Here is a 72,089-nt window from a genome sequence, read left to right on the forward strand (position 1 = left end):
ACCGCGTGGAGAGTAGATTCGATTTGGATCATCATGGATCGGTTGACCAAGAGCACCCATTTCATTCCGATTCAGGAGAACATTTAGGTCGAGAAGTTGGCTGACATCTATGTCAGAGAGGTAGTGGCTTGGCACGGGGTGCCCTTTTCGGTGATTTCCAACAGAGATGTGCGGTCCACTTCCAGATTCTGGAAGAAGTTTCACGATGAGCTGGGTACTCGTTTGCACTTGAGCACCGCTTTTCACCCGTAAGCAGATGAACAGAGTGAGCGAACCATCCAGACTCTGGAGGATATGCTGCCGGTGTGGGTTCTAGATTTCAGAGGTAGTTGGGATACTTACCTTCCTTTGGTGGAGTTTTTCTATAATAACAACTGTCACGCGAGTATCGACCGTCCCCCCTTCGAGATGTTGTACGGGAGGAAGTGCAGGACCCCGATATGCTGGCGTGAGTTTGGCCAGAGGGTCATGGGGAGTACCGAAGTGGTACTCAAGACTACGGAGAGGATCCAGCAGGTGCAGAGCAGGCTTCATACCGCTCAGAGTCGGTGATGGTGTGCCTAGGGCAGCACATCAGAGCCGCGTCCAAGCCCTAGAGTCGGGCACACCAGCCAGGCCCAGCCCAGCAGGCTCAGCGCCCGCTAGCGCCCCCGGGTGCGAAACGCCCAGGCAGAAGGCTCGCGCCGGCCAAGTGACGCTCCTTGCTCCAAGACAAAAGGTACGGTCAGGAGACGAACAGTAGGATCAGAGCATTACCATTGGAGCCAATGAGAGCGCTCTAGCGGTTGAGGGCGCACGACCCTCCAATCAGCGCCTCTGATCCTGTCTCCCCAAAAGCGATCCTGTTTGGTACGGACCAGGTAGGAGCGCTAGGTATAAAAGGATGCATTCTCAGACCAACGAGGTAAGTTCTCTGGCCCTCCTAGAGAACGCATACACAAACCTTAAATCATCCCCTAACTTGACCGTCGGAGCGTTCTTCCATGAGCCCCTCCCGGAAAGTGGCTGACAGCCCTTGTTCTTTGTGATCTTGCAGTGATAACCAGGAAACCAAGAAGAGTTCATTTGTGAAGCAGAAGCAAGGTCTTATCAGGGACAAGGTTCCATCAGTCGGCAAAAAAGTTATGCTGACAGGCGACGTTTGAATATGGAGTTCCAGGTTGGGGATATGGTGCTTCTGAAGGTGTCACCTTGGGAAGGTGTCATTCGGTTCAGGAAGCGGGGCAAGTTGGGCTCCAGGTACTTTGGACGTTTCAGGGTTGTAGCCAGGATGGGAAAGGTGGCATATAGGCTGGACCTGCCAGCCGAACTCAACCAGATTCACAGTACTTTTCACGTCTCCCAGTTGCGAAAGTGCCTAGTGGATGACTCGGTACTGGTGCCTTAGGAGGATATTCAGGTGGATGACATCCTGAACTACATCGAGCGGCCAATGGCGATCCTTGACAGGAAGTCGAAGGATCTAAGGAACAAGAGGGTAGAGCTTGTGAAGGTGAAATGGTAGCATCACACGGGCTCGAAATGGACCTGGGAGCCGGAGGACGAGATGAGGGAGTACTACCCCGAGCTTTTTCCGGATTCAGCAGCAGACTTCGAGGACGAAGTCTAAAATAAGTGGGGGAGATTTATAACACCCGGTCCATGGTACGTATTTAATTAAAGGATTTTTCATGTTTTTCCCTAGGACTCGGTGAGTTGGAGGCCCAACTCGTCGAGTAGACTCTACTTTGTACCCGAAGGTTTATTGACCTACTCGACGAGTCGAGGGACCGAATCGATGAGTAGGAGCTGTCTGGAGGAAATCCTAATCCTAAGGTTTGCACCCTATTTAAACGTCTTATTCTGCCTCAACCTGGCACCCATTGTCCCTCCTAACCCAAAGAAACTCTAACTCGAAAACCTAAGCCCCTTGTGAGTGTTCTTGAGCTTTTTGGTGACTTTTATGTGCATTTGATGTTGGAAGAGAAGAAGAAAGCTTGGGAGTTCACGTGGAAGATAGTAGATCCAGGGGTTTTCCTTCGTTCTCAGTTCATTCAAGCAAAAAAGCTTGAACCTTGACCATCTATCTCCTAGATCTTGTTTTGGGGGTATTTTCTACCATTTCTAAGCTTTTCAGAGGTTATACTCGGATTTGTATGTATATGTGGAGTTGCACTTCAGATCTGGAACCATTGAGGGTTCCCATGGCATAAAGGTGCCAACTTTATGGCCTTGGGAGACCCATGCAACATATAAACCCCTTTTTATGGCTTTTTGAGCCAAAGGCCCCATGCATGGACATCAAGTTTGTAGCTTTACGTGGAAAATGCACTCTAGGAGGCCAGATCTATGGTTTTGATGCATTGAGACCCACTATAATCGACTGTGTAGTTTTGGACAAGGAGGGAATCGGTGAGTCACTTGGGTGACCCGGCCAGTCGGGTCGCATTTTCCCCAAATGCCTTCTGGAAATGGTCTGTGGGTGAATGGAAGGAACAATTAGCCTGTTAGGAGGATGTTATGGCTTGAAGATCGAAGGACACGACGTTTTCAAGGAGGAACTCGACGAGTTCAAGGCAATGTCCCAAACTCATGAAGACATACTCGACGAGTTCAAGGAGAACTCGACGAGTCGTAGACTGGACTCATTCATTCAGATGAAGATGAACTCGACGAGCTCAAGGATGAACTCGGCGAGTCGGTTGAAGATGGTCCCAATGTTATGGTTGAAGGAGAACTCGTTGATCTCTTGCTAGACTCGACGAGTAGAGTCGGGGTCTTAACATTTTGTAAAAGTGGGGATTCGACGAGTTGGTGGACCAACTCGGCGAGTCGAGTCAACTGGACGTTGACTTTGACCAAGATTGACTTGGACTAGGGTTTGACCTTGACTTTTACTTGGACTTGGGTTGATCCTAGTAAGGGGTTATGAGTATGTATTAGTAATCGAGAAAGGTTGTTGTATAGGGATTGAGGAGTAGAGATGAGTTGATTCCCGTGCCAAGGACTGTGCAGATACTACACGACATCGAGGTGAGTTATCTTCCAATAGAAGTGGGTCTGGGGCACCAAGGCCGGCCGACTAGTAGTTGATTATAGTTGAGATGATTGTCTTTGTGATAATTGTTTGGTTGCTACTACCTGATATGTTTTATGTGATATCGGTAGTAGGAGGGGACTAGTCCCCAAGTTCGGTTGTTAGGACCGAAGGTTAAATCGGGCACCCAAGAGATGCCTGGCAGTATGTTTATGTTATGATATATGTGGTAGCAGTGGTAGGTTTGAAATAGTCCTTGGAGTTCGGTTGTTAGGACCGAAGGGTAGGTCAGCACCCCATAATGGCTTGACATGGGTAGGTCGGCACCCCATAATGGCCGGACCGGGTAGGTCGGGCACCCTAGAATTGTCGGGTAGTATGTATGGTATATGATTGTATGGTATGTGGTATGATGGGGGAGCTCACTAAGCTTTGTGCTTACAGTTTTAGTTTTGTTTCAGGTACCTCTTCAGTGAAGGAGAAGGAGCCGGTGCGGTAGCTGCACATCATACGCACACCAATTTTCCACATTTTGCGATTCATGGGATTGTACTTTGATTTCATTACTACTTGATGATATGATTTCGGAAACATGATTACTATTGTTTATGGATTGTTATGTTATCAAATATGTTTTGAGAAATGATTTTATAAGTTATTTAATTTAAAATGAAATTTTTGGCTTGAAAATTTGGGATGTTACATAATTTCTAATTTAATATTAATTAAAAATTATGATTTATAATTAATATATTATTTCCGTATTACATTAATAAATCATTTATTTGATTTCTAATTAATTTATTAACCAAGTAATAAATTAATAAATCATTCTTCTCTCTCTAAAAAGTTATCCTATTCAATTACCATGTTTGAAGGCAACTCAAAAGGATTGTGCTACTATCAATTCAAGTTTATAGGAATTACAGTTATGGGCTTAGACACCTAATCCAATAATCTCCTGCTTAGATAAGTCTAATAACTATAACTGCCAATATAACTACCGAATTGACTAGCAAAGTGTATCTACCAAAAGCCATTGTCCAACTCTGACCTAGTCAGTAACGTGTCCTTATATAAGTGATCAAATATTCATCCGTTCTACAATATATCATATGGACATCAGACATGGATTACAATCAATCTCTCTATCCAAAATTAGTTTCCAAATTTCTGATTTATGATGACTAATATCAGACACTAACTGAATACATCAATTTAGTCCAGGCTTGGCCAGCGCTTTAGATGTTATCATCAAATCACTAATGGGCCCACAAATATCACTTTTTCCCATTTAGGGAAAATGGAACGGATAAACTTCGACTCATATGCTTGCACTATTCACTCATCAAATCACACACAACAATACGTTTTATAACATCAAGTTACTAGTACGTTTAAGTATTATCAATACACAACTGACTCAACAACAACTTGTATATCTCTGTTTCAAGAATATAAGATAGTATCGTCTCAAAATTACTCGTGATAAAATCCATGAAGTAATTCTTCAAGCATGGGTTAATCCAATACTCAAAATCCCCATTTTCAAAAGTACTCATGAACATTGCAGCAAAACCATTGTTATGTCTAATCCCCATAGACAATCTACAATTCAAATCATTAATGTCTTAATCCGCTACTTACTTCCAAAAGTACAATTGACTGCAGAGCTTTAAATAATCCAATTATTCGGGAAGTAAAACATGCAAAGTGAAACACAATAATAACGTAATTAACTATGGTCTCAAAACTATTGAATATAAATAAAACTCTTGTTATTTAATCACCATATCAATTAGACTTTATTAATTGTATAATGTTTCGAGTGATCAACTAAACACTTGAATTAAAAATCAGTCATGCCATGTTATAAACATGCATACTATGTCTCTCTATGGTCCTTCATTTGTGAACAGATCGATTGGACACAATTCCAATCATGTTCATTTCACAATTTCAAATTCTTGTCACTAAAGGGATGTGTTAGAGTTTAAATTTATGTGCAATATCCTTTTGCAATGTCAAGGCTTCAAAGTCACAAAGACTTAGCCAACGATATTACAAAAATTGTTCCATTTAAACTTTGTTACTAAAACAATTTCATGGTTACAAAGTCTCAAATTCAAGATACACTCCTTGAACATCTTCCTTCTATTAAAGTTTCTAACTCGCATGTAGATTTTAATAACCAACTCCCACTATGGAAACACTTCCATATTCCTATATGACTACAAATTCTGAATAAGAATCACCTCCACTTAGAATTATGTTAATATGGTCCTTCCAAACATAACTATACTTCCAACTATCTACAAGAAACCAATCTTTAGTAAACCTCAAACTGATCTTGACATTTTTTTAACAACTTTAGTCAATGCATTTCTTTTCCTTTTCCCTCTTAATGCCATAGGCATTTGGAAAAATCAAGTGAATATTATAGCATATGTAATCAATCCTATATTCAAAACATATGGGATTTGATACATAATATCTTACATAAAGCATAATATCTGACCAGCCTCTTGCTATAATATTTCCATATATTGAATTTCCTATGTTGAATCCTTTCAACATGATATTCATATATGCCCATGACTAAGTTATTTCAAAACTTTCAATCTAAACTTTTGGATTTGAAATGAAGTATCAATGCCCTCAGCCCCCAAATCTTATTATAGCGAAACAATTCCAAAACATTGCAACTTGCAAACTGAAAACTTTGTTTCCTATAAATAGTATTGCCAACTTGCAACATTAAGCATAACATATATGCTTCCACTAGCATAAAAATTATGCTCACACAAGCTTTAACATGTATCTAGAAATCAACTGGACTTCTAGAAATCAATAATTTTGTACTTTCTTACTAAAGTGTAGATTTCTGATACGTAATGCTTTGATAAGTCTTTAGCTAGACTTCTGAAGCTCATACACCTTCACTAGGTAGCATGTGTGTGTGTGTGTGTTTAAAACCTTTTCAGGACTTATAGCTACAAGTCCTGAACATTCAAACTATTTCTTGCCATTTCTCTTAATTCAAACTATGAAAAGGGATGTTGTAATCATATTGTGAATTTGAGAATGCAATTAACACAACCACTAATCAAAATGATATTTATCAAATCTTTAAAATCTATTAGCTGAAGTATTTCCTCATAATCATTTTCATGAATTAGAGCGAAACCCTTTACCACTTAGATTTTATGGTGTATGTGTTCCTATCCATGTGAATTTATCAATTCCAACCTACAATCATAATATAAGATTGAGGACAAAACGAAAATCAAATTTAGTTTTTCCTTTCATGGATTGAACTTTTCTCATTCTTAATATCACGCCTTCTGGTAGCTCAAGGGCCTACCAGCACTTCCATGTTGTTTAAGCAGATCACTTCCATTGACCAATATATTATCAATGACCAACGTGCTCTGCCTTTTGCAGTCAAATGAGAACCATAGAACTCATAAGCATTGCCAACTCAACTGGAAGTGCACAGAAAAAAGAATGTGTCAACTTAACACGATAGGTTATCAACCTTAGTTCGTGTGCTAGTGATTACAAAAAGGTTTATTCTGGATTGACTCCTGAGACTCTTCAAGAGCATTAACACTCCCACTGACTTCTTGACATATAAAAATTTTCTTTTAAAGAACATTCATTGACAAGAAAAACCAATATTCCAAAGTTAGTGTGGATTTCAACAAGAAAAACACTTCATTGAATTGGTCTTAGTTTACCCTTTTTTTTAACCAAAATATCACAGCTACCTATTCCAAATGTGCTAGAGTAAGAAAACATTATTACTCCACATTTCATGAGGTGTTACAAACCTAATTAGTACGAAACAAGCTTCAAGATACAATTCGAAGTAACTAAAGTATGACTCTAAAACTTGATTAGAAACGAAGTATGAAGCATCTCTTCATTAAACCATTTCAACAATATTCGATTCCTCTTCTTAGTCATAAAAATGCACTAAGATGTCCTTAAAGGATCAATTGTGACATAGTTCCATAACCATTAAGACAATCATAAAACATGATATTAAAGTACTCTCATTTCCTTTTAGATTAGAGAAACTTTTATCTTTTTTCCTAATAGATTCTTCTTATTCGTTCTACTACTCTTTGCGAACTTTTCAAAGTGTTAGAATTATGCTTAATCTTATAAACACAACCATATTTACTGAAAGCATCACCAAATCATGACAAATAAAGTTATCGTTCTTTGTGGTGGATATGAATAGTCCACAGCAATGTATACTAGATCCTTTAGTCCTTCACCTGACTCTCATAAACATGTGATTAATGAATTTGTCATAATTTTCCAATGATCAAGATTCTCATACATCACACAATTTGAATTGTATGACTCCAAGTTTCTATCCAATTGAAACTTGGGTGATGAGAATTCCTTTTCACTTGGTTAATTATGGCATTTCCACAAACAACATAATTAAGAATCAAATCCATATTTAACATTCCTAATAATAGAAATATAACCACCAATTGTCATAAATTCCGTTGCAAGGAAATACAAAGTAAATAAATCAAAATTTCACTTTATTGATAAAAGATGAAAAAATTTGTCCTTATAATGCAAAAGTATGAAAACTATGTTTCCTGATATTTCCTAAGCAATCTATTAATCTATCATAACTCCTAAGCAGTAGCTTCCAAAATCTGATCATCGAACCATGTGACCTAAATCCATTTCTTACGATCAGATTCAACATACTCTTCTTAAGCTTCCCTCTTTCTCTTAGATCCTACAAAAACATCAAAATGTGAATATCACATCATGTATTAAGAATATATGAATAGGAACTTAATAGAATAGAGTTAGATAGTGGATGTACCTGAAGTAGAGTCATACGACTTGACTTGATCATCTCTGAGATCTTTCAGGTATTCTCGAGAACTTTGTATCCAATGCCCCTTCAATTGGCAATAGAAACATATGGACTTTTCAGGAGTAGCACCTGAGATTATCTCGGGATTAGCCTTTCTCTTTACCATATGGTCAAACAGTTTGATCTTGGCCGATCCCTTTCCATTGGGAAGAGAAATATTTTCCCGACTACTAATGTTGCCATTTTTAACATCCATGGAAATATGGGATACAAATCCTTCAAACATATTTGATTGATTTATGCTCTTAAGCATTTATGCTTCAACAACAATCAACATATATGTCAGATTGATTAGGGTCACATCGTGGTCCCTCTTGTAGAAGTCTTTAATGAGCTGACTATATGGGTCAGGAAGCGAAAGTAGAACCAAATCAATGACTAGCTCCCTTGGGAAAACGATACCCAACATCCTCAATCTATCAATGTGCGATTTCATTTTCAGAACATGAGCACACACAGACTTTCCATCTTGATATTACTAGCGAATAGAGCTTGAGTGACTTCGTATTTTTTTTATCTTGAAGAAAACATGGCTCGGGGAGAATTACTGTAGGAGGCGGAGGAAGAGTTGGAGAAGCATGATTTCCAGTCCCACCATTTCTTGAAGAAGGGAACATTCTTTCACCTTGATCAACATGTGGAAGATCATTTTCAGATAAGGGAAAACATTTCCAAAAGAACGAGGAGAACCATTGTTGTCTTGAATCGACATCTATAAAGGGAGAAAAGAGAATTCAGGTTAGTTCATTTTAATCCTTAATTATTAACCCAAAAATTTAAACTAAGGCTAGGATTATTTTCGATTTGAATTCTGAATAGGGATGTAGTAATCAAATTAGAATCTATTTTAGGTAGGTAAGACATTTGCCAATTTCAGTCTTATGAAACTCCTAGATCTTATGAGATTCATTGAACTATTAAATGACATGTTTAATCTCGATTATGCTATTACTTTGTGACTGGGATGCCGAGGGTCACAAACGAGATGTGAATAACCATGCAAATTAGCTTGGTACTCTCGATGTCATTTACCATCAAATTAATGTGCCGGTTAACCACATATGCTCCATTAATCAATGATGATTTATGAGACACCCATTTCCAACAATGTTAGTCCCAAATTAGTGTGCCAGTTAACCACACACGCTCCACTAACGACCAATAAGGTGCAATGTGCAATTTCATGGGTTAGCTTCAAATTCACAGTTTTCTTAAAGTAACTAAGAATGGGATTTTATAAAAACATTTAGTTACTTTATATATCATTATACTTATTAATGAGAGTTTAGAGTCCTATCAAACCCGTTCGGCTAACGACCCTCCACTAGTCAAGAGAGCAGTGTGTAAGAGTGGATACCCAATGGCGGTCATTTTACAAGCCGCTTGCTTAAACTCCCTTACAGACTAGCTTTGTGAAAGAACCCTACTAACGGTAACACAAACTTTTCTTATATATAAATATTAACTTTTAATTTACAATATATAAGGGTGTATTTTAAATGTAGGGTTTCAAAGCACTCCATGGATGATGGCAATGGGCCCCTTTGATGAATTCTAGGTTAAAAGCCCAAGACTTGTCTTTTCGCTATAAATAGTCATGTATTATTCACAATTAGGGTCAAGAGAGTGAGGCAAAATGTAGCCGCCACGTTGTGAGGTTTCTTGTAGAGTTAAATTCTTATTTCTTAAGTGTAATTTGTTCCTCATAATTCAATAAATCGAGTGATCACTCGACCTAATCTTCATATTTGTGTTTGTTCTTATTTTCCGCATCTTGTTCATCAAATCTCAATTAGGGTTTTAATCCTAACAAGTGGTATCAGAGAGGGTCTTTGAAGATCAATTGATTTTTGAAGTATCGGTTCTTGCTTTGATGATTTTCTGCACAAGTTATTGAAGATTTTGGTGTTTTTGCGATATGGAATCAAGATTTTTGTTGGAGCTACTATTCATGAAGATTTATGATGTTTTCTAATGTTTATCTGGGTATAATTTCGATCCAATACTCCTTTTATTCTTAATTTGTCTTTGAATCTGATCCGAATTCGAACCCTAAACCAAATAATCTAGCCCAATTTTTTATCCATATTCATTCAGCCGATCGCATACTGTTCATGAGCCCATTATTGTCGATTATTGTTCATCGTTTAACACATATGCCATTGTTGAAATCGTTAGTTCTTAATCCACAAGTCAAAATCCTTTATTCAAAATTAAGCGTTCAACTTCATGTCGATTAAGCGTTCTTATGTTCTGCTGGATTTCATAATTCTCGATTTCTTGTTTAATTTATTAATCGATTTGGTCTTTGGATCTGATTTCATGTATCTATCTGTTCGTAACTTGTTCCCATCCGAGTTCTTTTGACCTGTTCAACATCGACTTTGTTTTCTAATTGATAATGATTTTTCTGGATGTCATTAAACGTGAATCATCTCTTGTTATTGTTATGATCGATTGTGATTTTGGGGTCTAAAATTGTCATTGGATGCTTTTGAGTTTAAAGAACAGATGAAGTATTGTCAAGAACAGATGAAGATGGTGATAAATTTGATTGAAGTGGTGTTTGATCCTTAAATCGATTTGTGAAAATTAATTTGGTGATTGTCAAGTATTGGGTTTCGATGGCCAACATTTTTCAGGATTCAAGGAATCAGATTTGATTTACGATTTGGAGACTAGATCGAAATTGTGAAAATTTTGTTTGAATTCGGAACGATGATGAAATTGAATGCTTGGAATTGGAACAATCATTCAGAACGAGATGAAAGAATGCTTTGAAATTGTTATGGCTCGTTTGGAAGACAATTGGAACGAATGGATTATGAACGCAATCAAAATGATGGAATCGGAACAGATACATTTTCCATATCTCGATTTTGATGGTCAAACTCAAAAAGTCAAAATTGGTGTGATTGCTCTTACCTGTGAACGATCTACGATCTAAGAATAGGAGATTGAAAATCAGGGCTCGCACTCATAATCCCCTACGAACGTCATAATAAAGATTAGATTCGGAACCCACTGTTCGTTGTTGGGATGATCGGAGTTTAGAATGCTTGGATTCGGGGTTGAATGTGAATTCGCATCGAGACTGAAATCTTTAGATTCGCAATCAAAATTACGAATGAACTCTCCTACAAACGTTCGTGATGTCAGCAAAACGAACCTGCTCTTGGATTTAGAGCTTCTATTGATCGTAATCAGAACGAACTGTTGATTCATAATCAGAAATTTGATTATTAGATTCGGAATGAACGGGTTTGTGGTTGGAATTCCGAACTGGTTCGCAGAGGGATTTGAGACTGGATTCGCAACCAGAGTGTGATTTCGTAACTGTGCGCTCGGAACGAAAGTAAAAGGATGCTGATTTCTTGGATTCGTAGTGTAATCGTGAGTTGTGTCACTGTGATTCTTTTAATGGGGAAGAAGATACAATGTTTCACTATTGGTACTTGCAACTTCAGGGGTTTGATGGTTATGGTCCCTGATCTTTTCGTGACATGGCATTTTTGGATCAATTCCAGAAATTGTTACAATTAAAAGGAATATTGATGCAGAATTACAATTTTAGTCCCAGAATTTCTGCAAAGTGTCAATTTCAGCCCATTTTTCGAAAAGCTTACAAATTTGAGGGCTGGTGAACAGTTTTGGAGTTTTCAATGCTCATATTTTTTCGTGAACAGTAAAATAATGATTCCATCAAGTCTTGGCGGTTCGGAAAGTCATTTTTCGTGATAACGTCAAATTTTCACGACTACTTTCATATTTTATACTTTATTGTGTATATCATTTTCTCACGGGGGAGCATAGTTAATTTTTATCCATTCAAGATCATTCTCATGACCATAAGAAGGCTTTATAATCACGTTTTCGATTATAAATCAGGGGAGAATTTGATCTGGCCATTCGAAATTGGATTTATGACTTTTCAAAGTTGAATATTTTTTATAAAGCTTGTGGTAGAATTATGAAGGTAGCTTTTACAGCAGAAGTTCTTCATCGAGCTCTGCTAAAGCTTTTATAGAGAAGTGTCCTTTACAGCGGAAGTTCTTTATTGAGCTCTACTAAGGACTTGTTATACCTCCGACTTCTAGTATTTTCTCGATCAAGTGGCATTACGAATCTTAAAGTTTGGGTTGTTACATGATATTATTTGATGTCTTATATCATTAGCTTATTTGAAGATCATTGTGACTTGGATGGGGAGCTCTTCAAAGACAAGAAGTGATTCGGTTTCTTGTTCTGAAATGGGTTTTTATGGCGGGTTTGGTTTTCATGAAGAATCTTTGGGATTACATTCGAAAATGAAGTTTAAAGACATTACTTCAGTGCTTTATTTATATATCCTACATCCCGTGTTTGAAGACTATTGAAGAATCAAGATTCATGGATTGCTTCATATATTCCTCGTTGCAGATCTTTTTATTTGCTAGATGCTTGTTTTGGAAGTTAAAGCATTGTCATCCATTCCATACTTTGAGGGGGAGATTGTAGGGTTTCAAAGCACTCCATGGATGATGGCAATGGGCCCCTTTGATGAATTCTAGGTTAAAAGCCCAAGACTTGTCTTTTCCCTATAAATAGTCATGTATTATTCACAATTAGGGTTAAGAGAGTGAGGCAAAATGTAGCCGCCACGTTGTGAGGTTTCTTGTAGAGTTAAATTCTTATTTCTTAAGTGTAATTTGTTCCTCATAATTCAATAAATCGAGTGATCATTCGACCTAATCTTCATTTTTGTGTTTGTTCTTATTTTCCGCATCTTGTTCATCAAATATCAATTAGGGTTTTAATCCTAACATTAAACTTTTAAAATACTAGGGTTCTACATTTAAAATATTCAAAATTAAACTATTTAATTTAATTTTTAAATTATAAAACCCAGGATGTATTTTAAAAACTTTTCAAAAATACTTGGTTCAATTTTTATTAATTAATTTTGTCTTTATCAAAAATATTAACCCAATCATGAATTCATGATAAGGATACAAAATTACCGATTAAAATATCCAATTTTAAACAATTAAAATGGATTTAAGGTAATTATCGTAATCAATCCATGAAACAATTATCAAAACCGAAAAAATAGGATCTGACAGTGCAACTCATCAAGTTGGGCAATTACCACGTCGAGTTGCATGCCAACTCGTCGAGTTCAAAGATCAACCCAACGAGTTCAATGTACATAATGACGATTCTATTCCCTTCTCCTTTGAACAACTCACAATCGCATCATATTCAATAGAAAACTAATCCTAGGGTCTGATACCACTGATGAGTTTTAAGCATAACAAACAACTCACTATTGGACATGCAAGTATTGAACACAAAATAATAAACCCTAGGAGGCATCTAGTTTTTTCGAAAATAATAATAAACTAGGGTTTAGATACATACCTTTAAGATTGTTATTATAAGCAATCTTGAATACTTGCTTGAAAGCCCTTTGGTAGCAACCAAGGTATACTATAGAGAGAGATTAATAGAATGGAAATTTCGGCCAAGGTACTTAGAAAGGAGTCAGAGTCAAATTTTAACCCTAAGGAGGGTTTATATAGGTATTAGGAAGGTATTGGATAAGGCAGGTGTATCCAAGATAACCCTAATCCCTTAACTTCCTCCCTAAGGCATTCAATGTAACGCCCGTAGATCCAAACTAGTCAATTTAGAGGCAATAAGTGTCGAAAATGACTTTTCGGAAAAATATTATTTAAAATATATAATCTTAACCAAGTTGTAGTATATGTTACCAGGTTTCCGTACATATAAAGACTGCCGGAATCCGAGTTATAACGAAGAAGTTATGACCCGTCGAAGTTTCGCGACGGAACCGGCATGATACCGGGAAACGTAAATAGTGAATTTATGATAGAGCGAGATTTAGCATTAGCAATCTAATTGAAATTCGTAGAATACTTTAAATCGAAAGCGTCCATAAAAAGAACGCCCAAATCTGACTTCGTATGAGGAAGTTATGATTTTTCGAAGTTTCGGATTAGCCCGAAATTCGAATATTAGATTGAGCGGTTTTTAGCCGACACAACCTAAACGAGAATCGAAGATCTCGTTATTAGTAGCGTAACAATAAAAAGACAGACAAAAATGAACATCGGATGAAGAAGTTATGAGATTTTAACGGACTTATCTTGTCCCGGCCTATTAAAAATAGAACTTTAAAAATAAAGTCAAAATTAGCCAACCGAGTGTAAATGAAAGTTCTAGAGTATGTCTCCACCTATGCATGGATATAAATAACGTCAAAAACGGAGTTCGTATGAACGAGTTACAAATTATAATAGCATATTTACGTATTAAAATAGAGTATAAATCACACACACACACACACACACACACATATATATATATATATATATATATATATATATATATATATATATATATATATATATATATATCATTAGAAAGGTATCGACGATGCGGTCATTATAAGACTAATGTTGAGTTTTTTCGACATTAATTCAGTACAAATATCATTAAATCCATTTAAAATAGTATTATAGAGGGGTGTTTAGTTGTTGATATAACTAAAAGGTCATTAAGTAATTATGGAGGGTAGTTTTTGAAAATTCAATTAGTATAAATAAGAGCCTTGGGCTCTCATATTTCTTGCACCATTCTCTTGATTCAAGAGTCTTTCTCTCCTTATCCCCTGAGCATTTCGGTCCCTTGTGATTCGACTTCTCTTTCTATAGTTTTTAGTATAGTAAGGTGAGCACTGAAGCGCTGCACGAATCTTTCTTAGAAAGATTCAACGACGAAGTTCTGCCCCTGCAGAGCCCGACTCCTAGCTAAAATCCCCTTGTAAGTAAGTTATGCTTACCCTATTTTAAATATAGTTTATATTTAATATTAGTAATGTTATTATAAATTTATAATAAATATTTGAGCTATTATTATGACTTATACAAGTGTCATTATAATATATTTTCACTACTCGCTGTACGGGGAATCTGGTTTAAAGGGCCACATAGGGTTGTTGGATTTCATAAGTGCTATACGCCAAAATGGTCCTGTCCTCTGGTGTTTTATGTCTGGCCCCTGTCTGTACATACTGGTTGGAAAGTATTGTTTAAACGCTTATATAATAATAATAAGACTAATATTTAGTCACGACAAATATTAGACTAAAATCTAGTGGTAATAATACTAGGTTTCGTTGAAGGAAATTATTTTAAAGTAAACGAAGCGTTGTCCGAGTACCGAGTCACCACCTTCTCAGGTGAGTGCATGGTTACTTTCAACTTACACATAGATATGAAGTATTTAATACAAATTACGTGTTGTGAGTGCATAGTTACTTTCATCTTACACATAGATATGAAGTGTTTTATATAAACTACGAGCTATGTGTGCATATTATCTGAATACTTGTTGTCTATGTTGGATGAACGTTTTTTTTTATACATGTTTTAAATGATTTGAACTATATACGTATTTTAAATATACAAGTATGTTGGGTATGAGATGGGTAGATGAATGATGAGAGATAAAAGATGATGTGAGTAAACATTGGCAGCTATAGACTTAGTGCCTAACAAATAACATCGACAACTATGGACTTAGTGCCTATTGGACAAACACTGGTAGCTATGGACTTAGTACCTGTTAGGAATTGGTAGCTATGGACTTAGTACCTTTTAGGAATTGGTAGCTATGGACTTAGTACCTTTTAGATAAACACTGGTAGCTATGGATTTAGTACCCAGCAGCTATGGAATTAGTGCTTTATGAACGAGCATTGGAAGCTATGGATTTAGTGTCAGTCCTATAACTCTGGAAGCAAAGGACTTCAAAATGAACGAATGCGGGATAGATGACTCTTAGGATAGATCCTTAAGGGTAAAGAAGATAATGGGGATGGGTAATTGGGTCGATTGTTTGATTGTTTAAACATAATAATTATATTATTGTGGGTTGAAAACCCTATGTACTCACCAGGTTTCCCAACCAGACCCACTCAGTTTATTTATATTACAGGTGTTGAGATGAAGTCACACTACATTGAGAGATTAAAGAGATGTAGATCACTAGTGTAAATAAATGTAAGTTCTGTTTATGCTTATGTTTCTGTATTGACGATGGCATCCCAAATGTTTTAAAACGAATTAAAATACTTTTCTTCGGAAATGCTTTGATAATGTATTTATCATGTTTTACTGGGAACAAATTCCGCAACATTTTTATTAAAAGAGGTACTCTGATTTTTATAAAACATAAACAAAATCGGTTTTTTCTGGCCGTGAAAATGGGGATGTCACAGTTGGTATCAGAGCATTAGTTTAAGTGAACAAGGAATAAGGATTTATTTCTAGACTTAAACTTAGAGTGCTAAGCGATGATTATGAGATGAGCGTCTGCTATAATTTAGACACGCGCACTAGTTTGTTTTAGGAAAATGCCTAAAATGTTTTATGTGCTAAATGATTTATGTTATAGCTATAAAAATGTCTTATATGCTGTTATTTGTTCGGATCTAGGGTTTGCTGCCGACCGGATCTGGAAACCTTATGTGTTCAGGATTCTAAGCGTATGATTACAATATTAGAACTATCATGTAACGTTTCGGTGTGACAAGGAGATTTATACGTCTATCGTAAATAAAATCTTTCCTATCTTAAATTCTCTTCTTGATACACCAAACGTCTGCTTGGGTGTACAAAACAAGAGGAAGATGACAACCTGAGCCTAAGAATGTGATGGGTTATACATCGGTCGTTACGCCTGCACCTGAACCTATCACGATGGCAGAAGTTCAGGAAGTGATGTGAACCATGATAGACTTGGAAATAGAGGAAATGAGATGGCTTACGATACTGAATGATACCTATCGGAAGATATCATAAGAGAGGTATCTTACATTTAGAATACGTCTAATAAAATAGCAGTACGTCTATAGAAGTAGGGTACATCTGAATGTACACATTTGATTGGTGGGATGATAGAACGATTGGTGTAATTCCTAAAGTTTTCCTATCATCTGGAATTTCCATCACCAACCGAGTTGAAGCAGAATTGATGATTGAAGATATGCATGGAAGAAGTCCTAGTAGAGTCTAGGGAAATTTTTATGATTATTTGGACACACTCGTATGGGTTAAATTGTTTTGTGATTTTAGGACTTGGGGACTACGAGACAATACTTGGGATGAGGATGAGTAGGTGTGAATGGTAGTAGATGCATATACTACCGGAAGCACAGGACTCATGCTTGGATCAGGGAAAGTCACAAGGTTACCAAGAAGCTAGTAATTGATACCGTTTTATTCAAGTATGTCGTTACCATCGTTTCGGTAATGACTAAAAAGATTGTTGATATTCTGACCCTAGTGGTAATATAGAATTGAGTCCGACTACGCTAAGTATGCTATGTGGTTTAGAAAATCAAGTTCGATGTAGCATCTGACTTAAGACCGAAGATTGGAATAAAAAGTGATCAGTAGAGGTATCACGAAAAGTTGCTTGTAGCTAGAAATGCTACCTTTTAAAATGTGATTATATCACATTAGAACATGAAGGAAGGTATAGTCTATTTTGGAATATAACTATAAGAGACCTGAGTCTAAACGTGCATCACATGATGGTAGGTCATAATTTGGAGTCTAACCTGAAATAGAAAGCAGACACACGATCTTGTACTACTTACAGTCAATAGATCTAAGAGATAGACTTGAAGGAATACAGAGGTTATAATTATTACCAAGGATGAAGAGATGACGTATGGAGTCATTATACGAGCCCTGTTTCATTGATGATTCTGGGACGTAATCATCCTAAAGGGAGATAATTGTAACGCCCGTAGATCCGGGCTAATCAATTTAGAGGCAATAAGTGTTAAAAATGACTTTTTGGCAAAATATTATTTATAATAAATAATCTTAACCAAGTTGTAGTATATGTTACAAGGTTTCCGTACATATAAAGACCGCCGAAATCCGAGTTATAACGAAGAAGTTATGACCTGTCGAAGTTTCGCGACGGAACCGGCACGATACCAGGAAACGTAAATAGTGAATTTATGATAGAGTGAGATTGAGCATTAGTGATATAAATGAAAGTTGTAGAATACTTTAAATCAAAAGCTTCCATAAAAAGAATGCCCAAATCTGACTTCGTATGAGGAATTTATGATTTTTCGATGTTTCGAATTAGCAGTATACAACCCGAAATTCGAATATTAGATCGAGCGGTTTTTAGCCGACACAACGTAAACGAGAATCGAAGACCTCATTATTAGTAGCGTAATGATAAAAAGACAGATGAAAATGGACATCGGATGAAGAAGTTATGAGATTTTAACGGACTAATCTTGTCCCGGCCTGTTAAAAATATAACTTTAAAAATAAATCAAAATTAGCCGACGGAGTCTAAATGAAAGTTGTAGAGTACGTCTCCACCTACGCGTGGATATAAATAACGTCAAAAACGGAGTTCATATGAACGAGTTACAAATTATAATAGCATATTTACGTATTAAAATAAAGTATAAATCATATATACGTACACATATATATACATATGTATATATCATTAGAAAGGTATCGACGATGCGGTCATTATAAGACTAATGTTGAGTTCTTTCGACATCAGTTTAGTACAAATATGATTAAATCCATTTAAAACAGTATTAAAGAGGGGTGTTTAGTTGTTTATATAACTAAAAGGTCATTAAGCAATTATGGAGGGTTGTTTTTGAAAATTCAATTAGTATAAATAAGAGCCTTGGGCTCTCATATTTCTTGCACCATTCTCTTGATTCAAGAGTCTTTCTCTCCTTATCCCCTGAGCATTTCGGTCCCTCGTGATTCAACTTCTGTTTCTGTAGTTTTTAGTATAGTAAGGTGAGTGCTGAAGCGCTGCACGAATCTTTCTTAGAAAGATTCAGCGACGAAGTTCTGCCCCTGCAGAACCCGACTCCTAGCTAAAATCCCCTTGTAAGTAAGTTATGCTTACCCTATTTTAAATATAGTTTATATTTAAAATTAGTAATGTTATTATAAATTTATAATAAATATTTGAGCTATTATTATGACTTATACAAGTGTCATTATAAGACTAATATTTAGTCACGACAAATATTAGACTAAAATCTAGTGGTAATAATACTAGGTTTCGTCGAAGGAAATTATTTTAAAGTAAACGAAGCGTTGTCCGAGTACCGAGTCACCACCTTCTTAGGTGAGTGCATGGTTACTTTCAACTTACACATAGATATGAAGTATTTAATACAAATTACGTGTTGTGAGTGCATAGTTACTTTCATCTTACGCATAGATATGAAGTGTTTTATATAAACTATGAGCTATGTGTGCATATTATCTGAATACTTGTTGTCTATGTTGGATGAACGTTTTTTTATACATGTTTTAAATGATATGAACTATATACGTATTTTAAATATACAGGTATGTCGGGTATGAGATAGGTAGATGAATGATGAGAGATAAAAGATGATGTGAGTAAACATTGGCAGCTATAGACTTAGTGTCTAACAAATAACATCGACAACTATGGACTTAGTGCCTATTGGACAAATACTGGTAGCTATGGACTTAGTACCTGTTAGGAATTGGTAGCTATCGACTTAGTACCTTTTAGATAACCACTGGTAGCTATGGATTTAGTACCCAGCAGCTATGGAATTAGTGCTTTATGAACGAGCATTGGAAGCTATGGATTTAGTGCCAGTCCTATAACTCTGGAAGCAAAGGACTTCAGAATGAACGAATGCGGGATAGATGACTCTTAGGATAGATCCTTAAGGGTAAAGAAGATAATGGGGATGGGTAATTGGGTCGATTGTTTGATTGTTTAAACATAATAATTATATTATTGTGGGTTGAAAACCCTATGTACTCACTAGGTTTCCCAACCAGACTCACTCAGTTTATTTATATTACAGGTGTTGAGATGAAGTCACACTACACTGAGAGATTAAAGAGATGTAGATCGCTAGTGTAAATAAATGTAAGTTCTGTTTATGCTTATGTTTCTGTATTGACAATGACATCCCAAATGTTTTAAAACGAATTAAAAATATTTTTCTTCGGAAATGCTTTGATAACGTATTTATCATGTTTTACTGGGAACAAATTCCGCAACATTTTTATTAAAAGAGGTACTCTGATTTTTATGAAGCATAAACAAAATCGGTGTTTTCTGGCCGTGAAAATGGGGATGTCACATCCAAGGCACCCTTAGAGCATCTAGAATCCGTTCCCCTTACTATAGGGAGGTTCTAGAATTTCTCAATGCTCAATTATTGAACATTGTCACATTTAGTCCCTGTAGATTTAATTATTTCCTTTAATCCTAGAATTAATTCCAAATTAATTTCTGATTAAATATTAATTAAATAGTACAATTTATAATTAATATATTATTAATACATTATTAAATCATTTATTTGGATTTCTAATTAATTTATTAACCAAGTAATAAATTAATATATCTTTTTTTCTCTCTCTTAAAAGTTATCCTATTCAATTGGCAGGTTTGAAGTCAGCCCAAAAGGACTGTGCTACTATCACTTCAAGTTTATACCAATTATAGTTATCGGCTTATAAATACAATCCAATATAAGATTTGTTCTTCTATACACCCGAGAGCCACCAATATGCAACGGGATTTGAGATTGAGTTGTTGGTGGCCGTGTATGAAAATGGAGATAGCCTGCTATGTTGAGAGGTTCTTTACCTGCAGGAAGGTCAAGGTCGAGTATCAGAGGCCACATGGAAAGCTATAGCCTCTGGAGGTTCCCATGTGGAAGTGGGAATAGATCACCATGGATTTTATCACCAAGTTGCCGAAAACGGCCATGGGTTTTGATACTATATGGGTCATAATGGATCGATTGACCAAGAGTGCCCACTTTTTGGCCATCTGGGAGAGCTCTTTGTCTGAAAAGTTGGCCGATGTATATGTCCGGGAGATCGTTTCTTGTCATGGGGTTCTGGTCTCCTTTGTTTCTGACCGAGATGTTCGGTTCACTTTCTGTTTCTAGCAGAAGGTCCACGAGGAATTGGGCATGGGGTTGCATTAAAGCACATTATATAAGCCGCAGAATGATGGCCAAAGTGCATGGACTATACAGACCCTTGATGATATGTTATGAGCCTGTGTTATTCATTTTGGTGAGAGTTGGGATTCGTACCTACCTCTTATGGATTTCTCCTACAACAACAACTATCACTCCGGCATTGGTGCTCCACCATTTGAGCTCCCGTATGGTCGGAGATGACGTACCTTGGTTTGTTGGGGAGAGGTTGGTCATAGGGTTATTGGAAGGACTGAATTAGTCCATACCACAAAGCTTATTTAGCAAATCAGACAGAGACTACAGACTGCTCAGAGTCAGCAGAAGAGCTATGTCGACCGGCACCAATCAGAGTTGGAGTTTCAGGTCGGCGATATGGTGCTCCTAATGGTCTCACCCTGGAAGGGTGTGATAAGCTTCATCAAGAGTCGGGGGGGGGGGGGGATTGCTCCCCAGTTTATTGGACCTTTTCGGTGATTTTCTAGGGTTGGCGAGGTAGCATATAGGTTGGATTTGCCGAGCAAGCTCAGTCAGATCCACAATACTTTCTGTTAGGTTTGTAATATTGCGTCATTGGGCTTTTTGTTTATAGTCCATAGCTTTCATGGTACTGGGCCTGTCAACCTATGTTTCATTTATTAGGGTTAGCTTTATATTGCGCATGCATGCACTGTGTGTGTAGAAGTTGTTGATCATATCTTTTGTAACCCTATCACACGTCTACAGTAGCAATTGTTCGTAGAGTTCTTCTGAGGTTGTGGATTATTAATCATTCGACACTAGTTTTAATTCATCTTGTGTTCTTAATTGCTTTTTGTTATTCTGTTACTTGTTAAGAATGTCATCGATCTTAAAGAGTTTTAATCTCATTAATTGGTATCAAAGCGGGAGGCTGTGAAATTCATACGCATCTCTTCAATTTGAAGAAAATCTTAAGGGTTTCTGCTTTTATTGAATCTGCTGAGCCGTCATGTCTTCATTCACTTTGTTCTTTGATCTCGATTTTACCCTAATATCGCTTTACAAGTCTAATTCTTGACAGGTAAACAAATCAACTCATCATGTCACACGACGATTCTCAAACCAATCCCATCAACATCTCCAACAACATTGGTTCGAATACGAGGATTCCGATCTTGTATACTCAAGAATATGAAGTCTGGGCTCTACACTTTGAAGATTATGTTCTTGGCTTAGAGGACAACGAATGTTTAATCTGGGAGGCTATTACTATGGGTCCTTTCACCCACTCTGGAACCAACAAAACCATCAAGACACACAGAGAGTACAGTCAACTGATGATTGATGTGAAAGAAGTTCCTCAAGACGAGAAAGACAAATTGATCAGCAATGTAAAAGCAATGAGGATGATCAAATTCGGTTTACAATCTGACACTTTTCGTCTGGTGAGTTCGTGCACAATTGTAAAGGAGATCTGGAACAGGCTTAAGGAGTTATATTCCACCAATAAGGATCTCGAGCATTCAACTCAAAATCTTCTACTTTCGTAGTTTGGTGACTTCAAGCAAAAGCCAGATGAAAGTCTCATTCAAACATTCGATTGTTATAACCATCTTCTCAGTAAGATGATTAAGCACGGAATCGGTAGAGAGGTTATTGAACAGAAGGTCACTTTTATGAATGGTCTAAGGCCAGAATGGATGGAGGTGGTTTCAACTGTTAAAGCTCATGAACAATTTAAATCCTACTCGTTGGCGAAGCTTGTGTGTATTCTCATGTCACATGAAAGTGTTGTGACAAAGGAAACGAAGGCAATCTTCGGAATGGGATCCTTGGCTCTTATCTCAAAGGGTAATAATTTAGTTGAAGAAGAACCGAAACTGACAGGGAAGTTACAGTTCGGCGAAAGTGAAAGAAGAGTTTAAAAGCACTCCTCAAAAAGAAGAAGAGAAGAAGGAGAGCAAACTTGTGGGTGAGTCGGGCTATGACGGTAATTACTGTCATGGCAAAAACCATCTAGCGAAGGAATGCATGCTAAGGAGAATGAACGAGAAGAAAGAAGGTGAAGATGACGAAGCTTACTACATGCGTAAGCTTGAAGAGACCAAGAAGAAAATGTCTAACGAAAATCCATTCCTATGTTAATTGTGCAGGAAAATGCTGAAGAAAACGAGTTCGGTGGAGTAGAGGTATTATCTACTGACTCGGGGGATGATGAAGTTCGCAAGCCCACTCACAGCAGGGCATTTGTTGCAAAGGAAGAAGGATCTGAGTTTTCTGGAAAGTGTTTGATGGTGATAGCCGGTGTGTCACAAATGAGAGGCTATGCTACAGATGGCAGGTGTGATTAAGCAAAGGAAAGGGAAGATAAATGCTTCACTGCAAAACCAGTTGGAGAGCAGATCAACGAGTGTGATCAGTTGATCAAGAAGGTAAATTCCATTCTTGAATCTCTAAAAATACTTGTTTCTAACTATGAAAAAGAATTAAGTGAATTAAAATTCACGTTTTCTAGTTTAAGTGGTAGCCTAAAACAAACACGCCTCACGAATTCTAACCTAACTGATTAAATCAGCGGGATGTCTTCCAAGAGTGAGGAGCGAAGGATATGGATAGAGAAGAAGGAATTAGAGTTGGTTAGGGCTAGAGACGAATTTATTTATTTGCAACGTGACAATTTAAAGTTTTTGTAACAAAGGAATATGTTTTGCTTGATTGTTAAACGTCTTTATTCCAACATTACTCAGTTGCATTTAGATTGTGAAATAGGCAACAAAATTCACAAAATGATTTTGCCTTTCCTTGAAATAAAGGAAGACGAAATAGATTTTGATTGCTGTAATTGTGAATCAATTGTCTCATCTGAAGAAACGTCTGAAGCCTACAAAATTGGACTGGACAAAATTGAGTCATTTATTAAGTCTAAGGACCACAGGACATGCTTAAAACTTACTGGATGAAAATGATAAATTGAAAATAAAGACCGAAATTGTACCGAAATTTAACTCATCGAGTTCTAAATTGAGTTCAGATAACAAGATTAATGCTGAAAATACATTTGAATTTGATGAAGACAGTGAAATGAGTGAAATATCTGTAGAGGATGAGGAGACTGTTCCGAATTTATTAAAACCGAACCTGAAACAAAAGTCCTTATATCTGAAAATTCTGTTATGTTCGCTCACTTGTCTAAAGAAAAGATTAAAATCTTGAAGGAAAAGGTTGTAGTATACAAAAAGGTACAAACTGTTCCAAATCAGGTATACACTATTGCTGGAGTAACTAAGGAAAATACAGTTGAATTAAAAACTCTAGTAGATGAAGATAATGCTGATGGGTGTGACAATCATTTTTGGTCAGCCCCAATCGACAATGCCGATGAAATGAAAGGCTTGCTCGAACGAAGCTCGTGGAGAGTCAAAAACAAATACGTTGCAGAACCACTAAATAAACCTTCAAGGTTCGATAAATCCAGCACAAGTGGCACCAAGGACGTTCAAAATGAATCTTCAAAAGGTACAAGCAAACCTCATTCGGTGAGAACCGAACCTCATACCAGGAAGACGAAACCGAATGTGAATATTCACAAATCTTCCAAGCAACTTGCAAAGCAGAAACGTCAAAGAAACAAGAGATATCAGAAGAATCTCAATGAGAGGAAGCAGTTTTGGAAATCCCAGAACTCCAACTATGTACCAAAAGAAAAAGCTTCAAATCAAAAGACGAAACCCGAACAGTGTTCACACTGTCATTCCTGTGCGTCGCAGAAACATAATGGTAGTTTCGATCATAGGTCATCAGTTCCTAAAAGATTCTCTGAGAAGTCGAATAATTCTAAATCCCAACCAAAGAAAACTGCTATCAAGGATGTTAAAGGGAAGGGAAAGCTCGTCTCATATTCTGAAGACCGGACGAAGAAGACGACTACTAACATTAGGAAAGATAAGAAAGAATTTGTTAAGAATCAAAATAAAGAAAAACAAACTGATTCAAACAAATCAAATAACAAAATCAAATTTTTCACCATTAAAAGGAAAGACTAAACCACTATAATAAAACGAACATTTATGTTTGATCTATCTATCGCTTTTCCATGTTTAGTAAAAGGCTCACCAGGACCCAAACAACTTTGGGTTCCTAAATCTGCTTAATTTTTGCAGGTTATTCATGACGAGCAGTTTGACAATGAATGGTATATTGATAGTCGCTGCTCACGTCACATGACATGGAGGAAGGAAGAGCTGAGGGAGTTTCGTGCTCTCAAAGTTGGTGGTTGTGTCAAGTATGGAAACAACTCTTATGGCACAATAAAAGGCTATGGCATGATCATAAATGGGGATTTCTCAATCCGTAAAGTTGCCTATGTGGAAGGATTACAACACAACCTGATCAGTGTTTCACAAATGGTTGTGGGTACTGGCCTAAAGGTTTCATTTGATGATGAAGGATCAGAGATTATAGAGAAGAAAACGAAAATGGTTCTACTGAAGTCACAATGAAAAAGAGACATGTATCCGTTAAATCTGAACCCAATACGAGGGAAACCCGTTGTCTGCTTGTTAACAAAGGCTCATTCTGATGACAGCTGGTTATGGCACAGAAGACTCTCGTACCTTAAATTCAAAGACATCAACAAGCTCGTTCTTGGTGATCACGTGCGACATCTTCCCCTCTTGAAATTTGATAAGGATCATCTATGCGCTGCATGTGAAATGGGGAAACAAAGCAGGAAAAGTCATCCCACTCTTGTGAACACAAAAATTATTGAACTTGTTGAACTGCTACACATCGATCTTTGTGGGCGTTCGTTCGGCAATTGAGAGTGTCGGTGGTAGTAAGTACATCCTTGTTATTGTCGATGATTTTTCACGATTCACTTGGGTATATTTTCTTAAACAGAAATCGGAGGCTACTCCTAAACTCAAGAACTTTATAAAATAAGTAGAGCTTCAACTAAGAAAGGTGGTCAAAAATATAAGAAGCGACAACGAATTGGAATTCAAGAACCAAGATTTTGAAGAATTTCTAGCCGAAAAGGGAGTCACACACAACTTCTCTGCTCCTTATACTCCACAACAGAATGGGGTAGTGGAAAGGAGAAATCGTTCAATGTGTGAGGCTGCCCGGACCTTGTTTAGCTTTGCTTCTCTTCCTCTGTATTTTTGGGCCGATGCTATTGTTGTTGCTTGCTATTCCCATAACCGATCCTTTCTCAATAAGTGATTTTCTATTACTCCATATGAAATTCTTAATAATCGCAAACCTAATGTCAAGTTTTACCACGTCTTTAGTTCCAGATGTTTCACATTCAATTCCAAAGAGAACTAAAATAAGTTTGATGTGAAAGCTGACGAAGGGATTTTCTTGGGGTACTCTCTAACCTCCAAGGCATATAGGGTTCTCCACAAAAGATTGAAGAAGATAGAAGAAACCTATTATGTCACATTTGATGACACTTACATGAAGAAAATTCATTCAAGCGAAGATCCAATGGAGGAAATCTTTCCTAAAACAGGTCAAGTCACAGTACCGGTATCCAATCTATTTGAAGAGTACATGTTGCTCTTTGATAACCCGGAAAAAGCCATCAACTACGAAGCAAAGGTATCCGATAACAAAATTGATAATCTAAAGAAGATAATCGATGACGCTGCAAAAGAAATGGAAAGCGAACCTTCAAGCTCAAGAAAACCTCCAAAAGAATGCACTCCATTGCAGGGGGAGGGTTCGTCTTCAGCAGATGAATCCGTTTTCCCTTTCCAGGGGGAGAACCCATCTCCAACCATGACCAACAACAGTCAATTCAAGGGGGAACCTTCTGAACCTATTACTAAAACCATGTCATCATTTGATGGGAGAATTCTAGTACGAATACGAATGTCGATGATGATCAATCAGAATTTGAAGAAGAAGTGAATGTCGAACTGGATCCTGCCTACGATCCAAATTACCCTCCACTTAATAAATGGACAAGAGATCATCCAAAATCAAAAGGGATTGGTGAATCATCTGAGGGAGTCCTTACACGCTCTCAAGTTAAAGCAAAGTGAACTGCTTTATTTTCTCAAGTGGAATATTGCATGTTTAATTCCTTTGTCTCCAAGATAGAACCGAAAATAGTTAACACTACACTTGATCACTCTGATTGGGTTCATGACATGCAAGATGAACTCAATGAGTTTGAACGAAACAAGGTTTGGAGATTGATTCCCACACCACCTGATGCATCTGTGGTAAGTTTAAAATGGGTTTTTATTAACAAGATGGATAAAGAAGGAAACGTCATAAGGAACAAAGCGAGACTTGTGGTGAAAGGATATTTTCAGGAAGAAGGGATCAATTATGAAGAATCCTTCGCTCTAGTAGCAAGGTTAGAATTAGTGCAAATCTTTCTGGCATACATTGCACATAAGAATTTTGAGGTTTTTCAAATGGATGTCAATTGTGATTTCCTAAATGGGGAGTTAGAAGAAACCGTATATGTTGAACAACCACCAGGTTTCGTGAGTGAGAAATATCTTGATCATTGTTATATTATATACAAGGCAGTTTACGGTCTAAAACAAGCTCCTAGAGCCTGGTATGAAACTTTAACTCGCTTTCTAAAAATGTCTAAATTCAAACAAGGTTCAGTTCACCCAACCTTCTTTCACAAGAAAGAAGGTGACCACCTTATGATAGTCCAAATTTATGTCGATGATATCATCTTCGGTTTCACAAATCCCAGCTTAACAACTGATTTCCGAAAATTGATGGAGACTAAATTTGAGATGAGCTCAATGGGTCCAATTAACTTTTCCTTGGCGTAAACATAAGACACGGACCAGAAGGTATTTTTATCAATCAGGAAGATTACACAAAGGCCTTGCTGGAAAAATTTGGCATGAAGAGAAAATCAAAAGTGAAGGTTCCAATGGCATTTAGAAGGAAGCTAACTCTGTCTCTGGAAAATCCGGCTGCTGATATGGCTCTCTACCGTCAAATTATAGGGTCAATAATGTATCTTACAACTAGTAGACCAGATATCATGTTTTCTGTTTGCTATTGTGCCAGGTTTCAAGCCAGTCCACGCGAACCTCACATGTTAACAGTTAAAAACATCCTCGGATACTTGAAGCAAACCTTGTCTCTCGGGATATGGCATCCAGCTAAATCAGGCTTCTTCGTTCAAGCGTTCTCCGATGCCGATCTTGATGGATGTGGTCTAGACCGAAAGAGGACAACTGGAGGTTGTCAATTTCTTGATGGTAAACTTGTCAGGTGGTAGTCCAAGAAACAAACGCGTGTATCCCTATCTACCGCCAAAGCTGAATATATAGCTGCAACATCTTGTACCTCACAGGTCATCTGGTTACAAAGCCAACTAAGAGATTATAGCCTAAATATGAAGAAGATTCCTCTTTACTGTGACTCAGAATGTGCAATTAGTATTTGTCACAACCCAGTGCAACATTCCAAGACGAAACACATTGCACTACGATATCACTTTATCAAGGACCACATTAAAGATGGTAATGTTGAAGTTCACTTCGTTCGATCTGCTGATCAATTGGCTGACATATTCATGAAAGCCTTGCCTGAAGCAACCTTCAATAGAATACTCCAAGGCTTGGGATTGATGGAAGTTGAATCTGTACCGAAACCATCTTCACTTCCTTAAGTACACCTTTCACTTTTGCCTCTTTAATTTTCAACAAGCGAAATAGGGTGAATGCTCGGTCTATTTCGGTTTTGATTTTTTCTGGCACCGAATTATACTGAACGCTCGGTATATTTCACTTCATTTATCAAAGGCGAATTTTCGGTTGAAACTTGATGTATATTTTTTATACATTTTTCTACTTTCTGTTTTTATTTCTTTTCAAGAAAATGTAAAATTCAAACATATTTTTCCTTTCTGTTTTTATTTCTTTTTTAGAAAATTTAAAATTACAAAAATATTTTTCTACTTTCTGTTTTTTTATTTCCTTTTTAGAAAATTTCAAAATACAAAAATATTTTCTTTTATTTATTTCCACTACATAAAGTTGCTGCTAGTTTCAACAATGCTTCATGGGGAAGGTATATACTTTCACTTCGTTTACTAGCTTAGTGTCCCTAGAAGCATGCTGTTGTATGTTGCCCTAAGCCTAAACGACTCTATATTAAAGCCTTACTGATTCAATATATAATTCACTTAATTCATGAGCTACCTTACTCTTATCATATTGAGTTAAGAGTTTTTTGCTTAGTTACTTATATATAGCAGAGGTACTTTCGGTTCTTTACCCATCTCACAAATTCTTCTCCATTATCTTCAATTCCATAAAAGTAACCCTTGAGACTCTCAAAATGTACCACTGAGGTCTATGGTTACACAACATCTGTGTTAATGATCTTAGTTTCATTTCACTATGATCTAAGTGAAACCCACAATCCAATACCTTAAATGAATTGACGGCGAACAATTTAATGTTCTAGTTTTTCACCCATGAACTAACGACACCACTCATGTGGAAGGTACCAGGAAATCTCCATTGTTTTTGCGAGATCTTTATGAAATGTTCCAACACAACGATATTTCTACCCAAAAGATCCAATTTTCGTTTTCTTTTGACATTTCAATATTTATCACCAAGTCACTGAAAAATGAACAAACCTACTCGATGTTTTTGGCTACACTGGCCACACAAGTACTTCACTTAACTTTCGGTCATATGTCAAGGTTCGTAGTTCAGTTGAAACGAAAGCCACCTTTATAGCCTAACTTTGAAAAGATGTCTTTCATTTCTTCTTAACAAGCACTTGATCGTACTTCAGCGGGAAACTACACAGACACTTCGAAGTCTCTCTTGACTTTGAAGGAAGAGATTCATGCCCGGGATCATCCGTTTTATGTCTCTCATGACATCACTAACATCCCAAATAAACAATTTGCTTTATTTATTTTTCATTGGCACATTCTTGCACGAAGATCTTTACGATTCTCCAAACATCTAGTTCATGGTACTAATGGTAATTTTTAGTTGCGTAGTTTCGCCTCTTATTCACTGGTGGTCTTATATGTTAAAAGGCGAAAGGTGCTCAGTTCATCTTCTTGGACTATGCAATGGAGAAGGATTCGTTTCTTTAAAAGGAAGTTGAAACATTTCAATAATATGAAGAGACTCCGAATGGATAAGTTTCACATAAAGGTGCGTGAAATATGGAACGTCACCTACTGTCATGCTGAGTGATATGCTTTTCGGGGGTTATAGTTGTCAAATCACGTCCAATTAGGTGTCGTTTCTGAAAACCTCGCCTACATTATTATTACATATGTTCTCTCTCATGGAAATTATATAAAAGGATTTCTTATTATTCTTTTCTTCTTTACCACTCACAAAATCTCTCAAGCATTCAAACGGGAAAACCCTCTCTACTGTTCATCTTCCTCACCAAGCTTCAACAATGGCATAATCGTCTTCAGTTCAATAACACACCGCTCAATCTTCTCTCCTCATGATCAAGCCTAACCAAAACCTAATCATCGACTTGACGTCGTTCAAGTATGATTCTTTTATGTTGCAAATCGTTGAATGCCTCAAGTACTCACCACTGGTACATGCTCTTTCCAAAGTCGAATGTGTGCCGATGTCCCTACTCTCTCAAGTTTATTCTTCTGCAAAGTACATCAAGGCTGAGGAGCGCATTATGTTTGAGATATTTGATAAGAAGTCTTCCATCTCCAAAATTAGGTTTTTCTCTCTTTTAAGGCTACCTTGTGGTGAATCAATGGTGAACCCAGACTCGATTACGACTGCACAAATCTTCGAGATGTTTTACAACATGGGGTACAATGATATTCTCTCCACCATACCAAGGTCAAGAAATCTCGCCTTCCTCCTCAATAGAATGGGTTATTTACCCTTTTCTTTAAGGGTTTTTCTGAGAGAGTGGTTGGGTCTGATGGTGCCAATAAAGGTTTTATGACCATTATCAATGGCCTGTACCATGGCATAAACCTCAGTTATGGGTCTATTCTCTGGACTCAACTAGTTCAAAGCTTGAATTCATCATCTCGCTACACTGAGATTTCATGTGGGAGATTCTGGACCATCGTTACCCAAAGGGCTATGGAAAAATTTCAAATTCTAGTCATGGCAGATTCTTTTCTATCTTCGATTGCCACTTTCCATACCATAAAGATCATCGTGGCCGACTCCTCCAAGTTTCCCTTTATCGGTTCAGTCCTTGAAACGATGTACAGGTGTGTTTCTGCTGCAAGTATTCTAATTACCGAATACAAGAAATTACCTTTTTCGGGTCTAAGGGAACTCATTATCGAGATGCAACGTTCCCTCGATGAAGTTGATAATACAAAGAAAGGGGATAAAAAGAAGGATGTTCACGAGGGTCCATCGCATTATTATCAGTGTGAATTTGTTCCAAACGGATGATCGAACGCTCATAACAATCTTTAATGAAATGAACTTTGATGTCGATGTGCTTGGTTTTGGAGTGTTGGACAGGATTTTTAGCTATTTGGATTGCAGCATCATTATCACAAAAGATTGGGGTTTCTAGAAAATTCAAACTGTAATCCAAAAGTTAGTGTTGAATCCAAAATACTTGAGAGCAATAGGCAGAGGCAACAACGTATTCAGCATCCGCCGTTGAGGTTGAGACGGTTTGTTGTTTCTTGCATTGCCACGACACCAAACGGTCTCCTAGGAATTGACTTCCCCCTGACGTTGATTTCCTATCAAGTTCACAACCTCCATAATTGCTGTCAGCAAATGCATAGAAATCAAAATCGGAATTTTGAGGATACCAAAGAACCAGTTTTGGGCTACCTTTGAGATACCTAAAAATTCTTTTAACAGCAATTAAATGAGAGAGATTAGGATTAGCCTGATAACGTCCACATTGACTTACTGCGAATATAATGTCGGGTCTGGCTCACAGTCTTATACATCAAGGATCCGATCATCGATCTATACTCTTTGGTCAACAAGGGTCGTTCAGCCATCGGCGTCAAGGCAACTTTGGAATCATTAAACCCAAACTTCTCAAGCATGTCTTCAACATATTTTCCTTGATGCGAAAGGATTCCGGTTGAATTTTTTCGAACTTGTAGCCCCAAGAACATGGTCATTTCTCCCAAAGAACTCATCTCAAATCTCTTCTTCATAACGGCCTTAAACTCTTTGCACAACTTCGATCTTGTCGACTCGAAAATGATGTCATCAACATATATATGTACAAGAATTAGGTCGGCATACACATGCTTGATGAAGAGCGTCTGATCAATCGTGCCTCTGGTATAACCATGCTCTAGCAAATGATCTGATAGAGTAGCATAGCAAGCTCGAGGAGCCTGATGTAACCCATACAGAGCCTTGTCTAATTTGCAGACATGATTTGGAAATTTTGAGTTGACAAAACCAGGAGGTTGATCAATATAAATTTCCTCTTTCACAGCTCCATATAGAATGGCAGTCCTAACGTCCATTTGATAAAAGGCGAATCACATGTAGGAACCATAAGCCAGGAAGATACAGATAGCTTCAAGGCGCACTACAGGAGCATACACTTCAGTGTAGTCAAGGCCTTTAATTTTCCGAAACCCACGAACAACCAGACGTGCTTTGTTTCGCACAATCAACCCACGATCGTCTTGCTTATTGTGGAACACCCAACATGTGTCTAAAGACTTCTTTCCATTAGGTAGCTCAACCAGCTTCCATACCCCTAATTTCTCAAATTTATTAAGTTTCTCGTGCATCGCATCAACCCAACTAGGCGCATTCAGTGCCATTTCCATGTTCTTTGGCTCAATCTGAGAAATGAAGCAAGAGTAGAGACAAGAGTTGACATCTCCATTCTGACTTCTCGTTTTAACTCCGTCGCCCAGTTGACCAATGATGTTTTTTATTAGAAGATCACGTTGAAGTCTGGTGGGAATTTCATGGTTGGTGTCATTGATTATGATAGGAAGGTTGTTGATGTTGTTGAGTCCGTTATCTGCTGAATCATCTGCCTCAGATGATCTGCAACCGTGAGAGGTGCTTGACACGTACACATTTTCTATTGGTTTAGGAAAGAGAAGCTCCCTGAATGATTGAGTAGCAGCGGAAGTATCTCTGGTCATGAATTCTCGGTCAACAGGAGTAACAGGAGTGGCTTCAGCATCAGGATTGATTCTTTGACTTGGAGAACATGAAGAAGTACTTGGAATAGCTTCATCCACCATAGGAGTCGTAGGAGGCACCAAAGGTGGTCTATACACAACATCTTCCTCTTCATCTTCAATAACAGCCTTCGTACCTGAGCAAGAACCTGACACATCATCTGAAAACACATTAAATTATTTAAATAAAGAAGCATAATCAAATAACTAGTCAGGACCGACTCAGGCATCTATCTCATTCTCTTCCAGCCAACGCACATCAAAAGATTCCACAATCTGCTTGGAGGTCTTGTTGCATACACGATAAGTAGTATGCACGGCGTATCCTACAAAGTAGCAGTTATCTGCCTTCAATTTGAACTTAGGGTTGGATTCTAGGTGAAGAAGGGTGCAGGGACATCCAAATATTCTTAAGTGAGCAATTGATGGCTTGTGATGGTACAGAAGTTCATATGGGGTCTGCATTTGTGCTTTGTTGATCTGGACACAATTCTGGATATAGCAAGCATTGTTGATTGCCTCGGCCCAGAAGAAGACCGGTAGTTTGGAATCACAGAGCATCGTCTTTGCAGCGTCTATCAGAGTACGATTGCACCATTCTGCAACACCATTTTGCTGAGGAGTTCGAACAGCACTGTACTGACGTAGTATACCCTTGTTGGCACATAAATGATCCAGAACTGCGTTCTTGAATTCTATGCCATTATTAGTTCGAAGCGCCTTCACCCTTTCATTAGTTTGATTCTCAATTATCACAATGAACTTCTTGATCAGATCAGCGATCCCACTCTTGTTGGAGAAGAAGAAAACCCACATGAACCGCGAGTATTCGTCTATCTCAACCAGGCAATAAGAGCTCTTGTTGATGTTGAGAACGTTGAACGGACCAAATAAATCCATGTGCAACAATTGAAGAACTTTGCTGAATGAATTGAGAGTCTTTGGCAAATGGGGCTTGCGATGATGTTTGCCTTGAGCACACACCACACATTTTTCAAAAGTGATAAAGTCTTTGACAGGAAGGCTACATACAATCTCGTTTTTAGCAAGACGATTCAGGTTCTTGGCATTCGCATAGCCGAGACGACGATGCCAAAGAACGGCATTGTGTTTAGAGACTTTAGAGAAAAGACAGGTGACTTGTTCTGGAATATTATGATTTATGTCGATGATGTATGCATTTACATCTGTCTTCGATTTCACCAAGATCCATTCTTAAGGGATAATGATTCCATGTTTCAAGATGAGACACTCTTTGTCAGTGAAGTGTGTTGAATAGCCTTTGTCACAGATCTGTGAGACACTCGAGAGACTGTTCTTCAGCTCGGGAGCATAGTTGACATTCTCAAAGCTAAGCACTCTGTTTGTGACAGTTCCTTTCCGGGTGATCTACACATCTTCTCCTCCCGTGAAGGAAACATACCACCCATTAAAATTCAGAATTTCATGCAGTTAGGAGATGTCTCCTGTCATGTGCCTGGAACAACCACTGTCGACATACCAGGGTCTGACGACATTCATCCGTAGTTGTTCCTGCACGATGCGCGGGATTAATTTGATTTTGGAACCCAGGTCATTGAAACACTGGGTTTTCTCTTGTTAGCAACAAATATTTCTTTTTCATTTTTTGAATTTGATTGATTACCAGATTCAGATAAAGAGGATTGAGGTGATTGGACAATTAAATATTTGGGCACCCATTTATAGTTAGGTTTAGAAACATTTACTGGTGATTTTGAAACATTTTTCTTTGGTTTTTATTGTTTGGGTTTCCGTCTAAGATTAGCAGAAGACCCAGACGAAGACTTTGACGAACCCGATCTTGGCTTAGCCACGTTCAGTTTCGTTAAAGTACCTGTTGTATTTTCATGTAAAACCTTTTTATTCTTTTCAATCTCAGCCAATTTTCTGTCTTTATTGACATTCCAATCATCATCACGAGAACGAGATCTCAGGAATTTTCTAATGAGAGATCTTCCTCGTGACTCGTTCTCTCTTCTTTATGCATAAAAAGGAACAAATGCCCGATTTGGACAATTGCGTGCAATATGACCAACAGTTCCACTGTTAAAGCATGTCTGTTTCTTAGCATAAAAACTAGGACCGCTCTTTTTTGGTTCAGTGTTCTTATTGACTCCCTTACGTTTCCCACAAGTGCATGTGCAAGTTTCAGGTTGTGTGACAGGTGTAAGTGGAGTGTATGTGCTAGTAACAGGAACATCATATTTATCAAACACATAACCACACTTATCAATAACATCTGAATCATCAAACTTTGACACAAAATCAACAAAAATCAAAACATCAGTTTTAGAGTTAGAAACAAAAGCATCATTGTTTGAAACAGAAACATCAAATTTTGAAACAATATTATTATTAGAAACACTCTCTCCAGCTGCTTTTTGCCCTGACTTAATGTGACAACCCGAAATTTCCATTCTGAACAAACCATATGAAGCCAATAGAAGTAGAACAATTACAGTGAAAACTCAGATTTCGAGTATAAGTTTGGCAGTTTTCAGGATTTTACACTTAAGGAGATATTAGGAGAGTGGATGCACTAGGGTTTTGTGCAACACTGTTATTCCAATACTCTAGGACATTAGAATTGGTTCCAGGAATAAAAGTATTTTCTGCCAAAAATATCTCAGGACTATAAATAGAATTCTGAACCAAATTGGTTCATTAGTTGAATTCCAATTAGAGAAAAGCCAAAATTCTCTCTCACGGATCATCGTGTTTTTATCCCAAATTGTGAGTACTTCGATCTAGTTATTTTATATAGCTTAGATTGTGTTTAGAAACGCCAATTACATAGCAAATCTGCAAGATTCGAGAGTTTACCGCCCAAGAACGTTCTTGGGCAGTAAACTCCAAAAAGTGGCTTAAATGCTACCTAGTCCTTTCCCCGTGACTTGTAACTACCTTAGACTTGTATGCTAGTATGTATATGACTAGAAAACATCAAAATCGGATTAAAACCCCAAGATTTGGGAGTTTACCGCCCAAGAACACTTGGGGAGTAAACTCCATTTTAAGGTCCTAAAGGGTTCCAATGACCCTCAAAGCTTTAGAACTCGAACTAGAACCCACCATTGCATGTTTAGGACACCAAAAACAATTAAAATCATTGATGAAAAGTGAGTGCACGGCCAAGGGTGTTCTTGGGCCGTGAACTCCATGTTTAAGTGCCAAAATGCCCTTAAAACCTTCCTTAAGCCAAGAGACTAATTTGGGCATGTACCTAAATGAGTTTTGGACTAGCTAACACACTTAGAACACCAAGAGTAAGGTGTTCACGGCCCAAAAGATTCTAGGGCCGTGAACTCCATAAAATGGTGCCAAATGGTGCCATAAACTCTTCTAAAGCCAAGTACAAAAGCCTAGTTTAGTTCCTAGTTAATTTAGAGACGTGAAAATACCATAAAAACCCTCCCAAGGGAGTTTACGGCCGTAAACTCCAAGGGAATATGGTCTTTGGGCCGTAAACTCCCCAAAGGAGTTAATATGGCACCCAAAAACTTGTTATAGCCTTGAAACAATTCACCACATGAGTTGTATAATTGGTAGACACCATTTAGGGACTTGGTTGAGAGTTTACGGCCAGGAGCTTACTCCCCTGGGCCGTAAACTCCAATGAACATGGTCATTAGAACTTAAACTCCCATTTGAGGTATTGTACTCCTTTGTTGCAACCCATTAGCCTCCTAGCACTTGACCAAAAGTGTTTTTCCTCGCGTTTAAATGTTTATACTTGTATAATTAGTGTTTTTAATCACTAATTATTTATATACATATGTCTTCATATGTAATTAGGATCATTGTGTGTGTCTAAAGTCTTCACTTGACACCGAGCACTTGCCCGATCCTTACTTACGATAACAGTCCGTTCAATTCCAGTCACTTACTGCAGGTGAGTTCATACCCCTTAACTAATGTTTTAAACTATTTTTAAATGTTTTATGGGGGGATACAAGTAGAATCATGCTAGCATTATATCACTCACATGTGATTAATAAGTAGAATTATGCTAGTTATTACATCAATCACATGTGATTAATATACATCATTCAAATGATTTGGCTACTCATTAGCCGTTTTACCAAACAGTTCCATCAAATAATTTTTATAAACATTTTATATGTTTTAAACTCCTTATTACACTGTACATTTTACTCTGTATATTACATTTCAAACTTATTTACAATTGTGTTTCAAACAAATGTTTCTTTATACTTAAACTGTTTTATCAAACTTATGCCTTCAAACTGTTTTATAGATTGACATCAAGTCGATCTTTTCTTAAAATAATATTTCTGTTCAAATGTTTTACAAAACTTATTTATGCTTTTATATTATAAATTGCATGCCTCTATATGTATGGTTATATAAGAAATGTTTAAAAGACTTAGGAAGGCTATCCACCCTATTTCCTTTTCGCGCTTGATATATGGTCTGGTGGGATATCCGGTACCGTCCGAAGGTCGTTTAAATATTAGTTATATATCATGTGTACATATATAGTCATAAAAGGTCTTTCCAGTTCATCCAATGCCCTTGGATAGCAAGGGTATACATCCATGTTCATACGTACCAGTTATATTACTAGTAAGCTACCATATAGGTAGTTTAGGAAGATACTAGAACTATTACTAGAACACGATATCACACAAGGAGTCAGTTCATTCATGAGTCAATACTTGCTAGATAGAGAGAACTTACATTACAACTAGTATACATAGTACATTACTATACAATTACATAATTACATTTACATAGAGATTTTGTTATAAGCATGCCTATATTTGTATAGTTATACATGTAATGTTTTAAAAGACATAGGAAGGCTATCCACCCTATTTCCTTTTTGCGCTTGAGATGTAGTCTTGTGGGATATCGGGTACCGTCCGAAGGTCGTTTAAACATTAGTTATATATCATGTATACATATATGGACATAATAGTTCCTTTTAGTCAGTTCAGTGCCTTTGGGTAGCAAAGGCATACGTTCATATAATTTTACATGATTACGCTTACATAAGTACATATACATGAATACGTTAACAAAATTGTGATCCACTGTATCGGAGCATGCCTTAAATGTCATGGCCCGAGTTGTAGCCAGAATCAGAATTCTCTTGGAGGGAGAGCATGAGTTTGCGTATAGATCTATACTGGATTGACTATCCTACACCTTGCTGCTAGCTACAGCCGGACCTGCAGGTCTGCGGGTGCCAAACGTCATTCCGTTAGTACGACCATTCATTATGTCGTTGTTACCAGTCGATAGTATGGTGCAATTAATCACATGATGCCTTAATATAAATCCGGTTTAAGGTAGTTAGTACAGCAGTGGTTCCTATAATACAACACTACAGTACTACATTTATTTTCCCTTTACATATATTTAGTGATCTTTTCACTTAAACATTTAATGTAAAAACTATATTTTACAAATGATAGTTATACTTGGGAAAATTACACACTTTTACAAGAAACAAACATATAGAACAGTTAAGTCTTCGTTGAAGACTACATTGAGAACAGTTAAGTCTTGGTAGAAGACATCTTTATATAAGGTAGGAATCATAGGGATTTCTAGGTTTTCAAACATTTTCATACTTACAGTTCATTTACAAACATTTTCAATACTTACAATTCATTTACTTACAAATTTTTACTTACAAATTAAGACACTAAAATACTTATGATCTCACCAGCTTCAAAGCTGATACTCGCTTTCAAAATTACTTGTATCCTCAGGTCGTCATAGACAGGTACCGATGCAAGGAGAAAGGAAGATGGAGCTTGTTCAAGACTTATCTTTCATTTTGATGTATGCTTTAGTGTTTATCAAAATTTGACAGAAGACATTTGTATAATAATTATATTATTAATGCAATGGATGAGGTTGTTGCTTGTTTACTAGTTTACATTGTTGTGATATTATACATGACGTCCTCCGCCCCAGAACGTTTCCGCCGTTCTTGGTTTTGGGGTGTGACAGATTGGTATCAGAGCGTTGTTTATAGTGAATTAAGTATATCAACCCATAAAAGATATACTAACTATAAATAGATAAGGGATTAAAAAATACGCTGACCAAGAGTTTATACTTTAAATAATAAAATATTTAAGTAAGTATACGTGCTGCATTCATACTAAAATCAGTGTCACTAAGACAGTACAAGAGAATTACGATTGTTGGGCAACACAAGTGGGCTTAGAGACATATGGTCAAAACTGGGAAGATATAGCCTGATCACCTATATTATCCGAGGGTTGACTAGCATGTGCCTAAGTTTAATTGTGTGCTTGCAACAATGCTAAAATCTTACCAACCCTACCACAATGAGAACAATAGAACATAACATTAAAATTAAAATACTATAGGAGTATTTGGTGTTACTATAAGTACTTTATACTTGAGAACTAAAACGGAATCTTCATTACTAAGTTGATAGTTGCTAAGTGGATACACTAAGGCTATATGTAATTAGGATGTTATAGACTTAGAATCTGTGAAAATTTTGCTTTACCCCTATTCTGTGTGAATTTGGAGTTAAGATCACTTATTCGAAGGTCTATCCTGTTTAGATTACACATAGCTGGTATGCACTTCACAAATAGCGATGTAACTAATGAAGGTTTTCTAAATAATTATCTAGATAGTTCGTCTAATAATTATTCTCTTACCCTAAATTCTCGCATAGAAAACATAGCTGGACTCCATCCCCTCGGCAACCAGTATCTTCCGAATGAAGTCATAGCTGGTTGGTTTGGAGAAGAACCAGATAATGATCATCCTATCCCCTTGAATGATCACCATGATGAAGACCTTTCGTATGATGTTAACTCTGAACCAGAGGTTGAGAACCTACCCCGAGCAGCTCCCTTTCCAATTCCTAACCCTCGTCCGGCTTTTCATGGCCCGGCCCTGAGTGAGTGGTATGCTTGGAAACATGGAGCCAAGGACAAGATCAGCCTATGCCATTTGATGGCGATCGAAGATTTTACGACTTGAGCAACGGGGGCTCAGCAGATAGAGTCTTGCCAATCTTGGTCCGCAGAGTGGCCCAAAATGAGATTCAAGGCAGGACAGCCCTACATCAGATTACTGAAGTTGTCGCCTATGCTAGAATGCATACCCTCCGCACCATTCTTCTAGAAGATGCTCACGAAAGATCAAAGAGAAACCATGAAACCCTGCTGCAAGCACTGGCTGAATCACGAGCCGAAGTCATAGAGCTCCGAGTACGCCAGATGGTGTGCGAAAGACACCTACTTGATATGGAACGTCAACTGGCTAAACTGAGATTTCACCAGAGGGATGACCGTCGCCAGTAGTAGACGCTTTACTGTATTTCTTTATTAACAAGGAATCGTGGTTTCTATCTATGCCCGATGTGGCATTTTCTATGAAATTACCTTGTACCGTAAGTACTTTAAGTTAGGTCCTTATGCTGTCAAGAATTATCTTCTCTGGATATGATGTAAGACCTTTACAAGGTCATTTTCCCGAATCTTTACATCGTGAATATCAAAAATATTGACAGCCCTTGTGTCATTCTTCATTCGAGTACTCTTATCATACTTTCATTGGGGTCTATCTGAAACATGCTTTAGTCAAGTCATTGGACTATAGTGATTTATCTCCGGAGACATTTCCATGTCACTTTCAGTGGTTGGACCTTGTTATTCACCAACCCATGACACCTCGGCTTGCACAACAAACGTTTTGAGACCATTCTATGAACGTACTTCTACTCATTACTAGGATTGCATCATAGGGATGTAGGTCAAACCTTCGCGAACATACTTCCATTCCGTACTAAGACTGCATCATAGGGATGTAGGTCAAACTTTCGAGAACATAGTCGTACTCTTTACATGAACAATCTAAGTACATCAAGGGTCAACCAGAATCGCTCACAAAACCCTTATCTTTCGTGTTACAGAATCATATCGTCATCAAGAAAGAATCAGCTTCATACGTACATCTCTTTCTTCTAGATCGCTTTTCCAGCGAAGACGTTATATCAGAACACCGAAGTACTCATGCCAGGAGTACCTCTTAGTTATTTTTCTTTCTGAAGAAATCCCCGAAGTACCACTCGTGCAGTACGTCAAGTTCAATCCAACGATTTATACGATTGATCTATCACTGAGGAATGTATGCATAAGAGTGATATATAATCAAGGTTCTACCGGTTTAGAATTGATGATTCCACTTTAACTTCTTTTTCCCCAATAGGATGTGAGCTTAAAGAAGAATCAGTTATTCGACTACCTTTTCAATATTAATTATATACGACTCGTATACCTGAATTTTTGATTGTGAAACCATGTATGAATTCTAAAATGAACTTCAGGACGGAGAACTGCTCAAGACTACGAGTAATCACATCGTCATGTGAACAAACTTAGAACCCAGTACGACTATTATAAACCGATCACCCTATAATTTAAACACCTACGGAGATACAAGAACAGTCCGGACAACTTAGCGAACTACACAGAAATAGAATTAGAAGACTAGGTTTCTCACCCTAGAGAACCCCGGTCATATTCTTCCAGAGATCGACGGATCGCATAGTATGTATCTCGGTTATCGAGGACTCCGTCAAGATTTTTCATTAGAAATCGTTATCTCTGCCTCGCGTAGACGAAATGGTTGAGCAAACGCAAGGAAAGAAACTACTTCCAGGAATGGATCTGAGATCCGAATATCACCAGTTCGAGTGTTAGGGAAGGATGTTCGGAAGACTATCTCCTGAACTCAATGCGGACACTTCGAGTCCGTAGTGATACCCTTTGGATAGGACTAATACGCCCATAGTTTTCATGAGCTAAATAAATAGGATTACGTCTTTCTTACTTGGATCAGTTCGTCATTTCTACATGTAATGACTTACTTCTCTACCCTCGTAGTAAGAAGGAAACCCATGGAAACATTTCCTACAGAGGAACTTTAGCGAAGTTCTCTAGGCACGAGTTTTGAAATTGAAGAGTCAAATTTCTATGACACACTGTTAGTAATGTGGGAAATTTTGAGTACTCTTTCAATTTGTCAAAGCCGATGAGCATTTGTCGACACCAGAGACGCCGACAGTCATTCGCCAAATTCTAGGTCTTATCGACCTACTGTCTTAGTTCATTCAAAACTCCTCGCAAATTACAGAAACCCGTACGACTTTGACCCAGCAAGGGGTGACCCTTGACTAGGAAGTTAAGCAAGAAGAGGAACCTTTGGAATTCCAAGTGAGTGACCAAGCTCTTTAGGTTAACGCACTCTGGGAATGGCTTAATACGCTTCGTATTGCATGGAAAGCTAAATCCAAGATAAATAGGACCTCCGAGATTCTTATCAGAATCGGTCCTGTGCCTCGCACAAACTAGACCTACTCCGTGAACTCAGTAACGTACATTATACACTTAGCGTCTCGTTCGTGAAGCCATACCTTTCCCTTAGGACTCTTGTAAGTCCACTCGTCGAGATCCTCGCCTTCGTATTAGAACCGTAGTGACCCTCGACCGAGAGGTCAAGCGGACAAAGCAGCGTCATCGCCCGATAGTGAAGGTTCGTTGGGATTCCAACCGAGAACCTGATTTCACTTAGGAGCACTAGAACCAATAGATTACGAAGTTTCCTACTCACGACTTGATCATTCGTACCTACTTCCTTGCCTAAATTCTAATTTCGGGACGAAATTCCCTTCAACAGGGGGATGATGTGACAACCCGAAATTTCCATTCTGAACAAACCATTTGAAGCCAATAGAAGTAGAACAATTACAGTGAAAACTCAGATTTCGAGTATAAGTTTGGCAGTTTTCAAGATTTTACACTTAAGGAGATATTAGGAGAGTGGATGCACTAGGGTTTTGTGCAACACTGTTATTCCAATACTCTAGGACATTAGAATTGGTTCCAGGAATAAAAGTATTTTCTGCCAAAAATATCTCAGGACTATAAATAGAATTCTGAACCAAATTGGTTCATTAGTTGAATTCCAATTAGAGAAAAGCCAAAATTCTCTCTCACGGATCATCGTGTTTTTATCCCAAATTGTGAGTACTTCGATCTAGTTATTTTATATAGCTTAGATTGTGTTTAGAAACGCCAATTACATAGCAAATCTGCAAGATTCGAGAGTTTACCGCCCAAGAACGTTCTTGGGCAGTAAACTCCAAAAAGTGGCTTAAATGCTACCTAGTCCTTTCCCCGTGACTTGTAACTACCTTAGACTTGTATGCTAGTATGTATATGACTAGAAAACATCAAAATCGGATTAAAACCCCAAGATTTGGGAGTTTACCGCCCAAGAACACTTGGGGAGTAAACTCCATTTTAAGGTCCTAAAGGGTTCCAATGACCCTCAAAGCTTTAGAACTCGAACTAGAACCCACCATTGCATGTTTAGGACACCAAAAACAATTAAAATCATTGATGAAAAGTGAGTTCACGTCCAAGGGTGTTCTTTGGCCGTGAACTCCATGTTTAAGTGCCAAAATGCCCTTAAAACCTTCCTTAAGCCAAGAGACTAATTTGGGCATGTACCTAAATGAGTTTTGGACTAGCTAACACACTTAGAACACCAAGAGTAAGGTGTTCATGGCCCAAAAGGTTCTAGGGCCGTGAACTCCATAAAATGGTGCCAAATGGTGCCATAAACTCTTCTAGAGCCAAGTACAAAAGGCTAGTTTAGTTCCTAGTTAATTTAGAGACTTGAAAACACCATAAAAACCCTCCCAAGGGAGTTTATGGCCGTAAAATCCAAGGGAATATGGTCTCTGGGCCGTAAACTCCCCAAAGGAGTTAATATGGCACCCAAACACTTGTAATAGCCTTGAAACAATTCACCACATGAGTTGTATAATTGGTAGACACCATTTAGGGACTTGGTTGAGAGTTTACTCCCCTGGGCCGTAAACTCCAAAGAACATGGTCATTCGACCTTAAACTCCCATTTGAGGTATTGCACTCCTTTGTTGCAACCCATTAGCCTCCTAGCACTTGACCAAAAGTGTTTTTCCTCGCGTTTAAATGTTTATACTTGTATAATTAGTGTTTTTAATCACTAATTATTTATATACATATGTCTTCATATGTAATTAGGATCATTGTGTGTGTCTAAAGTCTTCACTTGACACCGAGCACTTGCCCGATCCTTCCTTATGATAACAGTCCGTTCAATTCTAGTCACTTACTGCAGGTGAGTTCATACCCCTTAACTAATGTTTTAAACTATTTTTAAATGTTTTATGGGGGGATACAAGTAGAATCATGCTAGCATTTTATCAATCACATGTGATTAATAAGTAGAATTATGCTAGTTATTACATCAATCACATGTGATTAATATACAACATTCAAATGATTTGGCTACTCATTAGCCGTTTTACCAAACAGTTCCTTCAAATGATTTTTATAAACATTTTATATGTTTTAAACTCCTTATTACACTGTACATTTTACTCTGTATATTACATTTCAAACTTATTTACAATTGTGTTTCAAACAAATGTTTCTTTATACTTAAACTGTTTTATCAAACTTATGCCTTCAAACTGTTTTATAGATTGACATCAAGTCGATCTTTTCTTAAAATAATATTTATGTTTAAATGTTTTACAAAACTTATTTATGCTTTTATATTATAAATTGCATGCCTCTATATGTATGATTACATAAGAAATGTTTAAAAGACTTAGGAAGGCTATCCACCCTATTTCCTTTTCGCGCTTGAGATGTGGTATGGTGGGATATCGGGTACCGTCCGAAGGTCGTTTAAATATTAGTTATATATCATGTGTACATATGTAGTCATAAAAGGTCTTTCCAGTTCATCCAATGCCCTTGGATAGCAAGGGTATACATCCATGTTCATACGTACTAGTTATATTACTAGTAAGCTACCATATGGGTAGTTTAGGAAGATACTAGAACTATTACTAGAACACGATATCACACAAGGAGTCAGTTCATTCATGAGTCAATACTTGCTAGATAAAGAGAACTTACATTACAACTAGTATACATAGTACATTACTATGCAATTACATAATTACATTTACATAGAGATTTTGTTATAAGCATGCCTATATTTGTATAGTTATATAAGTAATGTTTTAAAAGACTTAGGAAAGCTATCCACCCTATTTCCTTTTCGCGCTTGAGATGTGGTCTTGTGGGATATCGGGTACCGTCCGAAGTTCGTTTAAACATTAGTTATATATCATGTATACATATATGGACATAATAGTTCCTTTCAGTTAGTTCAGTGCCTTTGGGTAGCAAAGGCATACGTTCATATAATTTTACATGATTACGCTTACATAAGTACATATACATGAATACGTTAACAAAATTGTGATCCACTAGCATGCCTTAAATGTCATGGCCCGAGTTGTAGCCAGAATTCTCTTGGAGGGAGAGCGTGAGTTTGCGTATAGATCTATATTGGATTGACTATCCTACACCTTGCTGCTAGCTACAGCCGGACCTGCAGGTCTGCGGGTGCCAAACGTCATTCCGTTATTACGACCATTCATTATGTCATTGTTACCAGTCGATAGTATGGTGCAATTAATCACATGATGCCTTAATATAAATCCGGTTTAAGGTAGTTAGTACAGCATTAGTTCCTATAATACAACACTACAGTACTACATTTATTTTCCCTTTACATATATTTAGTGATCTTTTCACTTAAACATTTAATGTAAAAACTATATTTTACAAATGATAGTTATACTTGGGAAAATTACACACTTTTACAAGAAACGAACATATAGAACAGTTAAGTCTTGGTAGAAGACTACATTGAGAACAGTTAAGTCTTGGTAGAAGACATCTTTATATAAAGTAGAAATCATAGGGATTTCTATGTTTTCAAACATTTTCATACTTACAGTTCATTTACAAACATTTTCAATACTTACAGTTCATTTACTTACAAATTCTTACTTACAAATTAAGACACTAAAATACTTATTATCTCACCAGCTTCAAATCTGATACTCGCTTTCAAAATTACTTGTATCCTCAGGTCATCATAGACAGGTACCGATGCAAGGAGAAAGGAAGATGGAGCTTGTTCAAGACTTATCTTTCATTTTGATTTATGCTTTAGTGTTTATCAAAATTTGACAGAACACATTTGTATAATAATTATATTATTAATGCAATGGATGATGTTGTTGCTTGTTTACTACTTTACATTGTTGTGATATTATACATAACGTCCTCCGCCCCAGAACGTTTTCGCCGTTCTTGGTTTTGGGGTGTGACACTTAATGGTGAATCTGCATAGGAAGTAGAAATGTTAGTATCCTTTTCACTAGCACTACTCTCCAACATAGGTACAGTAGGTTTGCCATATACAAGATATTCCTCTCTGTCTATTTCTTCCCGGGTCATAGGGATAACAGTATAATTGTGATTAAATGGAGGAGGGACACTCTCATACCCTAGACCTACCTGCTTCTTGTCTTTCCATCTTATTTGTTTCTCTATTATGGTTGCAACTCTTTCACTTGACACATCAAACTTTTTGAAATTGAAATCAACATTTTCAAACCAAATTTTTAATGTGTCAAGCTCGTCAGTCACAGTGGCAAGTTGTTTCTTGATAAAATTGTAGTTCTCACACTTATTGCTATACTCTTCCTGTAATTTCCTAAAATCCTTAGTTTTGGTCTCTAATTGTTCTTTTAGTGGTCTCTTCCCCTTCCTAAGGTTGTATCCTTCGTACTTTAGGTCCTCGTTTTCTCTACGCAGTAATTCGATTTGTTCACGTAAAATTTTAACAGTATCAATGCATGTTTGAGAACAAGAAATTTGACTGACTTCTTTCTTCTCAGGCTCAGGGGTGGTGGATACCATAAAGGCAAAATGTAACTCCATCATCTATTCTTCAGGTCCCTCTCCAACATTCTTCTCGGTGACTTCACTTATCTAGGCCAAATGTGCATTTCCTGGTCCTAAAATGTTCAAGGCCTGAATTTGGTCTTCCCAATCAAATGATTGAGCTACCACCGCTAGATTTGCAGTCTCGTTGTTAGCAGCAGCTCCCCTGTTATTTCCATCTGGCACCATTTTCCTTTGATGATTTACTCTTCTATCAGGATTTGGACAATCACGAGCAAAGAAACCAGGCTCGTGACAGTTGAATCACCTTAATTTTCCTTTGTTGAATCCAACCTTCTTCTCTGCATTTACGCCCCCGTTATTCTTTCCAGTTTTCTTGGCAATTTTCTTAGCCCTGAATACCGCCATTGCAATCTACATCCTATGGGTGAATCTGATCAAGATCAGCGAAAGAAATCTGAGGAGGCAATTCTCTAGCCACAAAGGCATTGTAGCAATTCACCAGGCTAGAGGCTAGGTCCATGTTCTCTTCGGCTTCTTTGGGAGAAAAGGTGGTAACAAGAGCTTTTGAGGAGGATGCTTCATGTGGATAAGACATGGATGGTGGAACAACATGGGATGGTGGTTGTGGAGTAGAAAAAGTAGGATTTTGTGGAGCAGTAAAGGATGAAAAGGCATTGTTTGATGAAATCCCCAGATTTGCAGTCGAATAGGAGTTCACATGGTTAATTTGCCTTTGCTTGTCATCAAAACCACAGGCTTTAATGATTTCCATTGTTTCTGCAAGACTGAGTCGGTTGAGATCCTTTGTCTTCTTGATAACAGATACATTCATGTCCCATGACTTGGGGAGAGGGTTCAGCAGTTTCTTGATAATCTCTTATCGAGACACTGAAATTCCAACATAACTCATCTCAGTGGCAAGAGTAATAAATCGTTGTAGTTGAGCCTCCAATGATTCTCCAACAATATGATTAAACATGTTGAACTTCTTTCTGAGCATGTCTTGTCGGCTCTGTTCATGTCTTCATTTCCTTCATAGACTTCAATTAATGCTTCCCACAGAGCTTTGGCTGAGTCATACTCCCTGAATCCTTGTGCAATTTTCGGAGATAAAGCCATTGTCAGTGTTGCGAGAGCCTTTTCTTGGTCTTCAATTTTCTCGAAATCCTCATCTATGTAATTTGCAACATCTTTTTCGACAATGGTTCTTTCAAGTGTAGTAGTGATTCTAACTGGACCCTTCAGAATGTTGCGCCATATCTTGAAATCCTTCATTTTAATGTATTTCTCCATTCTGTACTTCCATTCAGGAAATCCTTCAGCTGACAGAAGACACGAGATTCTTGTGGTAGTTCCCATGATTGAATCCAACTCCTGATGAACTGTCATGTTTTGTGGTTCCATTTTTTTAAATTTTCTTAATTGACTGAAAATAAAACTTGTAAAGAAAACACAATCGAAAAGAGGTTCAAACTGAGAACACGCTTTACAGCCAAAGAGGGTTTACGGTCGAAAAGAGTTTACAACCGTAAACCATTTACGGTTGGGAACACTTTACGACTCACAACTAAAATTAGGTTCACAGTTGAAAACAAAGGTTTACATTTGAAAACAGGTTGTTTACAATTGAAAAGAGTTTATAACCGAAAACACAAGAGGTTTACGGCCAAAAACGAGTTTACAACCGCAAACAGATGAACAGTTTACAGCTGAAAATACCCATAGTTTGATGAAAACAACTGATTTCGAGCAGATCTTTAATCCCTTTGGCCTTGAAATTAGGATCAACAGCAGAAACCTAGTAACAAAGCTTGAACAATCACAAAAATGAGGAATAATTCCAGCCGAAAACTAAGCTTGAACAATTTTGATACTAGTATGGATCTGATACCAATTGTAAGTCCCCAAATCTTGAACCAACTAGTGATCAAACACAAGAACAAGCAATAATAAATGAAAACAAGAAGGAGTAGAAGCAAGAATGATCCAAATTGCACACGTTTCTATTGAACCGCAAACGTCTGGTACAATGGACACACACATACAACCATACGCTACTTCTGACAACACTAACACTATATATAGGGAACATGAACAATCAACGAGTTCACAGCCGTAAATAGACTAACAACCGCAAACACCAATTGAACCAAAAACACCCTGTTTTCGGTTCACTTAACCGTAAACCCTATAAACACCTAAACAAAGACTAACAAGACTCATACAAATGAATGCCTAGCCCAAACCAACAAAATATGACCTAACAGGGGAGTATGCCAAGCGTACATGTGTATGCTTAGCATACTAGGGCGCGCCCTAGTATGTAGGGCGTACATATGTATGTAGGGTGTACGTTCCATGCATGAAAACCCTATTTTTAGGGTTTGGCTCATATTTAAACCTAATTATAGTCTCATTTTCCCTCACTTCATCAGCCTCCATCTCCTTGATACGTTTTTGCAACCCTAATACATCTTGTGAAACATTTTTAAGCTTGAGTGTGTGTGTATGTGTTTTTTGTGCTTTTGAAGAAGAAGTAAGGAAGAGGAGACCACCTTGGAGGAGTGAAGCACTTTAGATCCAGGATCACACCACCTTTTGGCACCATTTTGAGGTATCAAGTTCAGAACATGGTGAAGTTTCATTTAGATCTAGTGTTGGAATGGTTTTTGGTCCTTTTTCTCCTAAATGTGGAGATTCATGAACACAACATGTTCTTGACCCATTAAGTTGTCCTTTCCTACCCTTGGAGGGGTCTTAAGTCATAAAAATGGGTTCCAAGTGGTTGGTTTGATCGCATGCATCATTTAGAAGGTCTTAATGGTTTAAGAAGTTAAGTTAAGCAGTTAATTGACATGCAAAGTCATAAAGTTGGAAACCTTATGACTCTTGAGGGTGTTTTAGCCATGGATCTAAAAAAATGGACGTGAGAGCTTACGCCATTAAGCTCTTAATGATATTTTTGGTGGTCTGGGAGTACGCCCTGCATACCTAGAGTACGCCTTGCGTACAAGGTCAACCGCCCCGATGGTTGTCAATATCTGAGTACACCCAACGTTCATTTAGAGTATGCCCTGTTCACTCACTCTATGGTGACTCGGATGAGTTGACTCGACTGAGTTGACTCGGTTGGGTTGGCTCAGTCGACTCAATGGATTTGACCAGTTTAACTTTCACTTTGACAGAGTTTGACCTAAGGGTATTTTGGGATTTTGCTTGTGATTTGTCATTGGGTGGTTAGGTGACGGTTAAAACTGAGATTCGGAGTCGAGACCTCATCAACTTTTGTCTAGTTTGTGAGGTGAGTTTTCATCATTGTACTTACGGGTCAAAGGCACCAAGGCCGACCCATTGGATTATATATCATGTTATGATAGTATGTTATCGTGTTTTAGTTATATGTTAGATCGGTATCTTGGTATATAGGATAACGTTACGCTTAGTGATATGTAGATCTATCTGATTGTCTGATGACTGGTTATATGTGTGTTTATTTATTATGTATATGGCGACGTATTATGCGTGGTTGGGTTGAGGCAGACCATTGTAGACAAAAGGACAAGAGACCCAGGCCGTCCCGGATAGATTGAAGGCCTGAGAGGCGTACCAGTCTGGACGAAGGCCTAGAGAACAGTCCAAATAGGCTGAAGGCCTAGTGAGGCGGTCCAATCATGATGAAGGTTCTGTGAGCTGTCCAGATAGTGTGTAGGCCGGTGCGGCGTTCCAGTCAGCCTGAAGGCTTTACATGCATGTTGTTGCTTGTTTTGTGTATGTGGTGGTACTTTGGGGGAACTCACTAAGCGTTGGCTTACAGTTTTGGGTTATGATTTTAGGTACTTCGGATGACCGCAAAAAGGAGAAGGTGTGACCATACACATCCTCATGTTATGATTTATGATTTTCGAAGACTCTGATATTTTGAAATTATTTTAAAAATTATGATTTGTAAACAATTTATGGATTTGGGTTGATTTTAAAAATTCAAATTTCTTGTGATTTTTGTGGATGTTACATGGACTATTAAGTTGATTCATAATCCATGACTCAGTCCGCAATGATATCTTGAAAGAAACAAAAGAGTAACTAATCACTTATCTAAAGGCCAATTCTTGATAAGATCAGAGTTCGATAGTTGTTGTGGAAGGCACACTTTGTTGATTGTTCAATGTCTCTTTGACCAACAGAGTTGATGAATTGTCCAGATAGCCTGAAGGCTCTCATGCATGCGTTGGCTTACAGTTTTTGGGTTATGGTTTCAGGTACTTCGGATGACCGCAAAAAGGAGAAGGTGTGACAATACACATCCTCATGTTATGATTTATGATTTTCGGAGACTTTGATGTTTTGAAATTATTTTGAAAACTATGATTTGTAAACAATTTATGGATTTGGGTTGATTTTAAAAGTTCAAATTTCTTGTGATTTTTGTGAATATCACATGGACTGTTAAGTTGATTCATAATCCATGACTCAGTCCACAAATGATATCATGAAAGAAATAAAAAAGTAACTGATCACTTATCTAACGGCTAATTCTTGATGAGATCAGAGTTAGATAGTTGTTGTGGAAGGCACAATTTGTTGATTGTTCAAAGTCTCTTTGACCAATAAAGTTGATGAATTGTCCACGTGGGAGACCGTTGGAAATAGATATCCAATGTCATAACTAATTGGTGCGATTTTGGGAATGATAACAAAGTCATTTTTGGGTTGCTCTCAAAATCAAGAATAGTAAGAAATGATTTTAGGATATTGAGGAAAAGGTTTATTAACTTATTATATAAATAATAACTTAATTAGAAACTAGAATTAATTTGGGATTAAATGGAATTAATATGGAGGTACAAGGACTAAATGTTAATTGTTCAATAATTGAACAAATGGGACATTCTAGAACCCTCTTGATGTGGACAGTTTTGGGAGCCTATTTGGAGGGTTCTAGAATTGTTCCATTCATTAGATAAGACAATGATTTGAATATAGATTAATTCTTATTATTTAATTGATTCAAATCAAGGTTATCATGTCACCTTCTCAAATATATAAAGGGGGCTTGGGGAGTTGGAATTTCGTCAAATCCTCTCCTCCTAGAAGGATGAAGAAATTATTCTTCCACTCTCTTTCTCTCTAGCTTCTCTATTTAGTTTTAGGGTTCTTGGCTTTTGGGTGTGAAACATTAGCGGTACTCTCTCTTAGGTACTAGTCTTCCAAGAAGCAACAAGAGATCAAGGAATCAAGAAGACAAATCGATTTGTCTAAAGGTATGTATACGAATTCTTATCCATTAGCTTGTTAAATAAGTTTTAAAAGTATAATGCTATAATAATAAAACATAGAATCCTAGGGTGCATGTACACTTAGTTTACTATTGAATGCGTATGTTGCCATAACTAGTGTAGAGATGCATAGAAAACCCAACAAGCGTATTTTATGTGATAAAATGTAATGTAATATGTGAATTATTGATTGTGTTATGCGTTAAGTTATGTATTGCATATAATATGTATAATGAGTAAGTATTGTGTTTACTCACTAATCCTTAGGCTTACATATTCTAGTTTATGTTTTTAGTTGCAAGACCTTAATGTTCGAAGAGGGAGGAGTTGGCTTGACTGCGATATCTAGACATTCTCAGAGGGTCATGGCATCTAGTTTATCCATTTCATGTTATGTTATGGTTTTCAAAACAAAACTCAGCTTCCACATTTTATGATGGTTTTGTTGATGAAACATGCTACAATGTTTTTATGATTTTTTTTAACGATCATGAATGAAAACTTTAGTAAAACCTATACTTTGAATTAAAAAAATAGATTATATTTTGGAATGTTACAGCACAATAATCACACATATATCATATTACTAAATTATTTAGGGTTGTTACAATTATAAAGCTAAAAAAAAGAAGGCGAAAAGCCCTCATTGATAAACACTGAGAGGAAATGCTCTTGATCGTCACTAATGTATCAATTAATTTAGTGACCTACAATCCTCTTTGTGTGGTAGATGATACTTTCTTCTTCCAGGAGACACAAACCTCTTAGTTCCGGTATCATACTAAATTATGGCATAATCTAACCAACAAGACAACTTATGGAAAACTGTCATCTCCTTCTAGAAAACTCGAAACGACGCTCTGTTTTTGCATTGGAAACTAGACATCCACGCATTTCTGACCATATATCATGCATACCATAACATCGATATGACAAAAAATAACTAGTTTGTTAGCGAAAAGTCACTATTGCTACGTTTAGTACATACATTCTCGAGCATAACACAATACACCCTCCAAAATTATGGGAGGGGGGGGGGGGGGTTTAATAGTCGGCCACTCCAATAAAACCTTCATCTCGACACATACAATCTTATCTTAATTTCATGTTAAACGGATGCAAAATGTAGAATCGACTCCGAAAATCGGCAAAGGTACCAAAACATCGCACCACAAACCTAACGCAAATGACTTTGCTACCAAATCGCAAGCCTCACTTAATTTCATTCCATTAAAAACATCTCAAAAGGAAAGAATACTATGTATACACGCACTAGAAGCCATATCTTCACAAACACTATAAGTAGCTCCTCCATAGATGCTGTAATGTTTCTTTTGCAATCAACATGTTTTTAATCCAACATTTCATATCAAGGAAGCTTCAAGATCATCATCCTCTTGTCCTTAACTGACCTCAAGGCCTTGATTGGATTAATAACATAGTTTGAACAATAAAGTGAAGTGATGTAACATGACACATTTTGAAATCCAACATCTCATATCAAGGAAACTTCAAGATCACCATCCTCTCAACTGACCTCAAGGCCTTGGTTGGATTAATGACATAGTTTGAGCAATAAAGTGAAGTGATGTAACAATAACATGACAGTAAAAAGTACAAAATGAATATATATATATATATATATATATATATATATATATATATATATATATATATATATATATATATATATATATATATATATATATATATATATATATATATATATATATATATATATACCTTATAACCTAAATGAGAATAGGATGGGTATTCATATGTGTTTAGTTTGATTATTAGACTTAGTTTCAATTTTACAAATAATTTAAAAGTATTATATTATTTCAGTCATTTGGTCCTTATAATTATATAACGTATAAAAATAGATTAACATTTTTTTATAACATTTGGTCCTTAAGTTATATAAATAAAAAAATAGATAAATAAACGTTTTTTAGCATAATTTATAAAACAAGAAATATTTATTTCTTTAAATTTATATATTTATTTTGGATTCTTTTCATCATATGATGTGATCCATGTATTTTAAGATCTTTTTGTGATGTTAACTTGTATATTCAAAGTATTAAAGTGAAAGAATTGACAAGGAAAAGAGAAGACGTTGAATAGGGTTTGCCAGAAGAAAGAGATAAAGGGAGATGGGATGTCGTCTATCGCACGTGGTTCGCACGAGGGGAACATAAGCTGTGCCGCGCGGCGGTTGGGAGACGTTGCTAAATTATTGTACCGTACACCTCCTGAAAAATAGAAATACTTTTATTTAGAGATATTTTTAAATTAGCTCCTTCTACTTCTTCATGATTGACATCACTACGTTGCGTTTTTACTTCCCTCCACTACTACTACCTACCATCATCACACTTCTATAACATGCTCAACAAAACTTAGGATGTTATGAACTTAGCCTACCTATAGTTAGTGAATTATTTTCATATATATATATATATATATATATATATATATATATATATATATATATATATATATATATATATATATATATATATATATATATATATGGAAAAAGTGAATATACCCTTAAGGGTATATAAGCTTAGGTATCCAAACACACTTAATACATCATTTTGTTTGATATACTCATTATAATGTTCTTAAACTTCAACCTTAACTTGATTTACTTTCAAGATATTCGAAATTTCTCTATTATATTGTTCTTACATCACATCTTTTTTTCAAACACCTACTAGGCTATATATATTATACTTGAAAATGAAAATTATATAAAAGGAAGATAAATGTGTAATTTATAAAAATCTTGTAATAATCAAATTAGAAGTTAAATTATAAGAACATTGGAGAATTAGAATGTATTATATGATACAAAACGACGTAGTATAGTGAGTTTGGGTACCTAAGCTTATATACCCTTAAGGGTATATTCATTTTTCCCATATATATATATATATATATATATATATATATATATATATATATATATATATATATATAGGAATGAGTTCTATGGAAAACAAATAACTAGGGCAACATCTACCGGAACCAATAATCAAATGACACGCGTCTATTTCTTTTTTCACAAGTAATGTATGGAGGAAGTGATGTGTTGTCATGTTTTCATTGGTTCAAATATGTGTTGTCCTAATCATTCATTTTCCATATAACTCTTCCATATATATATATATATATATATATATATATATATATATATATATATATATATATATATATATTTTCACACATAGTTAGTGAATTATTTTCGTCAATGTTATATTTTCACACATTTTGTTTGGGTCATATAGAGCTTCTGTCTTAAAGTCCACACAAATGATCTAAGCATCGTTTATTATTGGCAAACTAGGTGTGAGACCCGTGTATCACACGAGTTTATAAAAAAAGTTTAATATAAAATTATAAGCAATACATATTTTTTAAAATAATAATCACATAAATACAAAGAATATAATAAATAAAACAAGTAATAAAGGTTATAGAGCATTTATTATGAAATTTAATAGAATGATCTACTTTACATATATAAATCTCATTAAAATATAGATTTTAAATTTAAGAAAAATGAAAAATTTAAGAAAATAATAAGCAGAAAAGAAATAATTCAAAAACTCTTAGAAAATAACATGTGTCAAATTCAATAAAAACTTAACATTTGACAAAATTGATTTTTATTTATTAGGTTAGATGATATACATATATGCAAGCGGAGGCATGATTTTATCACTAAGTATTGCTGATATCACAGTAGTAATGACACAATAATAATAAAAAAAAATTTCAAAATTTTTTACACTAGGTTTTTGGAAGTAATATAGAACCACCCCTATACATATTACATATAACATATATGATCGTAATGTGGGTGATTTTTCACACACACACAAAAAAAAAAAGTTATTGTTTTTATATTAAATTGAATGTTACTGCAATCCCGTCCTTCAATGCAATTCTCCTTTGTAGTTTTGTTTCTTGCTTTTTTGGTCTTATTTTTATATTTTCTCTAACTTTTTCTCCTTTATAAAATTATAAAAAAGTTTATAAAGAGGTCCTCAATACCTTTTATTGAAAAAAAAATAAACTATTATCATGACTTTTTTTTTTTTTTTTTTTTTACAAAAACCTATTATCATAAACTTTATGCAACCATTAACCATAAACAGGCATATGAACTCATATGTTTTACTAAAAATTATTATCATAAATACTTTTTAAAAACTTTGATGCAATTCTTCAAATATGTTAAAAAAACGATAGTGATAACTATAAGGTGGTCACACTCTTGACAAATAGTCTATATTTTTTTTTTAAAAACCATATATTAAAAAGACACTAGTATAAAGCTAGGTAAAAAACCAATTACAAAATATTAAACGGTTGTTAAAGCCAACAATATAGTTTTTATTTCTATTAGTGCTATACACATTAACTTATATCATAAACTAATTTACATAATCTAGATGGATTTTTTAAAAATTTTAATTAAAAGCTTTTATTTTAGGGACGAAAAATCATTAATTCATTCATTTGGATACATCTCATTCTTGTAGTTTGTCTCAATTCACACTATTGGTCCTATTAACATACTATCGAAGGCAATCAACTTTCATAACCACCATTAAAATAGGTAATGTGCTTTCAAGAAATTTGTAAATATGATCATTTTTCCCTTACTCGACCCCGCCCCTATTGGGACCAAATTTATAACATTTCTTCTAGTATAATGAATTATATAAGGCAATATACTATCAAAAAATTTTAACTGTGAAAATTTTGCCCTTACACACCCCACATCCCATAAGGACCGAAATTGTAACAATTTTTATATAATAGAATTATCTAAGGCAATGTACTTTCACAACTACCACAAAAATTGACAATATATTTTTAGGGGAACATCCAAATGCAAAGTACTTTTTGGGGCAACAACATCAACATGAACCTCTCACTACTAATCACCATTCACCACCAACCACTAATCACCAATCACCAATCACCACCATTGCATCATTTTTTTTTATAAAAACTACTCATGTCACCACCATCACAACCACCATTACATTAATCATGTCACAACCTTACTCCTTCCACCACTCATGTCATTGTCTCACTACAATCAACACCATCACAACGGCAAAAACATCACTCATGTCATCACTCTCACAACCACTACTCATGTCACCACACTTACAACCACCATAACACAACTCCTGTCACCATACTCACAACGATATCAACATCATCCTACTTTTGTTAGCAGTACTACCAATTTGAAATACCCAAATAAAAAAGAAATGAGTTTTCACTTTCACACAACGACTAATCTACATAATATCAATCCTTATTATATTCTATTAACTTGCATCATTCTAACATCTTAAAAAATTATTTTGATACAAACAATACCAAGCAACTTCTTGACATAAACATTACCAAGAAAATTATGAACATAAACATTACCAATCAAACATAACACAATCTAAACTTTACCATTATCAAATTAGATATCATAATTAAGGATACATACATCACCAAGAAAACTAAAACATATTGTTTTGACATAAACATTACCAACAATAACAACAAGAAAACATATAATTTCTTTGAATAAATCCGCACATCATTGACTCATTGATGAGTTGAAAACTCTTAAGATCAATTAGATTCAAACAAGTAAAAGCAATAAAAAACAGAACATGAATCAAGAATGTGTCGAATGATTATAAATCATAACCTCAGAAGAGCTCGATAAAGAACTACTACTGTAGAGGTGTGTAGGGTTTATAATGACACGATTAACAAATACACGATGCATGCATGCACCTTAAGTAATAAAACCCTAATCATTAATCATGGGTGGACAGGCCCAACCCGGATACACAAAACACTAAGTAAAAGGACTAAAAGACGCAATACTAAAAACTCAACAATCTCCCCCTTTGCGTCGATTGAGGCGAGAGTCCTTCACTGCTGAGTTCGCTTCTGCACTTCAAATACTTTCGAAATCACACCCAATTGAACCTTCCAAACTTGGATATACCATTGAATCATATCCAAAAAGCACTTCTTGTCACCTTTGCTATTACCCTTGTGTTTGTTGATGAAGTCCAAGATATACTCCAGGCACGAAGTGGTGAATAAATGTTTGTCGTCGAGAAAGAAACAAACTTTGTGAAAGTCTGCATCAATTCGCTCATTCAATTGAAAAGCTACACACCATCCATCCTTTTGTATCTTCCCAAGTTTCATTTTGTCAAAACCATCAGGGTTATCTTTAAGGAGTACACTTGGCTTCCTTCGCAGCACTCCAGCAATCTCAACATCCATCTGGCCAACCTCATGAATGTATGAAATTATCATTTGCTTAAGGTGAGCAACAACGGGCTCATATTTCAGTCCATCCCTTAGCAAAAATTTGTACAACATGATCCAATCATATGGATTCAGGAATGGAAGATCAACAAGAGTAAAATCGTGCAACTGACTCGTTGAACCTCTAGCAACCTTGAATTTCGCATTTGTCAAGCTATCGTTCATGCGGACCACTGACCTTCACAACCGTAATTTTTCTTCCATTCCAAGTCTCATACCGTGGCTTCATATGCTTAAGTAGAACGAGAAAAGAAATTGGTATGCACTGCTGTCTATTGCTGGGACATTCGCAACTTTCACAAAACAACGAAACCTGAAGGCTTTCGGAGTGATCGGAAGGTCCATCTATGAATCTTGTGTATTCAGAAGATCGAATGACACAATTGGTTCCAACCAATAATGACTCGGAATATCCACAACTTCACTCAGAATTCGCTTCAAGATCCATACTGGAAACAAGTGCTTTCGGCTTTCCAGGGTGGCCTGAGCTTCGCGTTAGGCTTTTTCTTTCTCTTCAGCCTCACGAATGATTCTTTGGTGCTTATCTCTCTGATCTTCACGATCTTTTCTTCTTTTCAGCTCCTGTTCATCAGGCTCTTCATCATCATTGTTATCAATTATTGGCTCTTCACTTATCAGCTTTTCTTTTCCTTTTGGTTCATTTTTGCTTTTCGGCTTGACAGTGGGTTTGACCAAAGGTTTGGGGTTTTCCTTCTTAGATTGTTTCACTTCTTCTCCCCCTTGTTTCGGAATTGAGCTTGATTCCGGAACACCTTCCAGTCAATTGAGCATTACGAACACTGGCCTGAGCTTTTCGGATAAATGCTTCTTAACTCTTATCGTGATCATCGAGTCACGAGTCTCAATGATGTCCGAAAGCAGTGTATTCACATCTTCTACACAACTTTTCATAACGGCCGCCAGAGGATTTTTTTGCTTTTTGAGAGTTGTAATTATTTAATGAAGCGTCGAAATCCTTTCACACGGAGTACTAGGTGAGAGAAAACCGTCGATTTGTTGCATCAGTTACTGAAAAGGTGCCTAAAAAGGCGTGACTGACAGTTGTGATGTGTGTCAGGCGGCGTGAAGTCAGCGTCATTTCAAATTCTCACACCCAATCTTATCCGTTAAGATGTCGCGTCAGTTACACGCTTTCGCAATTGATTCATTTATGAACTTCCACAGTGATTAATCTGTTGGATAAAGTGTCTAAGTCCATAACTATATTTAGTATGTACATGACTTGGTTTGACATGCTCCATTTGGGTTGCATGGCATCATTTTTGGATTAGTGTCTAAGTCCATAACTATTTTGGTATGTACTTGACCCGATCATGAACATGGTCCTTTTGGGTTGCCTTCACCATAGCAATATGTAGGATAAATTAAGGAGAGAAATGTTTAAATATGATTTATTAATATATTATGAGAATAATATATTAAAGGAGAAATCATATTGTTTAAATAATATTAGTCAAGAATTAATAAAGAATTAATTTTGTGGCTAAAAGAGATTAATTAAACTTAGGGGACTGGATTTGTAATTATAAGATAATTGCAATTAGGCTATGGATTACCTAAATAATATAGGTTGGACGAATTTTATGGGAAGCCCATTAAGAATTCGTCCAAGGGATATGTTAAAGGAGTCCATGGGCTGCTTAGGGTTTAAGCAGCCAGATTAGGGTTTCCTAGTTGTAAACCCTAATAGCCTACATGTATATAAAGGACCCTTATGCACCAAAAACGTGATGAACACTTGGATTAGGGTTTCCAGCCGTTTTTGGTGCCTCCCCTCTCTTCTCTTCTTCATCTTGTTGCTTAGTGGTGTTTGTGACTCCATTAGAGGTGCAACACTTGAGGCACTAAGCTTTCTGAAGCTAAGGATTTATTGTTATTGCTATATAACAATCAAAGGTCAGATCTAAACCCTATTTTATGTTAATATGATTAATTGTATGCTAGATCTAGGGTCAATAGCTTTGGATATTCAATTGCATGTTCATTAGACAAACTAGATCCAAAAAGCTATTAGGGTTTGCATGCACACCATAGGATTGAAGTATTGCCCAAAACCCATCAGTGGTATCAGAGCCTAGGGTTGTTTGTTTGATGTATTTGATGCTTTGGTTGATTATTCATGCTTAAAATCGATTTTTTTGGTTCTGGTGGCTGGACTCGCCAAGTCCATGGCTGAACTCGCTGAGTCCATAGTGAACTCGACAAGTCCAAGCTTGACTCGACGAGTCAATGTCGAAGATGGAGCAGATTTCGGGATTTTGACCTGTTTTGGCTGTAGATAATTATCTAAAACATTTTATATTAATCAAATCCGATTTTTATCAATATTCGAAGCTTATCCTTGCCAAAATTGAATATAATTGTCAAATTTAGATAATCTTTTGTTTTATTAGATAAATATTGATTATTTGTAATTTAGATTTGAATTATCTTGTGAAAAAGTTTCAATTTCCCCCTTTAGGTTTTATAGTTTAAATTTGAACTTAAAAGTTTTGTTTTGAAATATAAATAGTTAAATCTCAATGTTTTGAAAAGTTTCAAAACTTGCCCTCAAGTTTTGGAATTTAAATTTTTGATTAAAAGTTTAATTTTGAAATGTTTAAATTCTAAACCCTAATGTTTTGAAATGTTTCAGAACTTGCCATCAAGTTTTGGAATTTAAAAGTTGATTAAAAGTGTAATTTTGAAATGTTAAATTCTAAAACCCTAGTAATTTGAAAAGTTCAAATCACACCCTTATGGTTTTATTAATTAATTAAAGTGTATAATTAAAAAGATTTAATAAACCCATAAATTTTTGGTTTACATTTAATTAAATTAAAAGTATAATTTACTAAATTAAACCACCTAGTATTTTAAAAGTGTAAAATACACCCTATACTATATATATAACATTAAAAGTCTAATATATATATATATATATATATATATATATATATACATATATATATATATACATATATATATATATATATATATATATATATATATATATATATATATATATATATATATATATGAGTAAAAGTCAGTCTTACCGTTAGTAGGCCTCATTCACGAAGCTGGTATATAAGGGGTGTTTAAGGAAATTGCCTATAAAATGGCGATTGAATGGGTATCCACTCTTACCCACCGCACTCTTGACTAGTGGAGGGTCGTTAGTCGAATGGGTAGGATAGGACAGAAACCTTCCATTATAAGTATAATGAAGTACAAAGTAACTAAATGCTTTTACAAATTCCCAAATCATAGTTACTTTAGGCAAAATGTGAAATTGTATGCTAATCCATGGAATTACACTTCGTACCCTTGTCAAACGTTAGTGGAGCGTGTGTGGTTAACCGAAACACTAATTTGGAGATGAAATTGGTAGTGAAGGGTGGCTCGATGCTTATCATAGATCAATGGAGCGTGTGTGGCTAACCGGCACATTGATTAGGTGATAGTAGCATTGGGTGCACCACGTGATTCGTATGGTTATTCACACCATGTTTGTGATCCTCGGCATCCCAGTCACAAATAGTAGGGTATAATCAAGATTAAACATGCTATTGAAAAGTTCAATGAATCTCAAAAGATCTAGGAGTTTCAATTCATTTAAAACTTAAGCTTCCTTTTCGTTTTTCATGGTGGAAATTGGTAAATCGCCATTTACCTACCTTCAAATATTCTGCGACTAGATTATGGCATCCCTCTTCTGGGTTGTAGAGTATTGTGTTGGATCCTAGCTTGATGTTTCATTTGGGTGCTACATCAAGAATTCTAATCAACTTAACTTGAAGTTTCTCCCGTTTTGTAGATGTCTAGTTCTGACAATCATGGTCTTCCCAAATCCCATGGAACAAGCTTTCCAAATGAAGATGATGTTCCATGATATGATCGAGGAACAAGAGATCATGCTTCACTTCCTCCACCTCCTCCAATTGTTCTCCCTACTCCACAAGTTCAAAGGCTTGAAAAGTTCAAGCTCACTCAAGCCCTATTGGTAATTAAGCATGAAGATGGAAAATCTGTGTGTGCACACGTCTTAGAGATGAAGTAGCACATTGATAGGTTAAGGATGTTGGGTGTCGATATCTCAAAAATATTGATTGTTGACTAGGTTCTTCAGTCACTTCTTGAATCATATAGTGAGTTCGTTAGAGAGTACTATATGATGGATCACGACGTAACCCTCATTGATCTCACATATTTGCTTATAGTTGCTGAATCAGCAATGATTTGGCGTGCTGGTCAAGCAAATTTGTCTGGTGAATCAAACTCCCAAACTTCAATGGACACAGGAAACATTGGAAGTCCAGAAAGAACTAAGTCTGTGATTGTCCGATATGTTGTACCAAAGGAGTCCATTTGCTTTTATTGCCAAGAGAAGGGGCATTGGAGACGAAGCTGCGCAAACTACCTGAGAGATCTAAGAGATGGGAGAGTCAAGACATATAGCTCTACTTCAGGTAAAATCCATTATCTAACTCTTTTAAGTTCCTATTCTAGATTCTTAATACATGATGTGATAATATTACATTTTGTAGCTTTGTAGGATCGAAGAAAAGAGAGGAAGCTTAAGGGAAGAAGTGAGCTAACTCTAATCATGAAGAAATGGATTTCGATCGCATTGCTTGAAGATTGGATTCTTGAGCTACTACTTGGAGTTAGAATAGATTGCCAAGAAATATGTAATAACATAGTTTTTCAGTTGAATTGCATTGTAAAGACAAGTTTTTCCGCAATAAAACAAATTTTGATTTTGTCTTATTTATTTATCCTTACAATGGCGTGTATGAAAAATTGATGGTTGAAAGTTTCTATTATTATCAATAATGGATTTAATTCTTAATTATGTTATTTGTGAAGATGTCAAGAATTTACCAAATAGGGAGAGTTTCTCATTGCCTAAGTTTCAATTGGACGGAAACTTGGAATTGTGTGATGAATGAGAAACTTCATATTTGGAAATTAGACTAATTCTTTGACAAAGTGTCAAGTGAAGGACTAGGAGATTGACTACACTAGGTTGTGCGTTGATCAAGTCCACTAGAAAGAGAGATAAGATATTCATCATGATTTACTAAAAGTTTAGTAAATATGATTATACTTATAAGATTAAGTGTAATTCTGAGTTGATTGAAAGAGTTTCGATGAATAGCAGAACGAATAAAGAAGAATCAAGTAGGCAGAAAGATAAAAGTTTCTCTATTCTAAGAAGAAGGGATAGTAACTTTTATTGTGTTTTATGATAAGTCATAATGATTAATAACCATATCTCAATTGATCCTCTAAGTGAGTCTTAGTGCATTTATATGTCTAAGAAGAGGAATCAGGAATTGTGGAAATGGTTAAGTCAAGAAGTCAATCATACTTCGTTCCATCATCGAATCTTAGAGTCATACTCCAAGATTGCGAATTGAGTGACAAGTCTTTAGTAGGTTTATAACACTCAAAAATGTGGAATTTGGAAAAAGTTTTCTTGTTCTTGCACATTTGAAATTGGTAAGTTGTGTTGTCTTGGATAAGACAAAGACCAACTAGGACCAATTATGTGAAGTGTTTTGCCTTGATAAGAACTAAACTAACTCTTGAATATTTGTTTTGTTTAGAAAAGTTTTCTAATAAAAGAACCTTATATGTCAAGGAGTCAGTGGGAGTATTAATGTTTTTGAAAAAGTTTCAAGAACAAATCAAGAATAAACCTTATCGATCATCATTAGCACACGACTTGAGGTTTACAACCTATCGTGTTGACATTATTTTGTTTCTGTGCCATTCCAATTGAGTTAATTATGTATGTGAGTTCTATGTGTTCTCATTTGAATGCATAAAAGCGCCTTGGTCGATGGAAAGTACATTGATATGTAAGGATAAATTGCTAAACTACTTGGAAGACATGGTGGGCACTCGTGTTACCATAAGGCTAGAAATCAAGAAAGTTCAATTCATATGAGTTTTCATTTGTCGCAAACTTGGTTTTGGCAAATTCACATGGATAGGAAATCATACACCATAAAAATCGAAGTGTCATAAGATTCCCTCCTTCATGAAAATGACTGTGAGGAAATGCTTTCACTAAGAGAGATTTTAAGAAGATACCAATTGTGAAAATTGTATTCTCAAATTCGATTATGGTTACGGAATCCCTTTCCATAGTTTAAATTATGAGATTTGGCAATTAGTATAACATTTGGTACTTATTGATATAAGTTCTGAATTGTTTAGACACACATATGAGCTATCTAAGGCAAAGGTGTATAAGTTTAAGAATCTTAGATAAAGGATTATCGAAGCATCTGGTATTAGAAATATGAACTTCAGAAATTCAATAGGCATTGTTTTCTGGAAGTCCAGCTGTTTTCTGAATACATGTCAAAGCTATTGGGAGCATAAGTGTTATGCTTGTATGATTATTATGGCAAGTGTTGCAAGTTAGCAATATTAATTATAGAAAAACACAGATTCAATTTGCGAAGTTGCATGGGTTGAAAAGATGTTTTGCTATAATTAAGGGAGAGAATATTATACTTCGTTTCAAAATCTAAAGCTTTGATTGAGAAATTTTAATAAATTTAGTCAAAGAATACATAGTGTGCTCTTAAATTTCGATTATGATTACGGCATCCCTCTTCGTAGTTCGAATTGTGAGAATGTGACACATAAAATGTTATGGCAGAAGATTGATAAAGTATCATATCTTTATGTAAGACATTATGCATCGTGTCCCATACGCTTCATGTATAGGATCGATTGCAAATGCTATAATATTTGACCATTCTAAAATTTTCCAAATGTCTAGCACATTAAGAGGGAAAAAGGACTAGAATCGGTTTTGACTAAAATAATTAAACAACTATCAAAGGACGATCCAAAGTTCAATGAGGATTGGTTGCTTGTGAGTAGTTGGAAGTATGGTATTGGATGGACCACATTGACATTATTATGAATAGATAAGATTCTATCAAGAATGAGTTGTCATATGGCAAATGTGGAAATGTTTCCATATTGGGAGTTGGATATTGAGAGTCTATGTCTAGATTAGAAAACTTTATGCACAAAGGATGTTCAAAGGAATGTACTTTGAATGTGAGACTTCGCGTCTATGGAATTTTCTTGTAACAATTTCTGATAGAGTACTTTGTAATTTCATTGGCCAGGTCTTGGTGACTTTTGTGCTATGACTTTGCGAAAGGATCATTGCATAAAATGTTAGAATCTAGCATATTCTAGTTGTGGCAAGAACCTTGTGTTCTAACACTAATGATAAGGATTAAGAATTGTGAAATGAGCATCATTGGAAAAGTTTTTCAATTGATCTATTTCACAAAGTAAGAACCATAGGAAACATAGTGTGCATGCTTGGTGCATGGGACAACTAATGTTGTAATTCAAGTAATGAGTTGATTATCCGAAACATTAAATGATAAATAATGAGTAATCAATATGGTGGTTAAATAGAAGTGTTTTATTTACTCTCACAAGTTTGGGGCCATATAGGATTAAGTATTATTGTTGTGTCTCAGTTTGAATGTTTTGACTTCCAGAATAACTGGGTTATTCGAACCTCCACAGTCGGTCATACGTTGGAAGTAAGTATGAAGGAAGACTACCATGAAGAGTCTGTAGATTGTCTAAAGAGTTTAGACATAGCACAAGTTTGTTGTAGGGTTCATGAGTGCTTTGATAAGATTAGAGTATTGGATTAAACCCACGCTCACTTGGATCACTTCATGGATTTATCACGAGTGATTAGTGAGACGGTAATATTATATATTCTTGAAACCGATACGTGTGAGTTGTTATTTGTTGGTCAGTTGCACATTGATAATAAGTAAACGCACCAGTAACTTGGTGTTATAAAACTTATTGTAGTGTGTGATTCAATCAGTGAATGCAAGCAAACATATGAGTCAAATTTATCCATTCCTTTTACCCAAAGTGGGATAAAAGCGATATCTATGGGCCCCTCGATGATTTAGTCATGACACCTAAGTACTTGGCCAGGCTGGGACTAAGTTGATGTGTTCAATTGTAGTCTGTTGATAGTCGTCATAAATCAGAAGTTGGGAAACAATATAGAGAGAATGATCGAAATTCATGTCTTGTGTCTATACGATATCTTGAGAATGGAGGTATATATAATCCCTTATCTAAAGGACACGTGTATCTGATAAGATCAGAGTTGACAACGGCTTTTGAAGGCTACGATTGCTAATCAGGTTTTGAAGTCATATGGAAAATAGTTATTAGACTTATCCAAGTGGGAGACTATTGGATTAGTGTCTAAGTCCATAACTATTTTGGTATGTACTTGACCCGATTATGAGCATGGTCCTTTTGGGTTGCCTTCACCATAGCAATATGTAGGATGAATTAAGGAGAGAAAGGTTTAAATATGATTTATTAATATAGTATGTGAATAATATATTAAAGGAGAAATCATATTGTTTAATTTATATAAGTCAAGATGTAACACCGTAAATTTCAAAACAATTTTTCGCATTTTATAAAAACATAATTCATTTAATATTCATAAAAACAACAATGTTTGAAACTCAATCCATGCCATATAAAAATCCCAAGGTCTCATAACATAAAAATCCCGTGTGTGTGTGTACTGATCAAGCCGACACCTTCCCACGGTCATCACTAGTACCTGAAACAAATAACACCAACACTGTAAGCACAAAGCTTAGTGAGTTCCCCAAAATACCACACATAACACATATTAGCCACTCGAGGCTATAAGTCTGTGGGTCCGTGGACCCTACTCTGTGAACCCTCTGGTTCTAACTCTATGAACCTTCCGGTTCCAAATCTATAAACATGCACAACATAAATCACATAGAAATAATGCAGTACAACACATAACATACATATAGCATACAAATACTCTGTCACATAACTCCGATTACCTACTCAAGGTAAAGTATAGTGAGAAGACTCACCTCGCGTATCTCGATAACTCGCGAATCCCGGAAATCACTCGCGCTCGATCCCCCAAGCTATAATCCTCCTATAACGCAATATATCTCTAATTAACACTTTCACAACTAAGGTTGACTAACCCTATCAAGTCAACACTGGTCAACTCTGGTCAATGGTCAACGGTCAACTTTTACCGGACTCGGCGAGTGCACTAGAGCGACTCGGCGAGTCTATACGTGTTCACTGACTCCCTCGGATCCTCTCTTGACACGTCGAGTACTTCCCTAACTCGACGAGTTCCACCTGGCATGAATCGCGGGGCCACCACGACTCAACTCGCCGAGTCTCAAGAACAACTCGGCGAGTTCCGGCTTGACTCAGCCCCCTATTGACTCTCCTGACTCACTGGGTCATCCCCCAACCCGACGAGTCTACTCGCTGAACAATTTACTTGAAACCCCAACCCTACTCGCTGAGTCTCAAGAACAACTTGGCGAGTTCATGCCATGCACAAACTCTATTGACCTTCTGAGGTCAGATCTGCTTCCCCAAACTATAGATCTGGCCTTCCCAAGCATGGATGTCACGTAAAGTTCGAAACTTGATGCTTGTATAACCCCCACAAGGAATCAAAAGGAGATTTGGTCCCAAAAATGACAACCTAGGTCCAATAACTCCATAATAACCCAAAAAGCTCTAAGGGTTAAGGTCTCTGGACCTCTTTGAGTCCAAATCCAAGGCACAAACTCGAAGAGGGACCATTTGCTTCACATAATCACTCTCTAAAGGGGTTAGAAAACCCTAACTCTAAAGATCAACCCTAAAACTGAAGGAGTTTCGAACTATTACCTCAAAATGAAGCCTCTGGACTCTGGATCTGCTGGAATCTCACCTCCTCCTTGCTCTTGCCACCTTTTTCTTTCTAAACAAGGAATACAAGGGCCCAAAAGTGACTTCCTCTCTCCCAACACGATTTAGCTCTCTTAGGGTTCTCTCAAGGGACTGGTAGCCACAATGGGAGGCTATAAGTTCCCTTAAATAGGCTCCAAGCCCGGGGAATTAGGGTTTCATTAAACAGCGTGGACTCGCCAAGTCCAGACGCGAACCCGTGATCATACTCGGCGAGTTTGGGCTCCAACTCGCCGAGTCTCCTCACAAATCACCAAAAATATAAGAATGAATAATACCTGGGAATCCGGGCTGTTACAATTCTCCCCCACTAGAACTAGACTTCGCCCTCGAAGTCCCGCTCTGCAAATAACTCCGGATGCTGCTCACACATGTCACGCTCCGGCTCCCAAGTGATCTCGGACCCCTTCCGATGCTGCCACTGAACCAAAACCAAGGGTACCTCCTTGTTCCTTAGAACCTTGATTTTCCGATCTCTGATTGCCACTGGTCTCTCAGCATAATTCAGGCTCGCATCCACCTGAATATCCTCTAATGGAACCACTGCCGACTCATCGGCTATACTGTAACACTCGTGTTTCTAGCCTAGGCATTTATATTAATTTGATAGTCTAGGTTAACCTTTGTAACTCATTTTGAAGAAATGAAAAGGAGTTATGTGAATATTATGTGAATTATGTGTTTTATGCTTAATTATTAGGGCTTAATTAATTAAGAATAAAAATAAGCGTCAAAATTAAAGTATGAGATAAGCCCGATATCTTTACATAAAGTTGTAGTGGTCGAAACAAGGATTTCAGGGATATAAAGAATACCAAAATCCGAGTTATAACGAAGAAGTTATGACCTGTCGAAGTTTCGTGACAAAACCGGCACGGTGCCGAATGTTGTAAAAAGTGAGTTTTCGATAAACTACTTTTTAGCCTTAGTAATCTAAACGAAAGTTGTAGTATTCGTCAAACCGAGAATTTCGATAAAAAGAATGCCCAAATCTGACTTCGTATGAGGAAGTTATGATTTTTCAAAGTTTCAGCGTAGCAGTAGACAGCTAAAAACTCGAATTTTAGATCGAACAATTTTTAGCCGACACAACCTAAACGAGAATTGAAGGTCTCGTCATTAGCAGCACAACGGTAAAAAGTCTGACGAAAACGGACGTCAGAAGAAGAAGTTATGAATTTTTAACGGATTTCTTGTCCCGGTCTGTTAAAAATAATAATATAAAATTTAAATTCAAAATTAGCCGATGAAGTCTAAACGAAAGTTGTAGATCGTAATTTTAGCTACGCGTGCATATAAAGAACGTCAAAAACGGAGCTCGTATGCGAAAGTTATGGATTTTAGAAGTTTTGGCGCGAAAACCGAGAAATTTCGCATAGTCACACTTTGCCACGTCACCCTCGCCTAGCATGCGCCACGTGTCCTGCTGAGTCACCAGGCTGCTAAGTCATTCGAGCACATGGCCCTATCCGAAGTGGTCCAGTGAAGATCCGACGCGTGCCTTCTCCCACGTGTTCGAGCCCTCGCAGAAGCCACGAGCTTCCCTCATCGGATCTGGACTTCGGTCCAATCACAGGCCGCCAGCAGCTCCTTCGCACGCGCAGCCCTCATGCGAGCCTCCCCCTCTGCGAGCCTTCTCAGCCGTAGGATCATAAGACTCCTGACCGTCCGATCAGAAGCTTCCCCCTATAAATAGAAGGCTGCGAGCCTTCTCGGATAATTTTAAGAAATTGCCACTTTTAACCCCTAAACCCATATTTTCTTCATTTTAACGTCCCTCAAAGCCCCGGTATCGATTGTAAAGCCCGGAATACCCCACAAAGTGCCCGAGAAGCCCGAAAAATTTATCTTTTCGGTTTCAAAGCCCGACTTTTACAAAGCCCGATTTCTCAATAAAACTCCCGGTTTTATTAGAAACGATCGTTTTAGGAAACGAATTGCTGCCCGATTATCATCAAATCAAGTGAGTGTATACTCACTTTCATTTTACACATAGATATGAAGTATTTACCTTATAATACGTGCTATGTGTAAATATATTAATTATTTATTTGAGGTGATTGTTGTGTTGATGTTTTATACAAGTTTTAAACTGTATAAGTATTTTTATCTACAAATATGTTGGGTAGAACATGGGTAGATTGTGATGTGTGATAAAATAAAATTAATGAGAGGCCTCGATGTGTTTTGAGATCGAGTCATCTAGCGGAGTTTGGATGACGACCACAGACTTTCTAGACAGCCCAGTGGGAAACATTAGCAGGTCCGCAACCTGTAGGTGTTAATGAACTAAGCGTGTTCATTCGCTGTACTCCATCCCCCTCATGGTTGCCTTTAGGACATGTATGGCTGAGGAAACCCCTTAGCAGTAGTGTCCATCTCGATGATATTCTTTAGGCTAGGTCCCTTGTGATAAGTGTTTAGGGATATAAAGTGAGGATAACGGGAACGGGTAATCAGGGTTATTGTTGATTGATGAACTTAGTAAGTTTATTATTATTGTGGGTTGAAAACTCTATATGCTCACCAGGCTCCCAAGCCTGACCCACTCAGCTTTTTATGTTACAGGTAGTGGACCCCAAGCATAGTCGGAGGACAACGAGAGATTTTTGGATTATAGGCCAGTAGTTGTAAATAACTGTTGAAAGGCTTATAATGTCTTGTTTATGCTTTTGATCTGTATCGAAACATGACATCCCGAGGTTTTGATATATATATGGAAAACATATACCTTCTTAATGAAGGGTTTTGATAAACTTTTATCATATTTTGTTTGGGGACCAATTTCACAACATCTTTTAAAAAGATTTCTCTGATTTTATTTTAAAAAGCATAAATTAAATCGGTCTTTTCTGGCCGAGAAATATGGGGATGTCACAGTTGGTATCAGAGCATTAGTTTAAGCGAACTAAGAAATTGTAGAATTTCTAGACTTGAACTTAGAATGCTAAGTGATGATTGTGAGATGAGTGTCTACCATATTTTAGACACGAGCACTAGTTTATTTTAGGGAAGATGCCTAAAATGCCCTTATGTGCTAAATGCTATGTGTTTGCCATGTGTGCCATTATTTGTTTGGATCTATGGTCTGTTGCCGACCGGATCTGGAAACCTTATGTGTGTAGGATTCTAAGCGTATGATTACGAGATTAGAACTAACATGTAAACGTTTTGGAGTGATAAGGGAATTGACATGTCTAACAAGGATAAAGACCTAAATTCACCTTATTCGTTATATAGATTGTAATGGCCATAAGTCGTAGTGGAGCTGTAAATGCAAACGGAAATAGGGATCGACAGCCTCAACCTCAAGTAGTTGAGCAAGTACCTGTTGTAGGAGTTGCACCTGAGCCAATGACGATGGCTGGGGTACAAGCAATGATGAAAATGATGTTAGATCGCCAAATGGAGGAGACAAGACGATTACTACAACAACATAGGGAAGAGACTACGATGCCTGTTGAACAGCCCGTATTGAATGAAGGGCAATCAGTAGGAGGGAACTACATTGGGACTCTTGGTCAAGCCAACCCACCGATAGTTAGACAAAACAACCAGGATGGAGGAGTTGATTGACGTGGATGCAAATACAAAGATTTCATGGCATCTAAACCG

This window comes from Lactuca serriola, chromosome 3 (genome assembly GCF_051521515.1).
Source record: "Lactuca serriola cultivar US96UC23 chromosome 3, Lser_US96UC23_V15, whole genome shotgun sequence".
Taxonomy (NCBI): Eukaryota; Viridiplantae; Streptophyta; class Magnoliopsida; order Asterales; family Asteraceae; genus Lactuca; species Lactuca serriola.